Source organism: Vigna unguiculata, chromosome 5 (genome assembly GCF_037176805.1).
Source record: "Vigna unguiculata cultivar grain cowpea cultivar isolate G323 ecotype 2 chromosome 5, ASM3717680v1, whole genome shotgun sequence".
Taxonomy (NCBI): domain Eukaryota; kingdom Viridiplantae; phylum Streptophyta; class Magnoliopsida; order Fabales; family Fabaceae; genus Vigna; species Vigna unguiculata.
Window position 1 is genome coordinate 19,133,385 of NC_140796.1, and position 72,089 is coordinate 19,205,473.

A 72,089-nucleotide genomic window follows, 5' to 3' on the forward strand; every position below is an offset into this window, starting at 1 on the left:
CCCTTAGATCAATCTTGGAGGAGAAGCTTTAATCATCACCCTTGGATGGTGGCTTGGAGAAGGAGGCATCTTCCTGGCCTTTGGATGAAGACTTGGAAAAGAAGACACTCTCTTAGCCCTTGGATGAAGGAGGCACATGGGTGGAGTGTGGACTTGGCTCCATGGGATGCATGATCCATGAGGTGTAGGAAGGAACATTGACTTCCACTTAGTCCACCTTTGACCTTTGGTAGCTCATGGCCAAATCTCCTATTGGGCTTAGTCAAGCCCAATTTTATCAATTTAACTACACATTGTTTGACTTATTATTCTAGAAAAACAAGGCCTAAACAATGGCCCAATTTAAATCTATACTACTTCATTCATGCATCATCTCATATTTTAGAGATTTCTTTAGCCCATGTGAATAATGTAAAAAGCCCATGATTGACTTGATCATCTTGTGAGAGGCCCATGTGAATCTTTCTCATCATGCTTCTAGTGATTGGGCCTTGATGTGGGCTTGGGCTTGTTGATGCACTTGAGCTTGGGCTTGTTGGGGTCACATCAAGGAGGTTCCTTGGTGGTGAAATGATATCATACATGGTTGTGGCCATGCGGGATAAAAGGAGAGATTTTATTTTGATGTATTTTATTATATATATATATATATATGATTGATGTATATTTACGTGTTATCTTTTTAGCTCACCCTATCTGCTTGTGTTTGTCGATGATCATGTACGCGGTACACGTGAGCATATGATATTGCAAGTGGAGCTGGTGAGGCTTAGGCTCGGAGCGTGGGCTAGATTGGGAGTTTTTGATGATTTGTGTTTTGAATAATAATCTATAAACATTGTGGATATTTATTATATTTTACGTTTATAAATTATGGAATATTGGACTTTTTCATAGTTTAATAAAGTTCTAAATTTCCCGCATCTTTGGGAAAGGAAGTTTTATTAATTGCGATTTAATTACTTTTCTTTATATTTTATATTTAAATCCGTAATATCCGGTAGGGGTGTTACATCAATGAACTTGGAGATGAGAACTATATATGGTAGCTTGAAATCAGTGAGTCTTTTGGCCTTCATGATGTGGTCATGGATGGTGTATGTCTAGTCAATAACCACACCATTTTGGATGCAATAGATCACCACCAAGTCACATTCATTTAAGGTTTAATGATTGCTCCCCATATGCATGATAATTTTGGTCACCATCATGGCTAACAACCTTTACTCCACACGAAGTCTTCCCAGATGGAAATTGTCAGTTTGCTCACTTGGATTGCGCACACATTGGTTGAAAAATTGCACCTTGTTCAATTCATCCATTGTAGTAGTTTCTCCTTTTCGTACTTGCACACCCTTTTGCCTTAGCCCAACCACATCCTTCCATGTTTGCCCTGTAATCTCCATGTTAACACCTTTCATAGTTGATTTTAGGATGCCATTGTTGAACTTTAGGTTGACATTGAAGACCATAACCAAGTCCGGATAGATTTTCCCCAAAATTTCAAGGAAAGTCTTCAACTTTTGAGACTTGAGGTGTTTTTGTCGGGTCTCAAAGTTCTCTACCCTCAGCCATGATAGGCACAACACCTTAGGGATAATGATTTGCTTCTTAGTGATCTCAATCAAGAATGTTTGGATCCTATATTCATGCCTTTCGAACCAAGCTTAAATTCTTCCATGATTCAAGTCAATAGGAGATGATGAAGTAGGTGGAATGGAGTTCTCCCTATTAGATGGGGCATTCCTTTGTCTATGAGGCATGCTGAATTTGGGTTTGGCTCTTACTAGCATATATGAGTGCCAATGCATGATGCTTATACATGTATTTATAGAATTAGCGTGTTTATTATTAAAATCAATCAATTAATTTGCACATATATTTTGAATTTAATGTAGTACAGGGAATCAAAGTCAATTAAATGCACTGGAATCAATACCTGATCATAAAGCATGGTGTTTCCTAGGCGTTCTATGTGCTATCCACTCAAAAAAGTTCACAACATATGCATGCACATTGGAAATCACGTAATAAAAGTGCTTTATGGTCAATGCAACATGAAAATTTGGTTTTAGCTAATGCATTAGTTGTTATTTATTACTACTACAGTCCAACTCAATTTGACTGAGTCAATAAATTGAAATCAATTTGAGTAGATCCACATCAGCATACGTGAAATCAACACACAAAAATATAGAGTTAGTCGATTAAAAATCCATTAGGTCACACAATTTGAGTGTAGTGATAGTTTTAAGTGAAATCTGTGTCGTTTTTGCAAATTTAACAAACTAAAAATTTCAGATCACACAAAATTCATGATATGATAATTTAAGTGAAATTTATGTGTTATTTTGTGAAAATTAACAGATTATAAACATGCCAGATCACACATTATGCAAATTTTGGCAGTTTAAGTGAAATCTATGTGTTATTTTTGCAAATTCAACAAACTGAAATCGTGTCAGTTCACATTTTATGTAGAATTAATCACTTTAAATGCAACAGACACATGATCCAATAAAATTAAAAAGCCAAACAATCATCAACACACATTTTTCATGTCTAGAACACCTAATTCAGTTCTAAGCTTGTTAAATCTATCACGTGCAAAAGGTTTTGTGAATAAGTCAACCAATTGGTTTTCAGTTTTCACCTTTTTGAACGTCATCTCGTATGAAATGATGCATGATTTCAATGTGTTTGGTTTTAGAATGTTAAATTGGATTCTTAGTTAGGTTGATAACACTAGTATTATCACAATACAAGGGTATCATCTCTAGCTTTAACCCATAATCCGTTAGTTGATGCTATAGCCAAATTATTTGAGCACATCCATGTCCAACTGCTATGTATTCAGCTTCAGGAGCAGAGAATGCCACACATGCTTGCTTTTTGCTATTCAATGAAATTAAGCTTGAGCCAAGTATGTGACATGTACCACTTGTGCTTTTCCTATCCAATTTGCACCTTGCACAATCATAATCCGAAAAACCGCTAAGAGTTATGTTAGAATCATTTGGATACCATAATCCAACATTAGTTGTCCCTTTCATATACTTGAGAATGCTCTTTGCATCTTTAAATTATGACTCCTTTGGATTGGATTGAAACCTTGCACACAAGTATACACTAAATTGAATGTTTGGCCTACTAGTTGTTAGATAGAGCAAAGAACCAATCAACCCTCTATATTTGGTTGAATCAACTTGCTACCCTTCTTCATCTGCATCCAAAAGGAAATTTATGGCAATTGGAGTGACAGCCTCTTTGCAATCCTCCATATTGAACTTTTTTAGCAGGTCAAAACAATATTTTAACTGGCTTAAAAATGTCCCTCGCTTGAGTTGCTTTACTTGCAGCCCTAGGAAATAGGTTAGCTCACCCATCATAGACATTTCGAATTCACCTTGAATAGTTGTAACAAACTCTTCATGGAGTTATTATTTGAGTCAAAGATTATATCATCAACATACACTTAAGCAAGTATAACATCATTTGCATGTTTTCTAATAAAGAGTGTTTTATCAACAACACCTCTAGCATAGCCTTTTGATAAAATAAAACTGCTTAGCCTTTCATACCACTATCAAGAATAAGTAAATTTTTCATTTGAAATTGACACTTATCATTGTATGAAATGGTGTTATTTTTGTACAAAACAAACCTCCTTACTTTAAGATACAAAATGAGATATTAAGAAATACAGTTTTATGATTTATAATGATATTTTGCTATTTTGCAATAAAATTAAAGAAAAATATCAAGTATGCAGATGAGCCACAATACTGGAACTGAGCCATGGAAGTAGAAAATAAAGGAGAACATATTTCGACTTTTGAGCTGAGCACAAGAAATGGAGCTGAGCCTCGTGAGGAAACCCTCTTTGCAAGGAAACATGGAGCCCAAATCCATGAGGTTGAGCAGCCAAGAAAACTCTTCCAAGAAGGAAAAGTCACATGTTAAACACCAGAACAAAGACCTAAGCTAAGAAGGAAATCCACTTGTGAAGTAACCCCTATGGCTGAGCACCAAAAGTTGGGCTGAGCACTACTCAAAAATTTCTATAAATAAAGAGCTTAGGTTCTCATTTCAGGCATGGAATGGATATAAAAAATGTAGCAGTAAGATAGAATAGGGTCTCTGAGGCATGAGGGAGGTACTCTTAGTGTAAATCTTATGTGTATATGTTGTTGGAATTGCATTGTAATATTCTATGAGTAGCTAAACTCCCTCATGTCAAAGTTTGATGTAATCAATTCTGATTCTATTCACTTCTACTCGTTGGGTATTTATCTTTGCTTTCATTCAATTATTTGTGGTTTGATTTATTCTTAATGATGATTAGATCACTCATCTATTTAACTAGTTTGGATTGAGTTGGAAAACAATCTCAAACTATGGTCCAATCAAATCATCATACATGTATTGAATGCTCTATGGCATACTAGAGTGGATGCTGGAGGAGAGAGTGTTGCACATTAAAGAAAGGACTCATTCTACCAGGAGTTGAAGAATCACACTAGGTTTGGAATCCTTAGGTTCTAGTGTATTAGGGATGAACCTAGATCTACATAGAAAGAGTACTTCAAGGACATTGAATGATTTGCAAAGTAAGTAAATAAGATGGTAGTGGTGTAGTAGAAAAAGATGAGATGAAACCAATTCATAGCCCCTAGTTCATTCAATCTATCTACTAACCACTATCTATTATTACTTGCACTCTCTATCACAAACATAAAACCTAAAAATCAAACTACCAATATACTTGCTAAATCCCTGTGGATACGACACTTGTTGATACTACTACGTACGAATACACTTGCTGGAAAATGGTTGTTGTGAAACAATCATCAATGATCTTCAAAGCCAGGGGGTTGTGATACATACACTTCTTCATTTAAGAAACCATTCAAGAATGAACTTTTCACATCCATTTGAAAAAAATTGAAATTACACATGCAAGCATTTGCCAATAATAATCTCACAGCTTCTAGCCTAGCTATAGGTGCATATGTTCCATCAAAATCAATACCTTCCTCTTGATTATACCCTTTAGCAACTAGCCTAGCTTTGTTTCTAACTATGCTACCATCTTCATCCATTTTATTTCTAAACACCCATTTAGTACCAATCACATTCATTTCATTAGTTCTAAGAACTAGAGACCATACTTCATTTCTAGTTAATTGATTTAGTTCATCTTTCATAGCAACAACCCAATTCCTATCACCTAAAGCATTATTCACATTCTTAGGTTCAATTTGAGACACAAACGCAACATGTTCACAATAAGTAAACTTGCGTCTAGGGGATACTCCCTGATTGATATCATCAATGATGTTATCCTTTGATAATCCTTTAGGTTCAATCCACTCCTTGGGGAAATTGCTATCTGTAGTTTTTTTAGTCGACAATTTGCTTTACCATGAGCATATCTTCATGATTTGCATTCTTAGACCTTTGAACTTGCAACATTGGGTTAGTTTCATCAAATACCACATGCATAGACTCTTCAACAATGATTAGCCTTTTATTATATACCCTATATGCACGACTATTTGTAGCATAACCAAGAAATATGCCTTCATCCACTATAGAAGCAAACTTGCCAAGTTGCTCTTTGACATTATTTAAAATGAAACATTTACAACCAAATACTTTTAGATGATTTAAAGCAGACCTTCTACCTTTGAAAAGCTAATAACGAGTTTTCTTTAAAATTGGCATAATCAACACATAATTTAAAACATAGCAAGCTATGTTGACTACATCAGCCCAAAATTCTTTGGTAATGAAGTCACATTTAACATGGTTCTACCTAGTTCCTCAAGTGATCTATTCTTTCTTTCAACTACTCCATTTTGTTGTGGAGTTCTAGGAGTTGAAAAATTATGTTTGATTTTGAAACTCTTCACCATGATCACTTTTCCAAAACCTTTGCAAGCTTCTTATAATGTCCATGTGAATCTAGAATAGTCATCAACAATAACCAATCCATAGAAGTTTCCACCAAGACTCATGGTTCTTGAAGGACCAAATAGATCCATGTGATGGAATTTCAAGGGCCTTTCAGTTGATACACAGTTTTTAGGTATGAAAGAAACTGTGTTTTTCTTTCCCTTTTGGCATGCTTCACATACCCTATACTTCGAAAACTTGAGTTTTGACAAATCTTGAACCAATTGTTTTCTATTCAGTTGATTCAAATGTTGCATATGAATGTGACAATGCCTTTTATGCCATAACCATGTATCGTCATCTTTTGTAAGAAGGCATTATATGCTATTTGATGCATGATGTAGATTAAATAAGTAAATATTATTGACTCTTTTACCAACCAACATTATGCTACCACAGGCATCAAATATGAGAGAATGACTAGGTTTAAACACTACTTTACAACCCTTGTCAGAAAGTTGGCTAATACTTATTAAGTTGTGCTTTAAACCTTCAACTAGAAGCACATTTTTTATGTTGAATGAGGATCTATTGCTTATGACTCAATTTTCAAGTATCCTTCCTTTGTTGTTATCACCATAAGTCACAAAACCTCATCCTTTAGCTCCAACATTGCAAACTTGGAGTTGTCACCTGTCATATGCCTCGACCAACCATTATCTAGGTACCATAGGTCTTTCTTTTCTTATTTTGTGACAGTAAAAGATATTAATATTACATGGTACCTTTTGATAGGTTGGGTTACACCTTTCTAGATCCTTTTGGGATCCATTTCATAAGCCCTCTTGGATCATCATATTTCCTTACATACCAATTCTTATACACATGACCTTTCTTCACACAATAGTTGTAGGAGATGAATTGCATATCATTTGGCATACTATTGGAAAATAAACTAGAGAACTTCTTGGCTTTCTTTTCGAAAGTAGGATTATAACTAAGTCCAACCTTCAAAAAAAGAACAATTTTGAGAGGAAAGAACAACTTCTAGGTTTAGTTTCCCTCTTATGAACTTTGCATAGGTTTTCAAAAAGTATTTCACTTGAATTTCAAAATAGTGCAATTTTCACAAGGTTTTATAGCAAGCTTATTTTCAAAACAGTTGGTTGAATTACTATAAATCATGTCCAAGTTTTCGAAATCAGTTTTTAAATCAATTATTTCATATTCTAGCTCATTAACTTAATTTTCTAGCCATTTGTTTAATCCTTTTAATCGATTGTTTATGATAACAATTGTGTTAGCTTCATTATGCATCTTTTCAAAGTCATGCAACAATTTATTATAGTCATTCTTATCTTTTGATGACATGGAACTCACTTGGCTTGATGAAGATGACTCATATGCAGCCGAGAGGCATAAGTTTGCTTCTTCACTTCCATCTTATGATGAGCTATTTGTTGAATCATCATTGTCTATGTAGGCACGTCTTTCCTTGGCCTTTTTCTCCTCTTTGTTAATGTTAGGACATTCAATCTTGATATCCTTGCTTTCCATAATTATAAGTATTACTTGAATCACTTTGTTTGGAATTGTACCTCCTTTGATTAACTTTGTTGCCCTTCCTCTTGAGATACTTTCCAAACCTCATGACTAGTAGATTCAAGTTCTCATTATCACTTGATTCAGCCATCTCCTCCTTGGGTTCATCACTCCTTTTTTAGCTAGTCTTCAAGGCAATGGTTTTCACCTTTTTCTCACTTGACTCTTTCTCATTTATCTTTTGCATCTCATTGCCAAACAGTGCAGCTATGGTGATGATGGATAAATCCTTTGATTCTGTGATGGCAGTCACCTTAGGTTGCCAACTTCTATCAAGGCACTTTAGCACTTTGATGTCAAATTATTTGCCCAAACCTATGAGATGGTTGACAATGTGAGTGAACCACTTTTGTACTTCTGCAATGGACTCTCCTTGTTGCATCTTGAACAACTTATACTATTGTATCAAGGCATGCTTCCTTGCTCTTTTGTCATCATTTGTTCCCTCATGTGTGACTTCAAGTACATCCTACATATCCTTTGCACTTTTGCCTAGGGAGAACCTAAAGAACTCATCAATGTTCAATGATGATGTGAGGATGTTCTTTGTAGTGTAATCATATTAAGCTCTTCTCCTTTCCTTCATTGTCCATTCAGTCCACGGCTTGTCCACCTAGTTATTTTCAACAACATGCTTAGGAGTGTAAGGTCCATTCACAAGTGCATCCCAAATACATTGGTCAATCGGTTCAATAAAAAATATCATTCTAATTTTCCAAAATTGATAGTTAATACCACTAAACATATATGACCTATGAATAGAAGTGTAACATCCCAGTCGGATATTACTTAATTAAATTAATTAAAGACTATAATTAATAAAAACTTCCACCTTTATTAAGTATTTTCCCCAAAACGCGGGAAAAATGAAAATTTTAATTGCATCATAATGCAAATATTCGCAATTACTTTATTATAAAACCAACCAAAGTTCAACATAATTATAAATAACATCAAAATCCTTTAAATGAAAATCGTTTCAAAAGCTCCCAAGTAGACCCTGCACTCCGCCTCTAAGCATCACTTGGCTCACCTACATCATCATCTACTCCCGGATAACAAGTTATCTGATCATCGCCACACACAAACAGATAGGGTGAGCTATGCACAATAGACAATTAAATATGAATAAACCCACCCAAAATAAATTCCATACTATTTATCTTTAAATATCTCATACCCCGCAGACTCATACCCTTTATGAGTTGTATGCAATTTCATCTTGGCCTCGGAACTTGTTGTGCTTCCACGAACCTCCTCGCTCGTGGTCCATCCTACGAGTCTATCCCGCTCATAGTCCTGCCCTACAGACTCCCCGTCCGTAGTCCAACCATCTGAACCTTCACTCGCTTGGACCATGACACATATGCAATCACCATACTATGGACTCCCTCACCCAAAGTAACCTCTAGTGGACGCATCCACCCTCGCCCATCATGCGGTCCCACAATGTCATGAACTCCCTCGCTCATGACTCACTACCAAGCACATCTTGGACCCCCTATGGACTTAGTCCTTCAATCCCAACATCACAACCATAAAATTCCCAGCCACAGACGTATCCGTCTGGCACTGCCAAAGTGCCGCCGAGCAAAGAATCCACGCATATCGCCTGACGCCACTCCTCGTGTCGTCGGGCACCACATCACTGTTTTGCCAAAACTATCACATTGCGTGGCTTCCTCCTGGCAGGTCTATTCTGTCTCGCCAATTGCCACACTAGTAAAAGTTACCTTTACTAGTTGATCTAGCAAAACTAATTTCAGTTCCTACACAATAGAGATACTATTTAATCATCAAATTTATCGTTCATAATTCACATCCAATAATCATAGCAAGACTCGGAATGCACTATCACACACCATATGTAATAATCATATACATCTATATTTTCACATGTATTTACACAACCCATCAACAACAAGTGTTATACTCGACAATTCTGCACTAAATAATGCATAAACAACACATTTTTAAACTAGCAACAACATCATGTTAAACAACCACAACAACAAAACAATAAATTCCACGTGTGATCAGTGGATTTTCCACAACCTATGGATTTAGCTCTAGAAAACAAAAATGCGAACCAGCAAGCTTCACAAATGACTTGTAGATTCTTCCACAACTTATGGATTTAACTTCGAATACACAAGAGTCAAAACAACGAGTTCCACAAGTGACTAGTGGATTTTCCCACAACGTGTAGATTTGGCTTTGAATGCACAAGAGTCAAAACAGCGAGTTCCACAAGTGACTTGTGTATTTTACCACAACCTATTGATTTAGCTTCGAAAATGATAAAGGAAAACCAAGAACTAGAATTCACCCAAGCATTGACACAACTGATGGATTCTTAATAAACTCATAAAATCTTACTACGCTTGAATCCAAATTAACAATACCCTTAGGAACCATACTCATTCCACTAACTTTATCCAAGACCCCAATTTTAACCAATTCATAGTACTCCAACTCAAGTCATAATTTCATCATCATAAGGAAACATCTCCAATTGCTATTACACCATGGATTTTCCCAAATGCTCAAGAACAATAACAAAACAATTTTTATTCCGTACAACATTTCACCTTTACTTTTCTAAATGATAAGTTCAGTTTATCAAATACTTTAAACAAAATTTCTAATCAACTTACCACCAACATGTTGAACGTTACAACAATTTCGCAGCCACAACCAAAAACCCATTATCCAATAATGATTACTTCAACCATAATTAACACTCCAAAGGAAAACAAGTTATATTTACAACCATTGCTCTAACCTCAAATGAATTCACATGGTAACAAGATGATGATCGAAATCCCTAATTTCCCCATTTATTCATCCAAACCAAAATTTAAAGTAATTAGATTAAACATCTTAACCTCACCATCAAAGTGACTTTTTTTATCTATCTCATCTCATATTCACCACACAAAAAAATTTACAATAATCGTAGATACAAAAAAAATATATTTTCTTATCAATAAACTTAATCACAAACAACACTACCACCATCAATTCAACCATTAAAGAAATTTCTTATCATCTTCATCCATAAGAACGAAATTACCCCATCATAATTCTATATTTTCAAATGCAACCAACTCTCCATACATAATCACAAACATAACAAGAACAAGACTTAAGACCTCCTTACACCAAAACATAACCCAAATATGCATTTCACAATTCCTTAATTCCATAAATAAATTTACAATCATTTCTCTACACACAATCATGTAATATCAAGAAAATGGTTTAGCATCCCCCACACCAAAAACCCAACATTCTTTTACCACAAAGATAAACACTTCTTATCTCATATACAAGACCTTCATAATATAAACAAATAACCATAGATACAAGGTGTAACTCTCCTAACACCAAAACTTAATCCCAATTTTACAATTCACCATTCCATTAATCCATTGACATTAATCTCATAAACAATCAATCATAGACAGAAGGTGTAGCTCCTCTAACTTGGATTTCCTACTCCGAGTGATCTTTTAAAGACTTTTTTTGCTCCCAAGAAAACACCACAATGGCTTCTCAATAGCCTTCTCTACACCTTTACGCTGCCACACAATGTCCCTTTCTTTCTCAACTTAATTTCCTCCTTCTACCTCTCTTTCCCCACTCTTAAAAATTCATTAAGAGAATAAAACAAAAATTTTAATGACAAGGTTAATAGTCTTCAATTACCATTAACCTGATGGTTTTTCCACCCTTCTGGCTTCTCACATTGACGGCTATAGTTTCTTGAGTATCTCCCATTGATCCACATGATCGCAAAAAGAAATCCCATTGATCCACATGATCCACACTCAAAAAGAAATTATTTTTTCACCAAGAAAGGTTTGAACCCACATCTGCATAATAACTAACAAATGTACAACCAACAAGCCAATTTGTGTTTCTTACTATTTTGAGTACCTACACACTTATCAATATACTTCACATGTTCATGCATAAATGCAAAATAATTAATTAAATAAATTATAATACTAATGGCATACAACCAAGTACTTTAAACCACTTGAGCTAGCATTATTACTTGTCTTCTCTCTCCGCATTAATTAACTTACAGATTTCGGCCCTCGTATTTATTAAATAAATATTTATTTATTTATTTAATTTTTTCGGGTCTTACAAGAAGCACCTTCTGCAAAAGGAAGCTTCTTTCAAGTCATTTCAAAAAAAATTAAGATCAAACTTGAATAACTATCAAGAACCTTGCTCTAGATACTAATCGTTAGTAACGAAATGGTAGTTTAAGCCAAGAAGGGGGGAGGTTGAATTGGCTATATAAAGATTTTCGAAAGCTTAAAATCCATTTTCTTTGAATCAATTAGACCACAAAATTCGAATGCAAAAGTTGCAGGATATGACAATTTCAACAGATCAAAAATAAAAGTATCAGGTTAATCTATTCATACTCTATGAATCAATAGATTAAAATTTGAAAACAATAATCTAAAATACTAGGAAAATAATGTAGAATGTAAATTTAGCAAATCTCACTCAAACAACATGCTTTCTTACACAAGATTCATTCAAAACAGTATTTCTAATAGGATTACCCTACATGATTACACAGAAACACATGCCAATACAACAAAGATTGATTTGCTTGATTTTCTTAAAATTTTAAAGTTTAGCAAGATAAGGGAAACATAATTGGACATTGTTTTTATACTAGTTCACTCAATCACAAAGCTACATCCAGTTTACTTGGGCAACCTAGGCCTAGTTTTCACTATTATCAAAAGTTTCAGAAACCACAAACCAAGATTACACTTTTTGTTAAGAAGGAAGAAAAGGGTTTGAAATTAATCTCCCTTGTGTATAAACCACACATAGGGTAATCTATAGAGAGAGATACATTTAAAAAGAGTAACTGAAAATAAATAGAATAAATAGGAGATATTGTTTGATATTGTGATTAACAATATCTAACAATATCTTAATAATGTCAAACAATATCTAACACTTTTGAACAATTCAAACATCAAGACTTTTTACTCACACAAAAATCTCAAGCACGATATTGTAAAAAACACACTTATAGGCTTAGAATCTCACTAGGAACATAACAAGAGGCACAAGAACTGCAAAACCTAAAGGTGACTCTCCCTAGCTAACCAAACTTGAGTTCTTTAAGCTTCAATCGAGCCAAAATGACTCCAAGATCAACCAACTTGCATCTGTGTGATTCAGAAAGATAAAGTTTTGCATAGATGAATGAATGTTTTTCGGGCTAAAAAGCTAGACATTGTACCTCAACGCTCTAAAAGACAACTTATATAGTTTGGTCTTAAGTGAATTCAACAGGTTGATTTGTCTATACAATCTGTTGATTTTACTTGACTTAAGTGAAATCAGTCGATTGAGAAACAATTCAACTGATTGAATATATTTATACCAAAAATTATATAACAAGCCTTTTAACATGTTAAAACCCATTTTTAATATATTGAAAAGGACACACTAAGGCTAACAAGACATCTAACATATATCTTTTGGTGTTTGTCTCTATACTTTCATGTATACAAATAGATGGTTCCTAGACTCTTTTCGCCCAAACTGAAGATGATATTATTGAAAAGTTAATATCTTAAGTTGGTGCTTGTCTCTATACTCCCATGTATATAAATAAATGTTTCCTACATTCTTTGTTCACCTAAACGAAAGATAAGTCTTTGTTTCCTATTTCAAAGACTTTCATCAATATCATTTGCAACTAGGATGACATCGGGTCGGGTTAGAGACAAATATTGCTTACTTGCTATCCGATTCGCAACAGAAAATTTGATTTTTTACCTGTTTTGCTACCTACCGGATACTCATTGCAAAAATACTCGTATTTTAAAAATGGATTATTTTATAAAAGAATTTAAAATAAAATTAGAAAAAAACATAAAGTATAATATAATATAAATTAAATATAAATTAAAAATTAATTTAATATAATTTAATTATTTTTTACCTATGATACCCATTTAAAATATCACTTACTACCAAATAAATTTTATCCTCAAATACTATGAAAACAAATAATTTTATCATCCTATCTACAGTTCATATGAATGAACCACAACTCTTACTATAAAAACCCTAAAAAGTCATGTCGGTTTCTCCCAGCGAGTGAGAAACATAATCTATGCGCTAAATTAATGTTTCGTTGTAATAAATTGTCGCTTGGCTAAATATAATGAGATTGGACACTTAATAAAATAGCCCGTTGATTTTAATAGTATATATTAAAATATTAAGTAACTAAATAAGACAAATATAAATAAAATATTAATATTTTAAGCGGTCAACTGAATGCATTTAATCTAAAATAAAAATATCACCACACATATAACAATGATTAAAGTTTATATCTTTAGAGTACTGTATATATACTGGTTTCTATTAATTTAGTTTAAACAAATAAACTTCTTAACATTATTTGTGAATACATATTTACTGATTACGGTCAAATTTCAATATGCATTAAAGTTAAATTTTGAGGGTTAACAACGATTGATTTTTGTTCAGTTTTCGTTTTTTTTTTCAAAATAATAAAATGGGAAGCTTGTAAGAAATAAATGATCAAAAAGAATATAAAAAATAAAAAATGTTTGATATGATTTTGTTTTTGAATGTTTAAAGTATGTAATTAAAAAAATATAAATAGTAGATTCAAGCTATTAAAATTAAATAATATTAATTGGTTTGGATTTATGTAAACAATATTAATGAATATTTATTCAGAAATGCTATAAAATTTTAATAAAGTAGGCAAAAAGAAGAAAAAGAATTATGTTTCATGGTTAATTACGCTATGATTATATATTAATTAAAAATGTAATTTTGTTGTGAAATAAAAAAATAATAGTTAAAAATTTTATTTTGGATGAATAATTTTGTTCCTTCACATGATCAAATTGCATATTGTCTAATGAAGGCATTAATGAATTCTCATTATCAATTCTTAGGTGACAAACTTGGTGTGGTAGAAACACTCCTTCATTTGAGGGTAGTTAAAACCATTAAATAATTTTAGTATAAATATGTGCATATTTGTTTAAGATATTTATTCTAGTATTTATTAGTACTTTCCACTTTATTGTCTTTAATTACTCAGTAATGCTTTTATTTTCGAATGAACAGTTTGTATTAATTTCTATTAAAATTAATTGAATAAAATATCGCAATGTTGTTTTGTGCTAGATTACAAAGATTTCCTATTTTTTCAGTTTGGTATCTGGAGCATAACTACCCTGGGTAAATCTCTCTATCCAAAAGTATGACTACTCCTCCAAGCACCCAAGATCAAGCGAGCAATGTCCTTTATCTTCTTTGCAAATAAAAAATATACTCACTCAGTATAATACAATCAAACTAATTATCTTTTATGGGAAACTATGATCATGCCCATCATTAGAGGTCATGAACTAGATAGCCATGTTCTTGACAATAAACTTGCCTTCCATAATTCATGCCAAGAACCTTCCAAGCAACATAGTTAAAATACCAAACCAAGAATTTGAATAATGGGTCACCGAAAGAATTGTGGGATGCAACAAAAGAACTTTCGGGTTCATATACAAGAGCAAGGGTTATCTACGAAAAAGTTGAATTACAAAAAACTAGAAAAGGTGGAATGAAGATGGATCAATATCTGACAACTATGAAGTCTATTGTTGATAATCTTCCTGAAGCAGGTAACCCAATTTATCACTCTGAACTAACAGTTCAAATTTTGAGTGAGTTTGATACATAAAATACACCAATTGTCACTCTTCTAACTATTAAAGAGACCGTGTCCTAGATTGAATTACAAACACATTTATTACTGTTTGACACTAGATTCGAGCAACTTATTACATATCAAACAGAAGGTGTTAATCTTAGCCATGCTACTGCCCACTTTACCACTAGCAAATATCACAACAAGCCAAACAATAATGGCAGAGGGCAAAATCATTCATATTACAACAACAAACTTACAAAAATAGAGGTAGCACAAGTAGATTTCGAGGAAGTGGTGGAAGGAATAGTGGAAATAAACTTATGTATCAACTTTTTGATAAAAGAGGTCAGACAACATCAATCTGTTGGAACAAATTCGATCATAGTTTCACGCCAAATTCATCCAACAACCAAGTCTCAAGTGCATTAATGGCTACTCCAGAGGTGGTTGAAAATCCTTCATGGTATGTAGACATTGGAGCTAGCCATCATGTTTCCAATAGTCAACAAAATCTGGCACACAAGCAAGACTGTAATGATATGAAGTCTCTTGTTGTTGCAAATGGAAGCAAAATTGACATCAGTCATGTAGGCAATGCAAAGTTAAAATTGGTGACTAATAACAAAGTAAGTATTTTTTTTTTACTCTTATGGTTATTTTGTGAAGAACAAGCAAACAAGTGATGCTTAGATGGAAGCTTGAAGATGGTTTATCTAATTAATAGGTTACCTACTCCTGTTCTTCATTGAATTTCACTAATGCAAAAACTTTTTGACAAAATTTCAGATTACTCTCTTCTAAGAACCTTTGAATGTAGTTGCTTTCTTTATCCTAGACCATACTAGAGTAATAAATTCCAATTCCACGCCACTAAATGTGTGTTTTTTTGGATACATCGAACTCTTTAAAGGTTATAAATCTCTTAATTATATTGGGAAATTTTACATTTCAAGGCATGTAATCTTTAGTAAAAGAATTTTTGTTTTCTAATATTTTTCTCAATATTAAAATTGTGTCTATTAGCATAAATGAATTTGGTGCATGAAGATTTGATGAAGATATTGCATAGGGACGTGATGTAGTTACGATCAATTGATTAAGATATGAAGACTTGATGAAGATATGAAGATATTGCGGCAAGCGGCTTTCTTTTACAAGGATGTTGATGTTGGTGATGTTAGATTTGATGTGAATAAGGACGTGGTTGACGGCATGCTCGTGGATGAAGTGGAAACGAGTTCTCAGGGGGATGAAGGGAAGTTGGCAAAGGCGGAGAAAGCATATGCCAATCCTGATGATGGTGTGGATGCGAAGGATGCCGAATAGGGGGCGGCTTAGGATTGAAGTTCGAATATTTTCAATTTGATTGTGATTCTAAGTCTGTATTAATCCGTACATTGTTTACTATTTTGCCAATCCCTATATTATCTACTTTACTGTTAATGTGATGGTTTTTCTTGGTATGTTTGTTGTTGTGTGATGCCGATAGGATGTTTGACGTAGGCCATTTTTGGTTATAGTCCGTTTTAATTTGGGAAGTAGTTTAAGGCTTTTGGAGTGCGATTGTTTTAATGTTTGTAAGTTAAAGGTATTCGACCTAGGCCGTTTATTTGTGGTAAGGGTGGGGAACTTAAGCGAATTAAAAACATGTTAAGGGTGTTCGACCATGGCCGCTTACTTGTGGTAAGGGTGTGGAACTTAAGCGAATTGAAAACAAGTTAAGGGTATTCGACCCAGGCCGCTTACTTGTGGTAAGGGGGGAACTTAAGCGAATTGAAAACAAGTTAAGGGTGTTTGACCCAGGTCGCTTACTTGTGGTAAGGGTGGGGAACTTAAGCGAATTGAAAACAAGTTTAGGGTGTTTGACCCAAGTCGCTTAATTGTGGTAAGGGTGGGGAACTTAAGCGAATTGAAAACAAGTTAAGGGTGTTCGACCCAATCCGCTTACTGGTGGTAAAGATGGGGAACTTAAGCGAATTGAAAACAAGTTAAGGGTGTTCGACCCAATCCGCTTACTGGTGGTAAAGATGGGGAACTTAAGCGAATTGAAAACAAGTTAAGGGTGGATGAAGAGATGAACATGTAATCAAGAACTCTTTGCTTTATTCATAATTTTTGGGGTGCCTCGTTAAAAACTCCCTGGCCAAAATCCTCCTTAGGGAAAAATGCTAGGTGAGGAAAAAAAGTACACCCAGGGTTACAAGTATTCGGTACAGTAAGTATTATAGCTGAAGTAAAATTTGAGATGAGACACCCCCGGCATCCTCGCGTATTCGGTATGGGTCGTCCTAATTAGCAGAGAATTTGGCATCGTTCTTTCTCACGCTGTTGGCCATTCTCCAAACTAGATCTCCTGTGGCAAATGATCACGGGCATAAATTCGCGTTATTCTTTCTAGCCGCTCTCGGTGTAGCTGCTAAGTTGCGTATTTGAGCTTTCTCTCTTAATTCAGATAGGAGGTTGAGGTGGGTGTACATTTTTTGATTGTTTTGCTTCAGATTGTATAGTCCTCGACCCAGAGATGGTTCACCAATTTCTACCGGTATCATAGCCTCTATACCGTATACTAGACTGAAAGTGGATTCGTTTGTTGCTAATTGGCGGGTACACCTGTATGCCCACAGTACTTCCACTAATTCTTCTGGCCATCGTCCTTTAGTGCTATCTAACCGTTTGCGCAACTCTACTAGTATGACTTTGTTGGCTGCCTCGGCCTGCCCATTGGTTTGCGAATGCTCGACAGAGCTGGTTACATGTTTGATGTCGAGGCCAACGAGAACTTAGCGAGCTCTTTGTCTATGAATTGCCAGCCATTGTTAGTTATGATCGTATGTGGGACGCCATATCGACATATGATATCTTTCCAGACGAACTGCTGGACTTGTTGGGTCGTAATGGTGGCTAGTGGTTTGGCTTCTCTCCACTTGGTGAAGTAGTCGATGGCTACTATGATGAATTTTACTTGGCCTTTTCTTGAGGAAAATGGGCCGAGGATGTCCATTCCCCATTTTGCAAAAAGCCATGGGGAAAGTATGGCGTGGAGCTGTTCTTGCTTCTGGTGGATGAGGTTACCATGCTTTTGGCAGGGTATGCACTTTTTGACAAAGGTGTGGAAATCTACCTCCATGGTGGGTAAAAAGTAACCGGTGCGAAGGATTCTAGTGGTCATGGTTCGTGCGCCAGAATGATATCCGCATATGCCTTCATGTAATTCTTTTATGATGTATTAGGCTTGTTCGACTGTGACACATTTGAGGAGTCGTTGGTCGTATCCTTGCTTGTATAAGTCATCACCTATCATTGTATACCTGACGGCTTTAGCAAGCCAACTCTTGTTGGCATCAGGTGGGGGGTTACCGGTTCGAAGGTACTAGATGTAGGGAGTTGTCCAATTGTCGGCTTGGTTTTGGGTTAGGTTAAGGCAAGTGTTTGTTGTGAAAGGTGCGGATAGTGTTTGTTGTAAGAGGGATCTGTGTCGACTCTTTAGCTTAGTGTTGGCTAGTTTAGATAATATGTCGGCCCTGACATTTTTGGATCTGGGATGTGTTGGATGCATACTCGTTCAAAAGCATATTGGATGACGTTTCGGACTAGGTGGTAATATTGTAGGAGGGTAGTGTCTTTGATTTGGAATTCGTCATTTAGATGGCCTACTGTGAATTTAGAATTGCTTTTGCATGTAAGCATTTTGACGTCGACTTCGCAGGCGAGGGATAAGCCGGCGAGGATGGCTTTGTATTTAGCTTGGTTGTTGGATGTTCTGAAGGTGAAATGGAGGGATTTTTCGATGAGGATGTCATTGGGGCCTTCCAGGACGATATCAACTCTTGCCCCCTTTGGGTTTGAAGAACCATCAATGTAAAGTGTCCACTGGTCTTCTTCGGGGGTGCGTTTCAAGTCGTTGACGAAGTTGAGGAGGCATTGAGCTTTGATGGGGTCGTGGGGTTCGTAGCACATGTTCAACTCGGACAATTCTACGGCCCATGACGACATGCGTCCGACAAGGTCTGACTTTTGGAGTATCTTCTGGATAGGGTAATCAGTTTTGACAATGATGTTGTGGTTTTGGATATAGGGGCATAAGCGTCGTGCTGCGTGGACCAGGGATAGGGCTAATTTTTCCACCATTTAGTATCTGGTTTCGGGATCCTGCAAGGTTCGACTGACGAAGTATACAAGATGTTAAGTGTCATCGACCTCCTAAATTAGCGCGACGCTTACGGTGTGATCCGTGGCGGTGATGTAGACAAGGAGGGGTTGATGAGTGTTCAGCTTATGGAGGATGGGTGGTGATGTTAGGGTGTTTTTGAGGTTCTGAAAAACTTGCTCACATTCGTCGTTCCATGAAAACTTCATAAATTTATTGAGTAGTTGAATGATGGGTTGGGTTTGCTCAGCTAGTTTGGGAAGGAAACATGATATGGCGGTTACACGATCGATGAGGCGTTGTACCTCTTTGACATTGTTGGGACTTCGCATCTCAATTATGGCATTACATTTTTCAGGGTTAACTTCTATGTCGCGTTGTGTCAGCATGAAACTGAGGAACTTGCCACGATCGACGTCGAAGACACATTTTTCGGGGTTGAGGCGGATGTTGTATTGTCGTAACACAGAAAACATTGCGGATAAGTCTTGAGCTTGTTGGTGATGACTTGGGGATTTGACAACCATGTCGTCGACGTATACTTCGACACATTTGCCCATTATATGGTTGAAGACTTTATCCATCAGTCGTTAGTAAGTTGCTCCTGCGTTTTTGAGACCGAAAGGCATAACTTTATAAAAGAAGTTAGTGTCGTCTGTGATGAAGGCGATCTTGTTCATGTCAGCTGTGGCCATTGGTATCTGATTGTATCCGAAATATGCATCTAGGAAACTGAGGACCTTGTTGCCGGCAGCACCGTCAACTAGCCGGTCAATGTTGGGTAAAGGGGTAGGCGTCCCTGGGGCAGGCCTTATTGAGATCTGTGTAATCAACACACATTTGCCATTTACCGTTAGCTTTTTTTACTAGAACAACATTGGAGAGCCAGGTGGTGTAGTGGGCTTCTTTGATGAAACTTGCGTTGAGTAACTTGTCGGCTTCGACCTTGGCTGTTAGTCGACGTTCTTCACCAAGCTTCTGTTTCTTCTGAGAAACATATCTGGCTTCTTTGTATATGGAAAGTTTGTGGACTGCAACTTGTGGGTCAACGCCGGGTAAGTCAGCGACAGACCAGGCAAAGAGCTCGGTGTTATTGATGAGGGTAGGTGTGAGTATTTCACGCTGGTCGTGTTAAAGATCGGTGCCCATTTTGAGGGTGCGTTCATTAGGGAGCTTTAGGGGTAAAGTTTCATCAATAGGCTCGAGGCGTGCATCCCGGCCTACTCTAGTTGAGGAGGTGGATCCTCCACTAGCGTAGCCGCCAGAGATGATGTTAATAGTGTCGCGTAGTGGGGGTCGGTCGGAGCAACATCAGTGCGGGCAGGTTGGGGGTCACGGGTAGTGAGTTTATTAGGACGTTTGTCATGGCGAGAATCGCGGGGAGGATGTCGATGATCAGATCGTGGAGGGTGGTCGTCTTTTTGGATGAAGCAGCGAAAATGGTCAGCACGAACCAATTCTTCAATCTTGTCTTGGAGTGCTTTGCAAACGTCTGTGGTATGGCCATTGTTATGGTGATAGTGGCAGTATTTGGTCATGTCGACGTTGGGAGGATTGGACGTCGTGCGAGGTGGTAAGATTAGGTCGGCTTGAAGAGCTTCATCAAGGAGGCGGGATCTAGAAACATTTAAGGGTGCGTATCTGGTGAAGCGAGGTTGGCGAGATTCCCTGGGTCTATGATTAGGTCGTGAAGGTGGTTTAGGAGGGGTGGCCGCGGAGGGTGTGTAGTCGTTGCAGAATTTTGTGTGGAGAGTTTGCATCTCTTCCATGCGGATGTATTCTGCGGCACGGCGCTTCAGTTCATGCATGAAAGCGGGTGGGTGTAGGTAGATGTTATTGGCGAAGGGGCCGGGTTAGAGAATGAGTGTCATACATTGAAGTATCATCTCTTAGTTAAGCTGTTGTGTGCGGAAGGCAACCTTATTGAAGTGGTCTATGAAGGTTCGCATTGTCTCGTCTTGTTCTTGTCTGACGCCGAGAAGAGAAATGGTTGTGGTTTGATGTGGGCGGCTGTCGACGAAGTGAGTAGTGAAGATGTGGGAGAGGGTGTTGAAGCAGTCGATTGAGTATGGAGGTAGAGTGGTAACCCATTTGAGGGCGGGGCCTTTCAGGGTGATTGGAAAGGCTTTGCAAAAAATAGCATCCTGAGAAGTGTAGAGGGCGACAAGGGTGATGTATGCTTTGAGGTGCTCGTCTGGATCTGTCTCACCCATGTAACGGTCCAGTGTGAAAGGCTCCCACTGGGCAAAGAGAGGGGTGTTGGCGATGAAATCAATAAAAGGGTGACAACACTTGGGTTGTGGGGATGGTAGCGGGTGAGGTAGAATGGGATGGTGGATGAGGGTAGGAAAGGTTGATGTGAAGTTGTGAGGTGGGATGTGGGCGGTGGGGAGGGTAGCAACAGGGGTAGGTGTTGCAGGGTGTCTTGGGAGGGTGGGATGGAAGTGTGTGTGATGGGTTGAGATGACGGGAATCTGTTGAGTGGTGGTGAAAGTGTGTTGAGTAGGATTGTACTCACTTTCTTCTTCACTAGGTTGGAAAGCTGGGGACTTGGCGGCTTCGGATGTTTCCTTGGCTTTTCCCTTTTGGGTGGGATCGGCCTCAATCTTCCTCCTTAGATGTGAGTTTTCCTGTCTGAGTGCCTCCATTTCATCAGCACTGTGCTTTTTCAAATCAGCTAGCTCTTGTTGCATCTTGGCCATGCGTATTTATAGATTATTAATTATGTCTGGCCACGTCATGGGCTAGGCTTTTGATTGGGCCGTAGCTGGGCTTGGGCCAAGTCTAGGTCCCACGGTCTGGTTGGTGAGGGCCCTATGATTCTGGTTGGTAGTGTTTAGTTTTATCAAGTTCTTATTCCATTTGCTCAAGTTGGCGGCTTAGGCCGCTTACTAGTGATTGTTCCACATACATTATCATAGTTTGAGTCATTAAGGGGCTATGTAGGCGGATGTCATGGTTGTAGTCAGGCTAGGTCGCCTAGGTGTAGTATAGTACCCATGTTAGATTTGAGCCTTGATTCCTTCATTATATGATGCACTCATGTATTGCATTGTTTCTTTTTTAGCTGATTAATTTGATTTACATTTTGGATATGATATAGGCCATTCTTGATTTCAACCACTTAGCCAAAACATAAACCACCTTGTACACATCCCCTTAAACCTGATTGTTTAGCCTTTTGATCAATTTTTGTTGATTGGATCTTCATAATAGCCTTGGATTGAAAACTCATAAAGAAAAAAAATTGTCCTAGAGTTGCGAGACACTTAGGCAATGCTAAACGAGAGTGTAAAGCAAAAGTTTAGAGGTTTTTGTCGATCCATCAAAACAATAAACACAAATCAAACCACAAAATATTTTCCCAACTACATCATCATTTAATTCTTTGAGAAATTACAGTAAATCATCTTAAATTCATCATTTTCCTAAGTTTATGCTTCTTACTACCTGATTTTGTAATTATAACCTAAAAGTGACGATTTACTTAGAAAATATGATTAATTAAAGTATCATATGTATCAAATTTATGTGGCAATTAATATATTCTATATACTTATCATTATACTAGTTCACTGAAAACAAGTTGGCTAATGATGAAAAAGTGGTAAGAAATATATCTAGATTAGCTGTAGAAGACTACAATCAACAGGAAGAAATCGCTTTGTTGAAAGTTTGGCTACATCTACAGCTAACAAGATATTAATTATTAGCCTTTGGTGCATTAAGAATATATAACTATGCTAAATGGATAAAAGTGTCTTTCTAAATATCTTTTGTTGTGGAGGAAGATTTTTTTGAACAACGTCTAGGTTTTAAAGATGCTTGTTTAAACTAAAAAAGGTTCAATATGGAATCAAACTACCGTGGTGAGTAGGGATGCCAAAAATATCCGTACCCACAGGTATCCGCGGATAAAACCTACAATGGGTAGGAAATGAATATTAGAAATGGATACCCGCTACCCGCGGGTACGGGTATTTTTGATACCCGCATGTTAATGGGGCGGGTATGGATATCATAGTATCCGTACCCGTGGATACCCGTACCCGCTAAACTTTAATTCACAAAAATACCCTTATATATATATGTATATATATATATATATATATATATATATATATTAGTAAAAAACATTCTGATCTAATATTTTCTAAGCTGCACATCTTATCTTCTTTTATTTTCATTCTTCCAGCTTTAAGTATTGGTATGTTGTCTTCTTCCAAGTACACCCCTTGACATTCTTCTCTTTCCCTTCTTTGAAATTGGGCATATACATCAAAGCCTATATAGACAGTGATGTTTATGGTATGCTTGTTGTCAAATGATGAAGTCAAAATAAGAATTCTTGGCACGTGGTAGTTAGGGTTTATTATTTGATTATTTTTCAAGAATCAATCGAAGAAAGTGGACTTGTTGATCAAAACACTAATTAAAGAATTTCCATTGTGTTGAACGTCATTTTATATTGATTTTTATAATTATTTGGACGTGTATGAACTTGAGTTTGTTTGAACTTTATCTAAAATTTATGACAGTGATATATTTTATTTTATTTTATTTGAATTTATGATTAAATATTTATTTTTTAAATAATTTTATAAATACCCGTGGGTACCCGTGGATACCCGTAGATATAAAAAACATAGACGGGTAACCGCATAACGGATACCCGATGGATGTGGGTACGGGTACGGGGCAAATATTTATCCAACGGGTAGGGTACGGGGGAACTACTACCCGTACCTTACCCGCCCCTTTGACATCCCTATAGAAAAAATTCATTCTTATCCCCATACCAAATCCAAGGGATATCAAACTTTTGTCACATCCTCATCCCCATCGGTAACAACTATAATCTCATACCCATACTCGTACCTGTTTTCTTACTACTTTAATATTAATTTTAATTAATTTTTATAAAATAATAAAAAAATTACGGTAAAGGAAACATAATATTATCAAATATTCAATATTAGGAGGATGATTGTTTCTTCGATATCAATACTTTGAAATAAATTATAATTGTTTACATTTTAGATTAGAATACCAAATAAAATTTGAAAAGAACCAAAACATTTATTAATTTTGCAAACATTAATAAAACCTTATTGATAAAATTAAAAAATATTTTTAAGAAAAATATAAAAGGAAAAAAAATATTCAAATTAAAATATATTTTAAATTTTTTTTTTTACTTTCAATTTTTTTTATTCTAATGAATCTCTTTTTTATACACTAATAAAAATTATAATGCATCATTTGATAAAAATGACGCAAAGAACAAATAATTATCATCATAATAAAATTTTAACATAGATCTTGTATCTTTTAAACTCTAATATATGTTGAATGGTGATAAAAAAAATTCATGGCAATTACATTAAATTTTTTTATTGTAGTAAATAAAAGTTATTTATAGAACTATAGTAAAAAAATTACAGTATAATTGATAATGAGTTAGAAAATATAAAATAATTAGATAAAATGTATCGAAATAGTATTCTACATAATGAAAATAAATGTAAGGCCCCCTTTCTTTTTCTGCTTCCTTTTAAGGGTTGCCCTACAGTAATGGGCCTAAAGGCCAGCCCATAGGATAAAAGCCTTTCATGTTGCCCGAATCCCACACCTACTTTCACTCTTTCAGAAATCAGCCGTCACCCTTCTACTCCGTGAGAGAGAGCTCTGCTAGGGTTTGGAGTCGTCATAGCATTTGCAAGCTCAGCCTCGTTCTTCCGTTCCACGTAAGTTCTTCCTAACTCAGACCCCATGTTCTTTTGTGTCCCGTATGTTCTCAGTTAGAGTTCCCTAATGAACTCGTGTTCGGAACCTGCCACTGTTTTCAGCTCGCAAAACTATCCCGTGAGCTATTGATCTTCACTGTTCGAGTGTCAAAGCTGTAGAAAAACCAGGTACGGGAAGTTAGGGTTCGAGTTATATTGTTTGTGGACTGTTTTCTTCAGATTGGTTGTTGTTGGATGAATGAATCATTGTTTTGGATGTGTGGAGTTCTTGGCATGATTCGTTGGTTTGGAATAATGCATCTGTTGCAGGTGAACCAGAGCGAGAACTATTAATCTCGCCCAGGCGAGTCGGGCTCGCCTAAGCGAGTCTGACGAAGGCTCGCCCACCTCTTTTTCGCGATAAGTCGCCCAAGTGACTTGCTCGACATTTTGAGCGAGCGAACCACTCGCCCAGGCGAGAGGGATCTCGCCTAAGCGAGATCCCGCAGTGGTTCCTGTTTCCTTGTTTCGAGCCCTCGCTTGAGCGGAGGGGGACTCGTCTGAGCGAGACTGTCTCGCCTGAGCGAGGCACTTCTGCTTGAGCGAGGGGCTGGGCGAAACAACGTGTGGTTTGGTTGATTGTTGCCTTGGGATGTGTGGTAGTTGCTTGGGTATGCTTGTATGTCGAGATGTATGTGCATATATATATGATGGATTTCTATGTATGCGTGACCTGATTCATGAATGATGAATGATGGATGTTGTGGGAGCTTGGCATGTGAGATGCATGAGCGTTTTTAGAACTAAAGGAACATGGTATTGACATGAGATGAGACCCTTGACTCATGGGATGGTGATGATCATCGGTATGGATTCAAAATGTGATGCGTCTGAGGAATAAATCTTAGGGATTGGTATGGAATTGTAAACATGATTTTGATGTTCTCCTACTACTGTTTTATGAACGTTGATCCGTGTCAGCGTGTAATTCCTTGGGGGTCTCTAGGTGAGACCTCCGGGGCTACGCTTCAGTGGTCGGGACGTAATTCCATGGCCCCTATTAGTGGGTGTCCATGGTGGTGCCCCATCTGTATAACTAGGTAAGGATTCAAGGTAAGGACTGCATCCTGACAGTCTAAGGGGCCAGTTAGTCTCACTTAGAGCGGACTGACTTCTGTGGTGAGAGTAGTAGGAGGCCTGAAATTCATTAAGGGCTAACCTTGTGGTGAGGGAGATTTGATTCATTGTAACACTTGTAACACATAGCTCGGAGATGAGCAGCTTAGGGTCGAGCAGGGGTATCCACCACAAGTGCAAGCATCCGCTGAATCCGACTAAGTTATACGTATCTGGATGAGTCGAGTCGAGTCGTAGTGTATTGAATGAAGAGTCATAACATGTTTGGTTGTTATATGGATATGAGATTATGAACATATATTTGACTGTATGATGGATATGTTGTTGGCTCTAGCTTACCCATTTTGTTGCATGGTTGTGTTGTATGTGGCTGTTCTTTCTTGCGATGATCATCAACTTGGTTGATGGGAGCAGATGGGCGAGGTTCTCGTGGTCAACAAGGGAATGGCGATTCCGCTACTCAGCCATCTGGGCTGGATCTTATACTTATTTCCTTCATGCTTTCTTTAGGGCTGTGGTCCCTGTATTCGTGGTTATTAGATTGTAAACTTTTAGTTAAACCATTATCCTGCTTTTGTTGGCATCGTGATGTACCTAGTTTTGTAGGGGTGATGTTGAGAACCCCAGGACTGCGTTGTTATACTATCTTATGTGTGGTGTCTCCTTTAATTGTGTTTATAAATTAAATGGGACGTTACAATAAACAACAAATAAAAATATCAAAAAATTAACAAATGTGTATCTCATAAATAATTAGAGAGACTATTGAAAGAAATGGCACAAAGAAAAACAAATGTATAATTAATAGTATGATAAGATGAAAAATACCTTAGAGATCTAAAAAACCTTTTCAAATTTCAATATATATACTCAATGATTGAGAAATAACAAAAATTATTTTAGCGAAATAAAAGAGTTCTTCAAATGAAACAAAAATTAATAATAATAAGTAAAGATTTTTTTTATATTACCTAATAAATGAAAGATTTATGCTATTAAACACTTAAATTGAGAATATTAAACATTCTCATGTGAAAAAGAAAAATATACAATAAATAAAAATATTAAAAAATAATAGGAATATTCAAATGTGAAACATAACAATTTTTAATTGACATACATAATTTTAACATAATTACATAAAGGTTATGATAAGATAAAAAATATATTGGAGATGTGAATGAGTTCATCACAAACTAAATAATTAGAAAAAATAAAAAATAGAAAGTACATGACGAACCAAATAATTAAAAGAAATAATATATATATATATATATATATATATATATATATATATATAAAAGGTTACTTAATTAATTGTAAATATTTTAATAATTTAAGTGAGAATGGAGATATGCACCAGTGCAGAAAGGGCTTTCTGCCCCGGTTATTTTTCGCATTTTGCCTCGGGTTTGGAACCGAGGCATATTGGGGCAAGGCCAAAAGGTGTACCTTTTGGCCTCGGTTATCACCCGAAGCCATAGACTCAGTTTTATGCCTCGGGTCAGTTAGGACCGAAGCCATAGGTGATAAATATTTTTTTTTTAAAATGGCTTCCCCACTGGCTCGGAGAGTGCGACGAAGATCACCGTCGGTGAGCGTTCCAATCAGACACCCAGCATTTGAAAGCGTAAAAACATGGTTGAAATCGAAGAAAGTTTACACTTTGATCGGTGCCCAGATGAGTTTAGCTGGAAAAGCAGAAGTATAACCATGCCCTGTACTCTTCCACCATGGCCACACTCTTCGACTCTCTCGTCCTCATTGGCCTCCCTTCCGCCGTCTCCTCTTCCGTCGCCGCTCGCCCCACCTCCGCCAAGCTCCCGCAATGCATCGGCCTCAGACTCTACGACTCGTGGCAGCCTCCGCTCCCAAAGTCGCCTCACACACCGTGCTCGTTGTACGCGAGGCTCAGGATACCGTCGTCGATGGTCAGTTTTCTTCTTCTTTCTGCGAGATCTTGTGGGCGACGAATCCGGACTTGGGAGTGGTCTATGTGTTCGAAGAAGAAGTTGAGGTGGCTCTGCGGAGAGAAAGAGAGAGTGGAATTACAAAGGCGCTGGCGCGGGGAGGAAGAAGGGTTCGAAAATTTCGAACCCTAAATAAACCCTATGGCTTCGGTTGTTAGAGGAACCGAAGCCATTGACCTCCTTTTGGCACCGGGTCTCCTTGAACCGAGGCCTATACCCTGACTTCCAGCCACTTTTTGGCTTTGGATCATATTGGACCGAGGCCTATACCCCTCTTTGGCACCGGTTTTGAGTGAACCGGGGCCTATACCCTCTTTGGCTTCGGGTATTTGGAGAACCGAGGCCTAAAAGTTGCCTCTAATTGCAAAAATGCCACCGTGCCATTATATGCTTCGGTTCCTGGCCAACCGAGGCATATAAGGCGAGGTAAAATGGGAATTCTGCACTAGTGATGGCATGGACGGTTATTATAGCAAGAATATGTACATCATCATTCACATCCCATACCCAATTGAAAAAGTTGGAAATTTCCTATACTTATACTCATACACATACTCATTCCCAGTCGAGAATTTTCCGTCAAAACGGGAACGGATGGAGACAATACCCACATAAACAAGTTTATTTGTCATCTAAGTTGTCATCTTACTTCTATGAATATAGATATGATATAGCCTCCCCTAAACAGTACTAGTGTTGTTTATCAAATCAATTTCACTACTATCCATGTTTTTAGTCAATCTCAAAGGTGAAATAAATTTAAAGTACAATTGAACTAAACTTAAAAACATACTTTTAACAAATTATTTAGATAGGAAAAATTTATTTTAAGAAAATCTTTGTCTGATTCGAATTATTCTTATCTAATTGTAAAATTATTCATCAAAAACTCTGATTCATTCCCATGATTAAACTTTGAGAGAAGCTTATCCCCAGCACAATCTGATGTGTGGACTAGAAATTAATTTTGAGATATCTTGAGATGGTCCCTGTTTTTATCCTAGGACGTCTTTAAATAGATATTAATTTCTTACATTGTTTGTTCACCCAAACTCAAGATAAGCCTTCGAGACCTTCCCAACCCAAGAAATGAAGTTTTCGACCTTGTTCTCTCTCTTTCTGCTTTGTGTCTTCACCTCGTACCTTCCTTCAGCCAACGCTGATCTGGTCGACACTGATGGTAATCCTCTTCGAAATGGTGGCAAATACTTTATAAGGCCAGTTATAATAACCGGAAATGGTGGTGGAGTACAATTCGCAGCAACCGGAAACGAAACTTGCCCTTTATCTGTTATCCAGCTTCCTAGTCCTTTCTCTAACGGCCTACCGGTACAAATTTCATCTCCAATCAAATTCCTTTTCATAAAAGAAAACTTTAATTTGGACATTGGGTTCACTTTTGTACCTCCGTGTGCTCCCACTCCATCTAAGTGGACTGTTGTGAGGGGTGAGGGAGATCGTCACCCTGTTAAACTTAATGGGTACGACAACACAGTAGCCGGTTGGTTTAAAATTAAGAGCGTTCCGGTTGAAATTGGAGGCTACAACCTCTTGTTCTGTCCTGAGAATGGTTATTGTGGCTATGTTGGAGTTGATATTGATTCTAGTAGAAACAGGGTTTTGGTGGTGGCTCAGGATGAGAACGCTGCCATGTGGATCCAGTTTCAGAGAGTTTACGGATCATCTGAAACTGCAATTACACAAGCAACTGCGTGAACTACCAATGCCCCTAAAAAGTCATGCGATGTGTAGTTAGTTTCTCTTAATGAGAGACAAGAATAATGGAAGCACTTTGTTGTAATAAACTGTTGCATGACTAAATAAACTTAAGTTAGTAAAGAGTATTTTTGTGAGTATGAGAGTATAAAATGAATATTAGATTAGTGTACTTCCTATGTTATCATGTAATTATAGGTCTTCTTGGACTTATCACATAACAAAATAATAACAAATACCGGGAAACAAAATATAATAAAAAATCATTGGATGGGTTTTGTTGGTACTATATCTTTATCTTTAGATATTACTTGAAATATCATCCATCCTCTATTTTGGGGAGGTTGCCATTTCATGAGGACCTCATATTTAGATCTTAAGGTTTATTGGGCTACTTTGGGCTTGGCAACAATAGTAATAATGATAATAGTATTAATTTGGGTCAGGTAAGTCTAATGAGATAGCATCGTTGGGATCAATTACTGTATTTAAGGTATTGTTCGCTTTGAATTCTGTAAATCTGTCACGATTTTATACTTAAAAGGCACTTCAGAGAGTTGAAGGAGAAAATTGTATTTAAATTGTTTTTGACCTCGACTCCTAAGCGATGTGGGCAGTGACGGAACTTGAATAAAAAATGTAAGGGTGCCAAATTAGTTTTGTTATATATAAGTTTTTTTTTAGTTAGAAAAAAAGTTCTTCATCTTTTTTTTTTCATTTCCTCTGCTTAAAACAAGTACACATAATAGTAGAATTCAAAAAAATATTACTATCATTCGTTATTATATCATGCTATTATATCATGATACCAAACCATGAATACCATTTTAGATAACCTCATCAATTTGATTTGGTGGTATTGTCACATTTGAGACCGTTTTTCCCGGATCGCATTCTAATGAATTTTTAAATTCATTGTATATAACTCTAAGAACTTTAAAGATTTGTTTTTTATTGTCTTGAATTCTTGGTTCTCATGAAATTTCTCAAGTTTAGTTAACGTAAATGCATTTATTTTCATCTTTATCACAAACCTTCCTCTTTAAAAAAAAGGAATCAATTTTTTTACTTTTTATCATAATCTTTTTAATATAAATTTATCACCTCTCGTCTATTTAGAAAAAATAAAATTTATATTCACAAATCACAATTATCACAATGCAAAACATAAAAAAACTCATACCACTTTAATTAAATAAGCAACATTGTATAAATTCAAAACTTTAAAAAAAATTTACCATAGCCAGCGAAAAACACAAAATCCCTAAATTTCATAATTAAGGATTATAATAATTTGGGAAAATTATTATTAGGGTTCATACAAATTTCATAAAAGAATCCATGAAATCATAATTAGGGTTTATATTAATTTGGGAGAAACATCCTAAAAAGAATCATAAATTTAACATACATAAATCATAATAAGATACTAACCTTGATATGTGAGAGATCATGCAAGAAAATATACTTCAATCTCAATCTATGTGTTTCCCAACCTCTATTTCCCAATCTATCTCTTTGTATTTATTTCTCTTCACACACTTTCATGATAATTTACATGGTAGAAAGATCTTATAGCCAGAAAAAAAAACCCTAATCTCTTTTATAAATCAATGTCTCCATTAATTTTTTTTATTTTATCTTTTACTATTATTTTCCATTATATAAACTTAATATAAATAATATATAAATATAATTTTAAAAATATATAAATATACATAAAAAAAATTCAAAAAAAAAAATTGGGGGAGCCATGGCTCCCCTGTCACCATGTAGTTCCGCCTCTGGAAGTGGGATTATTGGGTGTACCAAAACATAACGCCTCTAGTCAAGGTTTAAAAGGAATGCGAATTCATCACCAATAGAGGGCTAAGGGAAATCATTTTTCATTTCCCACAGACAACACCAATGTTCCTGTCCCAATTTCGATGAGATGTCATCACTACGATCAATTACTGTTTCTAGGGTATTGTTCGCTTTGGAGCCTATAACTCTATCATGATATTGTCCTTAAAAAGCACTTCAGAAGGTTAAAGGAGGAAGATGTATTTAAATTGTCCTTGATCTCAACTCATAAGTAAGGTGGGATATTGGATACACTTAAATGATATATATATATATATATATATATATATATATTGGAATTCATCCCTGTTTGAAACTTCAATATATTTTGGTCCCTAAACTTTAAAAATGAATGAATATATTCCTTTTAACCCAATTACGTTCAAATTTTTTAGGTGTCGAAGGCATTTCCCAACAGATATTGAACCGGGAATGTGTCAAACGGTGTAAGCAACTCTAATACTAACATAAAACATCTTCGACATGTCAAAAAAAGTTAACGTGATTGAGTTAAAAGGACTATATTCATTTATTTTTAAGGTTTATGGACCAAAATGTATCGAAGTTTCAAACAGGTATGAATTTCAATTTTTGGTCAAAGTTCAAAGACTAAAACTATACTTGACCATATATATATATATATATATATATATATATATATATATATATATATATATATATATATATATATATATTAATTTCTAATTTTTTTAATTTTCTTTTAACTTTTTTTTTAAATTTTTGTTTATAAATTTTTTATATATTTATAAATTTGTTTATATAAATAAAAAATTATTAATTTTTAATTATTTTAATTTTAAACAAAAAAAAAACAGGTTCGCTAGCAAGGCGAGTTCGCCTACCACACTAGCGAGCTAGGCGGCCAGGCTACAATGGGCTAGGCTGGCCAGGCTACTTAGTTTGTCATGCCTAATATATTCGCATCGGGTTGCATATCCCACAAGCCTTTATCTATAAATTGTCTTCCATTATCCATTACGATGGTGTGAGTGATCTTATATTGGCAAATGATGTTCCTCAACATGAGTTTTTGCACTTGCTGGGATGTTATGGTTCCGACGGCCTTTATCCATTTGGTAAAGTAGTCTATTGCTACCAATAGAAACTTAACTTGCCCTTTCCCAAGAGGCGCAGGGTGCAATGATGTTCACCCTCATAATGCAAATGGCCATGGTGAATTCATATTGTACAATTCTTTCAACTTTTGATGAAGAAGGTTGCAATGTTGTTAGCATGGAATGCATTTCTTTATAAAGGTGACACAATCTTCTCGTATCGTTGGCCAATAATACCTGACTTTTAACAGTTTCATGGCCATTGTCCTTGCTCTAGAATTGTATATGTATATCCCCTCATGAAACTCTTTCATTATGTATTGGCCTTGTTTAGGGTTGATACACTTAATAAGTGGTGTCAAATACCCTTTTCTAGACAAATAATCACCAACCATAAAAAACTTTGCAACTTTCCTGGCCCACCCCTTTTCTACTTCTTCTAAGGGTGATACCTTCTTTCTAGTACTTAATGAAAGGTACCATCCAAGAGATTTCCAGCTCATTAGCCAAGCATTGTTGATAAGATCACTAGTGCAGAATTGCATTTTTACCTCGCCTTATAGGCCTCGGTTGGCAAGGAACTGAAGCATATAACGGCGCGGTGGCATTTTTGCAATTTCAGACAACTTTTATGCCTCGGTTCAAGAAAAACCTAAAGCTAAAAGGGGTTATAGGCTTCGGTTAAAAAAAATCCTGTGCCAAAAGGTGCTTATATGCTTCGGTTGAACAGACCCGAAGCCAAAAACGTGGCTAGAAATTTCAAAAAGGCCACTAGCCGTTACGTCTTTGGCCTCAGGTGGCACTGAGCCGGGGTCAAATAAGGCTATATGCCTCGGTTATTAATTGAACCGAGGCCATATAGTTTAATTAGGGCACAAAAACGCGAACTCCTCTACTTCTTCCTCGTGCGCTGCTGCATCTTCTCCATCTCTCTTTGCGTCTCGCTAGTCTCCTGGATCCCCTCTCCCTTTCACCTCACGCATGAACAAAACAAACATCACCACCCATCTATGCCGCACCCATTCTAACCGATGATGAACCCTAACGACAACACCGGCCACCATAGCGACGCGAAAATAGGGCACCAGATCTGGAACGCAGCGACGCGATCCACCATGGTAGAACCTTTCACGAGATCGCCATCGCGCTCCACTAGAGGAACCATCGTCGAGATCTCCGCCGCTGCAGAAAGCCACCATCACCGCAACAGAGGTCGTGCGACTGCACCGTCACCAGACCTGATCGAACCTGAGGACCCAAATCGCGAGCCCCAATCGTTGCAGTTCGTCGCAACGGCGCCTGTCTTCTCGCCGTTCGCCGTAGCGGCGCCGATGATGGCTTGCAGTGGTGGTTCGTGTTATTCTTATGTAACCTTTCCCATTTCTGTTCAAGCTTTTGTTGTTGCTTTTTCATATTGAATTTCTTCGATCTAGTTTACTTAGTATTTTTCGTGCCAGAGTACTTATTGGTACTGACCTTTATCACTCATTGAAAAAAATACTTATGCGTTATTAAATTGAAAGTATTTCAAAAAAAAGTATATTTTAACTAGTGTTATTAATGTTAAATACTGTGGAAATTAAACCATTTTCTCGCAGGTACAAAAATTACCAGAGACATTTTTTTGCCTCGTGCTCATTTTTGTGAAATCAAAAGTTTCGAGAGGGCCAGGTTTTTTAGACGAGCTATTCTATCATATAACATTGAAAAATATATCTGATGAAGTAGAAGATGAGGAGGAAGAAAACGGTGGAAAATATGTCCCTAAGTCAGGAGATATATTTGCTTTAACAGATGTTAAACCTAGAAGAGAAGCGTGTTGTGCCGCAAAAAATTTAATTAAAAAGGGACCCTATGGCTTCGGGTAACAACCGAGGCCAAAAGGAGTACCTTTTGGCCTCACCCCAATATGCCTCGGTTCCAGACCCGAGACAAAATGAGAAAAATAACCGGGGCAAAAACCCCTTACTGCACTAGTGGATATCGACTTTGGAGTTCTCGGTCCTTGGGAAATGTTGCCACCTAACTTATTCAAAAGAGTGAAGGTGTGCCTTGACAAAGTGAAAGTAACGCAAAAGTAGTGAGTCATGCACCTAAAACTCCTCAGTGAGGTGTCTGATAGCCATCCTTGTTATATCTTGATTTATTAAAGTTAGCCTCGATCACTTTGTACGTAACCATGAACCCTAGGAATTTACCTCCATTGACCCTGAAGTTGCATTTATCTAGGTTCAACTTCATGTCATATAATCGAAAACACATCGGTTAAATCTTCATTATGTTGTTGGGGCAAATTTGACTTCAGGATCATATCATCCATGAATACCTTGACATTATGCCTTATTAGTTCCTTAAACATTAACTCATCAACCATTGGTAAGTAGCACATGTATTCTGTAAGCCATAAGGCATCACTTGGTAGAAATAGTTGCCATCATCCTCTATGAGCGTGATGTTTTCCTTGTCCCTAAGATCCACTAAACTCCCTTGATCCACCAATGCTTTTCGTACTGCAAAATTTTCAATTTCGAAAGTGATGACCATTAGATCGTCTTATTGTAGGTCTATCGCCTGAAACTCAACATCTATGAAAGTAATGGGAGACACCATTTTTTGATTAAGTAATATCATGGTATTCACAAACTGTACCACCCTCAAATGTTTCTTCCTTGCTATTGAGGAAGTCCCTCCTCGTGCAAAGCCTCCAACAATGGTTTTAATTGCACTTATGAGAGGTGGTCAATTCGATGGTGCTCCCCTCTTTGTTCTTCATGCTACATTGGGGTTGCTTCCCTTTGATCTTGGCCACTGTCTCGGTTCTGCACCTAAAACCTTTCATTCGTCGTTCTTTTGGATTCTACTAGTCGCCTTTGATCTTTTGTGAAACCCACATCCTCTTCTTTAAACAAATATATTCTGAGATGTCTTGCTTTTATTTGCTCTTCTATTTTGTTTCAAAGCTACACACTTCTCTATTTCATCCCTATAATTGCGGTGATACCAACAATGTCGAGACATGCCAACATTCGATGGGGTGGCCGACTTCCTTGGTGCTTGTATACGATCTACATTAAAATGGGGGTTGCCTTATCTCCTTTGGTCGAGGCAAGGATTTGTGATGCCTATCTCGGTCGTGCGTCTTTTTCTCAGTCGAGCTATTTTCCGCGCTAATTTTCCCCATAAACTCCATAAGCTCCTCTACTTGCATATATACTTTGTCGCCTTGTCTCTCAACTCGTCTAAGTCTATTGTTGGATTTTTGCACAAGCTATCTGTGAAAGGACCAAGTTGTAGCATTGTCACCATCTAATGTAACCCTACTTCAGAATTGTGATTCTTGATGTTTAATGCCACCTTCTCAAATCTTTCGATGAATGTTCTCAGTGACTCTCGCTTCTCCTACCATATATTAACTAGAGCAAGGGCGAAATGGTGTGGGCAACTAGTTGTGATATTTGTGCTGAAGTGGGCCACCAACGTAGCAAAGCAATCTATCGACAGAGGAGGAAGCCTTAAGAACACCCTCACGGCTGCCCCTTTCAAAGACATAAGGAAATGCGATAGAAGATGGTGTCGTTCCTCTAAATTTGTGGTCTCGTCATATTTGTCTATAGTCAATCCTTTTTTATTACCTGGTAGTGGCACTTTAGTGATATCAGTAAAAAATAATTCTCCATGCTCAAGGGACACTAACACAAAAGGTGCTTTTAACATCATCAAATTAACGTCTATGGGAGAGAATACAAACGTCAAAAATGATCGGTGGCATTTTTGTAAATAAAGGGTCAAATTTAATGTACGTCCAGCACTGCCCCAACGTCACTTAACGTTGATTTCTCCCTGCCCCGACGTCAATCTAGCATAACGTGGGTCTCCCACGCGCTTGATATCACTTAACGTCGGGTAAGCACAGAATTGATGACCTCTTTTTTATATGGCAGATCTGCAACACAAAACGACAATGTTCCTCTTCTCGATGACCTCTCCTCCGCATTTCGCCGACCAGCACGACCTCTACAAGTGAGTTTTCCACCATGAAACTTGTTGGGTTTTGATTTGTGCACTAATTTAACCATTTTGAACCGATTGGATTTCGTTTTGGTCTTCATTTCACATTAAGCAAGGTTTTCTTCCCTTTTTCACCGTGAAGCTTTGTTTGCCGACAGCCCACCCTCCTTCATCTGCATCCTTATTTTTGCTAAAAGAGGTTAGTTTTTCATTTTCCTCTAGTTCATGTATGCGTTTATTTTGTATACTTTTTTGGTTTATTTTTTTTATTAGAAAATTTATGATTTTTGATGTATTTTGTTGCATGTTAAAATAATTTTAATGTATTTTGTTGATTTTTTTTTTTTGCTTTTTTTTTATTTGAAATTTTATGATAGTTGATAAATTTAGTTTATAAATTTGGAATAAATTTGTAAATTTGTTGCATGTTAAAATAATTGTAATTTTTTTATTGTTTTTAATATTATTATTGCATTGTTATTTTATATGTGAAGATTTATTATAATTTTAGTCCAATATTTTAAGCGAACCTTACTTCCCATTTGAGATCTAATACACATGATTAAATTTTTAATAGTTTGTATTAAATCTTGAATTGTCCGATCAGACAGTTTGAAAAAAAAAATTAGTAATTGGCTATAACGTGTATATTGAGGTTTATGCATAAATTTGATAAAATTTCGATTAGGGCAATTTGTGTTGTTCTCTGGATGCATACTTGATTATGATCATGACTTATCTCTTTCATTTCAAGATTTTGTCAAATTTATAATGTTTGACTTCTTCGTATACATGTTAGGAAATTATGAAAAATATTTTTTTTTCGAATGGGTAGGGCCTTACCTTGTGAGAATTAGAAGTTTGAGATTAATGGAGTTTATTACGAAAATAGTATAAGTCGAAGCTGGATAAATGAGCATCACATTAGTGAAGATTATGAAAAGGGGGTTTCTGACTTTTTGCAATATGCTCAAGAACATGAAATCTTTGTTAATGGGACATATTTTTGTTCTTGTGTTCGTTATCTTAATCAAATACGTCACGACATGGGCACAATGTGTGATCATCCATTCATCTTTTATATAATGAGGAGTTATACACTTTGGACTTGGCATGAAGAAGTATTAGACAAGCCTACGATGTCATGAGGAACAAATTATGTAGGTGAAGAAGTATACAACTAGCTGAAAAACATTGATATTGTGTTCGGTAAACATCAAAAGAAGAAGACCACAGAGAAAAACATTTGGATGAAACGATCAATCTTCTTTAATCTTCCATATTGCTGAAAACTTGAGGTACGACATTGTAGAGATGTGATGCACGTTGAAAACATTGTATATGATAGCGTTGATGAGTCATAATTTTTCTCCATTCCCCTAACCTTTGTGTACCCATTTGATAGTTGTTTAGTGCTTAATTGTCTTCTGTTAGTTCATTTTCCTCAATTGGGCTTCATTGGGCCATTATTCTGAATTTTGAGTAATTTGGCATTAATTGGTCTAATTATTGTCTGTAATTATTTTTAGGTATTATGTGGAGCAAATTTTGGAGCTTGGATATTTATCTTAAGGTCAGAGAAGGTTGCCACGTGATTTCCACATCATTGTCACGTCTGCGCCATGTCAGTCAGTCCATCCACGTCATTGGGCCAACATTTTCAGCCCCTAGTGGCATTTTTGTAAATCTGAGTGACAGAATGACATTTTTGTAATTATGTGAATTTGTGTGTGACCACGTATAGGAAGGCTGAGTTTTCGTTTTCCAGCCACCACCATCTTCTCCACTCTCCATTTTTAGGTTTTTGAAGCTTTGAAGGTGACCCATAGAGGCACATGCTTATTTTTCACGTTTTCCACTCATTTTTTACATTTTATGAGTCATGGACAACACCATTGTTTGTACTCACGTTTTCTACACCTTGGGTAAAATTTATATTGAAGCATTTTTATTTTTGTTGGCTATTTTCATTCTTGCCCATTTCTCTCCTTGCACATTTTCGTTTAAGTTTTATGCACCAATTTATACTCATTTGAATGGTTGAATCATAAATTCTGTTGAACCCTAATTTGGATTCCATAGGGAACTAACTTTTTGCATTGATTCCTTGATAAAATTGAGATGAAACCATGAGATTGTTGGTCGTTTCTAGGTTTTGTTCGAATTTGATTCTGTTTCAGGCTGTGTTTTCATGATAAAATGCATTTTTGATGCATGCTTAATCTCAAATCCGTGTTTTGTGCACATTAATGGCTCGTATTCATGCTTAATGTTTAAGGGTTCTGTCACAACTTGCTTCAATCTGTGGGTGTTAATTGCCTGAAATTTGTTGTGTTTAATGACATAATGAATCTATGGTAATTTTCGCTTAGTTGATTACTTAGGGTTCATGAGAGCAAATAGGAATAGAACAATTAATTTGGTAATATGTGATTGGTGGACTTTGAATTGAATCAAGGAATCATTGCGTTTTTATACAACTGTTAAATTACTTTGTTTTGTGAATTAAATTTTGTGTGAATCCATCAAACCCCCCCTTTGGTGTTGTGTTTAATTCTGGAAATCAAACTGTGGATGAAAATATTGGTCGTTAGGAGACGACTTGGTTCAACTGTCACATACTACATTTATGTGTTTTAATTTGGTGGGGTACGACCTCTATCATCGGGACTTTACTAAACGTAAAAGGAAAGACCGAAGATGGAGTAAAAGCACGACAAGGTTGGACATGGGCATCCATTCTGAGTTACATCCACAATCAATTGGAAGACACACCTACCTGCCTCTAATCTGTCACACTCTTTCTTGAAAAGAAAAACAATTTTTTTGTCAATGTTTAAGAAGTGGGAAGGTTCCTCAAGGTTACTCTTCAAATATTAGTAGCCTTGTTTCTATACAAGATTTAAAGTTAGTTGGTTTAAAGTCCCATGATTGTCATGTGTTGATGCAACAACTATTACTAGTAGTTATTCGAGCCATCTTACCTCCTTTTGTTAGAGGTATTCTAACACGTTTCTGTATGTTCTTTAATGAACTATGAAAGAAACTTATTGACCCTCGAGTGATAAATTATTTGGAAAATGAGGCCATTAGACTATTGTGTCAATTGGAAATGTATTTTCCACCCTCATTTTTTGATATCATGGTTCATTTTATAGTTCATCTAGTGAGGGGAATTTGATTATGTGGGCCAGTTTTCTTGAGATGGATGTACCTAGTTAAGAGATACATGAAAATCTTAAAGGGATATGTCAAGAATTAGTATCGACTGAAAGCTTTAATTACAGAGCGGTACATTGCAGAAGAAGCCATTGAATTCTGCTCAAGTTATATGCCAAGTTGTGAACCAGTTGGAGTTCCTAAGAGTATACATGAAGGAAAATGTGAAGGCAAGGGTGTTCAAGGAGTGAATATTCAAAGTGTTAGTAGAAAAGAAGTTTATCAAGCCCATTTGTACATCTTAAACAACACTATAGAAGTGATTCCTTACATTTCACAACACATTGATGAAATGAAGTATGCACACCAACATATGAATGAAAAATGGGCACTTAATGAACATAATTAAACTTCCTTATCATGGTTTAAGAAAAAAATTTACATGATTCCAAATGTTTCTGAAACTCTATTGAGGCTAGCTCATGGACCGAACACCGACGTGATCGCATATGGCAGGTACTACATAAATAATTACTATTTCTATTCAAAGATGGAAGAAGAGAAAAGTGGAGTTCAAAATAGTCGGGTTATGGTTCAAGCTGAAGTTGTACATTTTTCTAGTTCTAAGGACAAAATTCCAATTACAGCATCCATGAGTTACTTCGGAATAATACAAGAAAAATGGGAAGTTGACTATCTAACTTTTAGAGTTACTTCGGAATAATACAAGAAATATGGGAAGTGTAAATGGGTTGATAGCAATTCCGGTGTGGGGACAAAAGACCTCGGTTTCACTTTGGTAGATCTTAACAAGATGAGATATACGGATGAACCATTTATTATGGCCAGTCAAGAAAGAAAATTTTTTATGTCAATGATCCAGCCAATCAGAAATGGTAATTGTATTAAAGGAAGAAGCATGCACAAAAATCATGATGAAGATTGTCTTGATCTACTTGAGACGGTGTCTTTCTCATTAGCAACCATTCAAGACAAGGTTGATGACATAACCGATGACATCCATGCTATTCGAAGTGTTCACAATGAAGGCATATGGGAGAAAACAATACCTTAATAGGTGTTTATTTATTAATATGTTCACATTTATAATTTTATATTTTTCGTGTAATATAGTATAGGTAATTTAGTATATTTTCCTTATTAACATTTTCTAACGATATGTTTTTCAAGTATGACGAGCTTTGGGTCAAGAAAGAGCGGACATGTTAGATCTGTGACTTAGTTGCCGAGTGTCATAAACTGGTAAACTAAGGTTGCTGGTCAAGATTGATCCCCGATCGGGAAATCCTAGTGGCCTAGGAGAAAAAGGTTACCATAACTATACAGGGATGTTGACGAAAACAAAAATCCCTATTGTGATTGCTTAGTGGGATGACGTCACAGAGGTTGACAAGAACCCCTATGGCAGGATGTTCTGGTATGTTTACTTATAGCAACTATATTGTTTATTATCTTACTTAACACATAACTTATTTGTTGTTTTGAACAACAAAATTTTGAGATTGCTCCGAACAATGAGTGAATTAGGAAGAAGGTGTTATCTCACATAGGCACCAGATGGAGGGACTTCAGGGCAAGGCTCACACGTCTATATGTGTTCAGAGACAGACAACATGATACTCCTTGTATGAAGTACTAAATCTTTAAGGAGCATTGGATGTATTTTTATGCATGTAAAGAGTCCGAGGATTGGCAGGTTTGTTTATGAAATTTGTTTATAGTGACATTAGTCACACATTTTTGAATTAAAATTATAAATAATGTTATGTGTGTGACAGGAAAAAAGGATAGTAGACCAAGAAAGACCAAGGCCTAATGATACACCGCACGTACTCTCTCGAGGTGGCTATTCATTATTAGAGAAAAAAAATGAAAAAGTCTTATGCACAAGCCTTAGGACTTGAGTCCCGTAACAAAGTACCTGTAATTCCTAGGTACAAGCTGTGGAAGGCTGCTCGAACTAAGTCCGATGGGCACACGACATCACTATCAGCTCAAATGATATCACAAGAATAGTAAGTACATCCCGTATTCGAGACCCATAGTTCATATGCTTCCCCTTTATGATTAAACTTGCTTATATGGTGCATGATGAGTTAGTTGAGCTAGAGACTCAAGGTTTGTTTGTTGGTCATGGTCGGAACGATATACTGACAACGACAATTGGAAAGCCAAAGCACTCAAGACGTGTTCGTGGTGTTGGAGGTTTTATTGGTCTTCGAGATTACTTTGGTCCTCCACAAAGAATTAATGCATCATTGAGTCAAGAGGCCATGAGGAAGATGGAGCAAGAAATGGAGGAAAAAATGAACCAACGCATGGGAATTATGGAGCAATGCTTCATAGAACAACTTCAACAACAACAACAAATACAAAGAACACTTGAAGAAAAATATTCTATCCATGCAGCAGTAGAATATGGAGATCCCAACTCAAGCTCTTACAGGACATCGTGTGAGCACAAAAGGCTCATGCTCTGTTGTAGATCATACTGACTACACAATTCAGTATGCGCTATTGGTTGATGGAGATCGTCCGCACGTAGTGGCCATTGGACGACAACTTCAAGGGGGGAGACTATCCATGGTGTTCCTCTACTGCCCCAGTACGCGCGTGTAACGATTGATGAGATTCAAGATCCCCATGCTCAAGTGCCTTTGCCAACTTCAGAAATCCAATTCGTTGGGAAGGCCTTAGGCACATTTATAGCTTAGCCTAAAGCATTGATGATGCCATACTTTGGCCCACAAAAGGTATTAGGGCATCATATTCTTAGTAGTTCAATCTTAGTATTTATAATCTTTTTGATTTTATACCTTTCAAAAATCTTTACTTCAGTCCACCCGTCCTAAAATGCGTCAACGTGTTATTCGTGAAAATGATGACATGGCAGAAGCAGAAGATGAACCTCTAGGGAAGCTGCTCACAAAATTACACAAATTAAAGAGAGGACCGGTAGTGCTAAAGTGGGAGTTAAAAGTATTTGGCCTTCATTGTCATGTCCTATTGTACATCAATTTGAATGATGAACTAGAGATTGTTGCGGGAGACAAGATGTTAAATATTTCAATTTTACAACTATGGTGCATGTAAGATTTTTTATTGTATTCCACATTTAAAACTTGGAATTGGTACTTTTAATTTATACCTAACTGTCTTATTGTAGGTAAATGGACAAAGTAATTGTGGAACAAGGTCGAGCTTCCATGTATGGATTCATTGAACCTCAGACCATCCAAGCTTCTAGAAACACACCTGATCACGTTAAAACGGTTTTGTAAACATGGATGGATGAGTCAAACAGAGAGATTTACAGTGTCGTACATTAATGGGTAGGTGTTATTACTTATAATATTTGATGAATTATTGTTGAGTATTCGACTAAGTATTTGTGATTGACGATAGGTCTCATTGACAATTATTCGTCATCATTTCAAATCAATGCACAGTTGTATGGTTTTGCTCATTCATTGGAAGATTAAAAATGCTTTGAAAAACATGTTACAAGAATAAGTGTTACTTTTTTTTTCATATCATGTATTTAGTTATATTAAAACTAACCTATATTTTATGTTTCCAAAATTTCATTAGAGTGTGGGTGAGGCCAGAGCACAACAGATTAAAGTATTATACCAAAAAGTTGTAACTCATTCATTTACCGAGTTATTAATTTTTGCATGTCAACTTATGAATTTGATATGTGATTATTTTCTTTGTCACCTTTAGTGTAACAAGCAACAAGATTCATGGGAATATGGGTATTATGACATGTCTTGTATAAGAACAATCATTCGAGTTGCAGTTAAAGATGATTGGATAAAGGTAATAATATATGTATATATCTTTAAGATATTATAAAACATATCAAACTTTAAACAATGATATTCATGCATAATGACTTTGTATTATCTTTTCAGCGCTTCAAGAATTCATCACCTTTATCCGATGACACTACCCATACACTAAGACAGGAGTGGGCAACATATTTATTTGGAACAATGGAGTTAGGCATTAGAATAACATTAGAATTTTATTTTCAAAACACCGTAGAACAATTTTCTTGATGAAATTTTACTTTTGTGGTAATTGTAAAAGTTTAGACAACTTTACAATTATTAGTTAGAATTGTAAATTCACCACGTTGCTGGAATATAATGTCAACTATTCGGGGACTTTTCTGTTTTTTAGGTGTGAGAATTTGTAAATATAGCAAAACTTAAAAAAATAGCTAAAATTGACGTTTGTCAATTTTAGCAATTTTCCCCCTCTAAATGGTGCGAGTTGAACGTTGGGTGGCATTCGAACTGACGTTAAGGGACATTGGTTACTCATATTTTTGACGTTAAGTAATGTATATTTTTCTTTCGGACGTTAATTTTAATGTCACCGAATATGACTTCGGTATTTTTACAGACGTCAAAATTCAAAAATAACAAACGTTATGAGGACTTTTTGTGTTAGTGGGAATTGATTCCCCTGTGGAATCAATTCCAACACCCTCAAGAATTGATTTTGCCTGCTTCACACAATGTTGGAATTGGTTGCAACATAACCCAAAACTGATTCCAATACTTCAACATGACTCATCTTGGTCACATGGAGCTGTAAAACATGATCCAGCATTCTAACCTTCCTCCAACCATTTTTTGCATCTTTCCTTCCCATTGTACCTTCACATGCATGGAACGTTCAATTATAGCAAAGGTGTTTCTGTAAAACAACTTTGGTTACCCTCAAATCTTCACAAGTACAGAGGGATGGGATTATGGAGTAATCTCGCCATTCATCGCTCGTAAATGCCTCTAAATACTGCAAAAGGAAAAAATATTGTTGGTGATAACCTCTATCGTGGGTAGTTTCAACAAGATGATGTTTCTATATAAAAAATTAGGAGAAAGTAACGTGAAATGAAATTTAATTTGTAGAGAATCACCGGTGCACCCGAGACATATACTGTCGAGGTAAAAAGACACTACTTTATGCATTGGTTGTCAACCCGAGGCATATTTGAATCGTTACTGCCTCGGTTTCCACCAACTGAGGCCTAATGATGCATAAAAAAAATTAAATACAATTTATGCCTCGGGTTTGGTCCAACCGAAGCAGAAAGTTAGATTTACAACCTCGGTTCTGGTTCAATCGAGGCATATTAGTTATTAAAAAAAATCATTATAAATATAGTTTATGCCTTGGGTCTGGTCCAACCAAAGTAGAAAGTTAGATTTACTGCATCAGTTTTGGTTCAACCGAGGCATATTAGTTATTAAAAAAATAATAAAATTCATTATAACCTTCTACCTCGGTTTTGGTTACAACCGAGGCATAAAGTTGTCATTTCTTTTTTAATTATGGTCTTGTTTTATTCATAATCACCACATTTAACTTGCAAATTTTCAACCAGAAAACCAAAACCAACCAAAAACAAAAACCAAATGCTATTCAAATAGAAAATGTGGCAAAATACTTAAATACTATTCATATTAATGTAGCATTCATCACAATCTCATATGCTACCATAAACAAATATACTAAGTACTATTGTACATTTGTATGATGTACTTTGCACAAGCTATCCTTAAATATTTGATGGACTTGGTGGGGATTGATGTAGTGGTACTGAATCTTTGCACACAAGAGAATAATTTAAATTAGTATATAAAATAATACAAAATTGAAGATAATTTGATATAGTGAAACTATTATCGTTTCCCAACCACTTGTGATACAGACATGTGCAACGATTGATATCCATTACATTACATAGTAACCACACTCATATGAGTCAGTTTGTAAATTACACTACAATGAATGCACAATTATAAGTAATTGAGAAAGAAAAGAAATTGAATAACTATAATACTATAGACCAAAATAGCAAACCTGGAGGCCCAACCATGCTAGCCTTTTTGTCATAGCAGTTGATTTCCCTAACAACATGCTATGTCCAGCAATTGAACTATGAAAAAGGTAAGGTGTTAACGTACAATTATATAAGAAAGAAAGTTCATAAAAAATAAGTTCTTACCAATCTATAACTTGTTTGAGATGGTTAGGGGGAGGCCTGTGCAAGGAACAAAGCCACACAACAATTTTGTCCTTCATGGAAATCACGTTCACATTCCTCACAACACTCTTCTCTCTTTTTTTTCACAGTAGCCACACACTAAACCACCCACTAATGTGACACACTCTTCTCTCTTTTTCCACAACACCCTTGCATGATGCATGCATCACTAAAACACATTCTCATCTCACTACACCCACGACCCAACACTCACACCTCACTAAAACAATCACTCATAGGACCTAAACCCAACACACACACTCACTTCTCACAGTACCCACACCTGCATAATTCACTAAACCCCACTTACACCATGCATGCACCCACACACTCAAAATCTCACTCACACTAATGCCCATCACAACACACACACACACTTAAGGTCACCACTCTTGCATCACACCTTAAAAACTAACGCCCCTCACTTGCATCTTATGCACCTCATGCACACACTAACCCACTACACCCTTACAACCTCATAACCACTAACTACACGCTAACCCATTCACCTAACTCTACGCTAACCCATGCCAGCCTAACTAATTCCTAACCTTTTCATTCAACCCAATTATGTCGCAGCGGAACAACGATGATGGTTGGTCGAAGAAGAAGAAGATGCAGTGGCGCTGGAAACCTCCTCGACGGTGCAGTGGCGGTGCAGGCGGAATGAAGGGCTGGCGCGTAGTGGAAGAATGGATCAGGTGTGTGGGACGCTCGGAGAAGAAGAAGAAGTGTAGAACATTTGCTACTGCGGTGTGAAAAGATTTGGGTTTTTCTAACCCTACGAAATGATACTACCTTGGTTATTTCGAAACTTAGGCATATTGGGTTGCTCATATGCCTCGGTTGGCAGGAGGATCGATGCATAAGTCATATACTGCCTCGGTTATAAAAGAATTGAGGCATATTCCTCTAATAAAATAAAAAAAATTAAAAAACTGCAACTTAATTACATCGGGTAAAAAGCACCTGAAGTATAAAAGTTATTAGGCCTCGGTTCAGCGATACTCGAGGCATAAAAGCATGTAAAAAATTTCAAATTCTGGGAAAGTGGGAATTGTCAAAATTTTTTAAGCTATATGGCTCGGTTAGAATAGCATCCGAGACATAAAAGTTGACTTTAATTACAAAAATGCCACCGCATGTTTATATGCAGCGGATGCGCAAGAACTGAGACGTATACTGTGATGTAAAAACTCTTAAATGCACTAGTGAATTTAACTTACACACAAAATTTCTAAGTTGTATTCAAAAGGAAAAAATATTGTTGGTAGGTAATAACCCCTGTCGTTGGTAGTTTGAAACAAAACAATTTTTTTCTAAAATTTGTAATATAGAAGACATCATATACTTATAAGGAAACTATAAAGTGAAATGAATTTAAGTTTATTGAGAATTTAACTTACATACAAAATTCATTAATATAATTGGAATTTAATTAAAAGTTTCTGAGGGTAGTATGAAAAATGGAAATAGAAAATAATGAGTTATGCGATAAAGAATATGATATAATATAAGAGCTAAATGGCAAGAAGCTCGAAATAGAGATTTAGAAATTTTTTGTTATATAACTGTTAACATTATAAACGGCAAACCATAATTCATCATGTGAACAAATAAAGGAGTTCATTTGTTGTCTACTGCATAATATTGTGAACAATATTGATACTATAGCCTATCACTACGGTAACGTGATTGGTGTTGTTTATATGTTATCTCTCAAGCCACATATTTTTGAGTGAGCTGGCTAGAAGTTGCAGTTCATAGTGGTTCTCAAATTTATTTAACGTGATTGGTGTTGTTTATATGTTATCTATGTATATTTTTTTCATCAAAAATTAAAAAAAAAATGTGATTTTTTAGTTAAGCTAATATTTCTTTTTTGGAATATCTGCAAAATCTATTCGCCACATAGGTGTTTTTGTTTATATTTTTACAAAAAAGGTATCTTAATAAAATATACTCAGAATTTTGATTATGGTTACTTAAATATATTTAAAATTTTGGTAGTAGAAAAAAATAATTTTCTGCTCTTTCCAGAAATAGCTTAAAGTCTTCCTTTTTTTTCATAAAAGGTAAATACATTAAAGAAATAAGAAAGTATTTATAATTAAAGAATAATTTTTATGGTAAACAAACTTATATAAGGGAAAATTATCTTTTGACAATAAATTATTTTACAAAGTTGACAAACTTTCTTTAAATATAATTAAAATTAATTAACTTTTTAGTTGTTAACTAAAATAAAATAATAAAATAATATTTTTTTTACTCAAATTGAAAGTTTGTCAAACTTTGTAAGAAAAATCTTTGTTAATTTATTATTTTTCTATATTAATTTCTGCCTTTTTATAAAAGTTACCTGAATATAAACTAATGTTTAACATCATTTTTAGAGAATGATATTAATAAATAATGATGTGATTTAAAAGAAAATAAAAAGTAATTATGACTTTAGACTTTAAGTTTAAATCTAAAATTGGAATTAACCTTTTCTCATAATATATTTGTTCTCAAAATTTAAAAATAATTGGATATAATATTTTTAATTTATTTGGATTAAATTTTTTTACGTGTTAAACATATTCTATTTAAATTATTTATATTTTTTGACATCATTATATTAAAATAATTATATTTATTATTTTTAATATTTTTAAATAAACATGTACCAAAATTTAAAATAGAAATAAATTTCAGTTCTATCTTCAAAATTATTTAACAATTTAAAATATATTTAAATTAATTAAAAATAAAATAAAAAACCAGTACAGTTGTCACGTACAAGCAGGCGTGACATTGGTAGTTAGCAGGAAAGTGACATAAGTGCAACATGTTAGTTGCGAGAAACAACGTGGGAAACATGGTAAGCTATGCGGATACTCGGCGTAGGAAAATTCATCTAAATTGGTTTCCCGAATAATATTTTGTTAAAATATTTGTTCGATCCCAAGTGCGGATACTCTGTGTTGGAAAATTCATCTAAATTTTATTTTTGTGCCGAAATAAATTTCAATTTTTGTCAAATTTTTTTTTTTAATTTGGTCTTTTTTTATTAATATCGTTAAAATCATTAATGATTGTGTGTGACACTTTGTGTTTTTTTTTTTTTCTTAAATGCTCACATATTAACCTAACAATATGCCACGTGTTGGAGTCAATGTTTTATATTCAATTTGGTTCTTATAGATGTTATTTTTGTTCAGTCTCAATTTTTTTAGCATGAACCAATTTTATCTCAAATTAAGATCAATATAATTTTTATATTAAAATTCACATTTTTTATTAAATATAATAAAATTCATATCATTATAAATTTTATATAAAATTTAAATTTGATCTAATTTCGAGAGGAACAAAATTGTTCAATTTTAAACAAAATTGGGACTAAATTGAACAAAAATAACAAATATAGGGACTAAATTGAATATAAAGCATCGACTCTAACACATGGCACGTTGAGTTGAGACATGAACATTTAAAAGAAATTAAAAAATAAATAAATAACCACGAATGACATGTGGTAGTCACTCTTCATTACCATCAATGATTTAAACAGTTTTAGTGAAAAATGACCAAATTGAACAAAATTGACGAAAATTAAGACCTATTGAACACAAAAATAAAATTAGGATTGATTTGACAAAACTTGACAAAAATTGGGACCTAAAAGATATTTTAACCATAATAATTTGTTATAGTAAGACAACGATGTCAATGTAGGATAAAGGTAGTAATTCTCTTGTATCGTATTTGTTGGATAAATATATATCTTGTACCCATTTTTATATTTATGCAGGTCTATTATGTAAATACTTGCATATTTTTTAATATTCACATATATATATATATATATATATATATATATATATATATATATATATATATATCATATATATATATATATATATATATATATATGGGTACCTAGAGGTATTTATAAAAAAATTAATATTTAACAGCATATTTTAATCATAAATCCAAATAAAATACAATAAACAACATTCATAATTTTCAAACAAAGTCAAAATAACTCATTGAAATAGTGTTTATATGACAATTTACAAATAAATAGATATTGTATTTTAAAACTAATTAATAATTAATAACTTATTCAAAATCAATATGTTAATATTTTAATTATTTTTTTTTAATTTTTTTAATTTAAATTAGAGTATAGTAAGTATAGGTATCCACGGGTACGAATACTATGATACCTGACTCGACTTGTTAATATGCGAGTATAAAAAATACTTGTACCCGTTACCTGTAGGTATCCATTTACAATATTTATTTCCTACTTGTTGCGACTTTTATTTGTTGGTTCCCACAAGTACGAATTTTTTTTACATCCCTATTAAATAGTCTCATTGAAGATTATTAAAAATGTTTAGTGATGTTTATGAGTTTTTATAATTATAATGGAATTGTTATAGAATTTTGAAGGTTACTTTTATTCATAAAAAAGTTTGAATGCCTAAGTTAAAAAAATAAAAGGAGATATGAATTTAATTGTTAAATTATTTTTCTTTTATTCTAAATTTTATATTACAAAATATCAATTTTTTGGATTATCACTAATAATTAAGGATGACAAATAAATCCATCCTCGTGGATATTGTCGTCATAATAGATATAAAATTGTTTTGTATTTATTAAGTGTATCAAATTATGCAACTAATACAATGGACAAGTCTAGATATTGTATCCCATATGGGTTATAATGTAGTTTAAATTAATTGATTTATTATTGATAAAGGATGAGAATACCAAAACATTTTTAGTTTAAAGGAAAATAAATGTCGAATTAAGATATAAAATATAAACAAAATATGATGTAACACCCTAGGTGGATATTACTTGATAAAGCAAAATATCTTATAATTTATTGAAACCCAAAATAGTAAATAAGGTTCCAAATGCGGGAAAATTTAAAACTTATATCTCGGCGGTTATATTACGCTGTGACATCTTTATTAAAAGATCATAGTAGAGAAAAGCCTCATAATGTTTATTACAACATGTTTGAAATCGAAACATAGAGTAAATCATCGCATACTCTGTCCCACTCAATCTCTACGCATCAGCATGCTCACCTGGATTCACAAATGCTCCCACATGACAAGTCACGCGATCATCGCCAAACACAAACAAAAAGGGTGAGCTGAGAAAGAAAAATATAAGACAATTAATGAATAATACAAATTACCCCTCACCCAATCTATCTTAGCCAATTTTAATTTATTGACTTCTCTATAATTATTCCTATCACAATCTCATAACTTGTATGAGAAAGATTCATTTACAACCTTGTCTTTAGAGATTATCATGCTCCCATGAACCTACCCGCTTGTGGTCCAACCCTGTAGACCTCCCTGCCCGTAGTCCAGCTCTACGAACCTACCCGATCGTAGTCCAACATGCGTGAACACCTACTATGAACCTCCATGCTCATAGTAGCCTCAAGTGTGAGCACGAAACATACGAACCTCCCTGCTCGTATCCCCATACAAAAGTATACAAAGATACGGACCTCCCCGCCCGCATAAATCACGCATCTCACATCTCCGTTACGTACCTCCCCGCTCGTAACTTAATCTAGCATATCCTTGACCAATCCAACAAAATCATCCATACAAATCCATCTGCAACGGACCCCTATCCTGCACTATCGCCTGACGCTGCGTAAGCGCCGCTAGGCAAAAAGTCCTCCAGACCACGTGGCGGTAACGCCCTGCCGCCCAACGCCATCTCCCTCTGCCCCCCCTATTTGTGGCTTATCACCTAGCGGAGCATCCCCTACCGCTAAGTGTCACACCAGTAAAGTCATGTTTCTACTAGTTTAAGCATATCAACACGCTTTCTAGTACATCCAAGCATTTCAATAATACAATCAAACCACCACTTTCATGTGAATACAATTTTCATATCACGTAACCCAACATAACAGTTTGCTAAGGACAAATCAAAAAAATAAATTCTCAAGCATTCCATCTTAAAAATAATGCACCACTTTAAGCAATTTAAACATATACTTGAAATAGGTGAAGCTTTATACCAGCAGTCCAGACATACATGAAATCATACAAAATCCACAACACTATGATACTCATTCATTATTAAGCCAATATGTAACTAACCCATCCGTGAGTACTCTTAAAGGTTTTAATTGACACTAACAAGAAATCATACATATATTTAGAATACTCCAAATAACAATCTTTGAAATTTCTAAGTCATGCAATTTATTTAGTGTGTTAATAGAACCTATCTTAACTCCTTTCTTCCAATATTTTAATCACTTCAAGTTTCTTATGACTCCTTAACTCTAATTCATACATCAACACATCCAATTAAGTACCCTTACATCATGCAATCACACTCATTTTCATACTAAAAGCTATCCATAGCATCCACAATGTCAATTTTCCACTGAGCATGCCAAAACACTATTGGTCTCTCGGTATCGCTTGGCGGCACGTTTTATACTGCCAGGCGGTGCATCAAGAATCTGGGAAACTCCAGATTTCCTCGCACCTGCAAAAAAACCCTAATATCCCTAAATTCCCAAATCAGTATTCCATTAACAATTCAACCACAAGTATTCACATATTCAACATGCACTCACAATTCTATTAATCTAACCGAAGTCTTCCAATAACAAATTTCTAATTTCTGTACGTTATAATTAGTAATCAAACACAAACCCATATTAATCTCGTATTTACACACAAACCCCAATTTATCAAATCACCACCAACAACCTACATTGTCATCCAATTATGCCAAGAAACATATTATCAAGTTCATATAATTGCATAATGCCAAACACATCATAAAGACATCAAAAACACATCGAACTATGCGATTCCAATGCGTGTCGCCTAGCGGTTCCTCATTGTCGTTAGGCGGTTCATCACAGAACCCAGAAAACCATCAAGAATGGTTGTGTCGCCTGGCAAGGCCTTCTTGGCCGCCAGGCGGTTTCTGGGCAAAAACCCAGAACGTACGAAAATTCACGCAAATTGAAAGGAGATTCAAACATTCAGGCCATGGAATCATTCAGAACAATATAAACAAAACTAAAACATGCATGAACAACTCCCCTTACCTGGTTTCCTTGCTCCCAAAAGCAAATCCTAATGGATTCTTCTTGTATTTAAAGGTTCCACTCCTACTCTCTGTCAACACTCAAATTTTCTCTCTGGATCACTATGTCTTAGTTCCCTCTCACTCTCCATGCTGCCAAAACTCAAGAACTCTCTGTTTTCTCACTCACCCTCAATTTTTCCAGCCCAAAAAATAATTAATTGAAATTAATAGTAAGTGACCATTATTTTGCTTTAGTTGCACCTCAACTACTTCCAAGCTACCCTTATGGTTTCTCAAGGAATTTCAAGAGGTTCTTGGTTTTCTCCTTCCTTTAGCAAAATATTAAAGCATAAAAAAAAACCACTCTTGTTAACCAAGGTTCGAACCTACATTCTACCACCTGCCAAGCATATGCATAACCATCAAGCTATCGTGTAATTCATGTTAATTCACTCATACATAAAATGTTAAATTATACTTCCGTATTCACAATATAATTGTAAGGCAAAACGCAATTAAAATATTAAACTACGACACACACAAAAGACTCAAACTCAAGTCCTCTCCACATCACTCCACACACTCAACCACTTGAGCTACCATTGTTCTTTGTCTAACACTTGTCAAGAATTTTTCTTAGGGTATTCTCAACCCACATTACTTGCACTTTATTAATTATTATTGGTTATGAATTTCCTAGGTCTTACATCTAGCATAATGGAAACAAAAAAACTTGATTGAGAAAAATATAAGATAAAATCTTCACTCAGATTGGGTTTCATGATCCAATTTAAAGCAAAAACACCAAATAATATTCTTCTAATTCCTACACTAGCATTCACACCTTATGTAACATGTCCTAATGTCTTAGCGGCAAGTCTAAACTTTAATAAGAACCCTAATGTTTTAGACCTTTCTTTATTAAGAGTTCACATTAATGATCAAAATTCCAATGTTATGAATGACCAATGATGTAAACTACGTCTAGATGAACAATCAATTAGTTGTGCACTCTAGTGTAGAATCTAATATCATGTCCAATAATACGGTGGAATGTCTCCAACCTTTAGAATGATGGAAAACAAGAGTGATGGAAAAAAATTATATTGAATAGTGGAATTCTTAGAGAATTAAGAATACATTAAACCTAACCCCCATGAAGGAGGGAGTTAGCTATTCCTAGACATACTCAACATAAGATTGATGTTAAAATTGAATGTCTCCAACCTTTATAATGCCCTTCTACCTTCAAGTGAGAGATATCAAGTTTATTTCTCTCCGATTGTATGTTTTTGACCTATATCAGACCCTCAATTTATAGACTTCATAATTGGACGTGATTTGGTACTTGAATAAATTGTAAGAAATAATCCTTGATATATATCTTTTAATCCTTGGAGATTTCATATCTTTGAATTATTCTTCAATTATTATGACTTGTAATTTGAGTAACCAACTTTGTAGATTATTGATATTGTTGATAATTCTTCATTAATCAATATTCCACTTATTATATTGATAATCTCCCCAAATCTCTGAGATTTCTATCTATTTGCAAAATAGAATTCACACATTTATCTTTTCCACTTTTGTTGAATAAAACCTGAAATATCAAATAAAATCCAAAAATTAAATAATTATAAACATAAAAATAAACTAAAATTAAAACATGATAATGTCAATTATAAAAATACCCAAACTTAAAAATTTTCATGTCCTCATGGGAGCTTAGAATTTTTTTATGTTAAATACTCTCATTAACTGATTAATACATTTTTAAGAGCAACTGACTTTTGAATCTTAATTGTGCCACATTAAAGAATTTTTCTTGTTGCTAAAAGTTCGAAACAAAATAGTGTGACTTTCATGCATCCACTTAATCATCAATCATGATAAGAATTAACAATCCATACTTATTGAAATAACTCACAACAATGCAGTTATTTCACTCAACACACATGTGTATAGTAATAATAATCATTCACACACAACATGTTATAAAACCACTTCATCAACTTTTGTCCATCATCTAAGTTATAAAATTCACTTCATTGGTAAGATAAAAAAAGGTCTTTCATAGGCTTGTAATGAGGCTTGGCTAGAAAAAATATTGGTTTTTCTAGGAATTCAACCACACCATTAAGCCTAAGGGAACAAACACAAGTGAATGTTTTTGTGAGTATGCTCCATTTTTTTTTTCATGTACTTCATGCAACCCTTTTCTATCACATAAAATTATTAGCTATCCTCCTTTTCTTTTTCCTAGGGTAGGGTTTATACAAAAGCCTACCCAAACACATGTGAATGTTTTTGTGAGTATGCTCTACTTTTTTCATGTACTTCATGCAACCCTTTTCTATCACATAGAATTTTTATATATCCTCTTTTTCTTTTTCTTAGGTTAGGGTTCATACAAAAGCCTACCCCAAACTTATTCACTTTGTTGGGATATAGTTTGTTTACAAAAGCCCACCCTAAACTTATTCAATCTCATACACTTATAGGTGGTAGGATGTTTACATCCTACCTAAACTGATCTCATCTTATACCTTTATTTCACTCAACATGTACATGTTCTCTGTGTTAAGGTGTGGGACAAAATATATTCTCTTTAAAGGCTATGGGTAAAGAATGGAACAATTATGCTCAAAAAGGGTAACAAACAATTAATTTAAGATTGGTCATTTGGATAACTAGCTTTAACATACCAAACAATGCATTTATCCTTTCTAACCAATTATGTGATTTCATTAACAAGAATTAGGCAAAAATCAATTTCATGGAAATAACTACTCCCTTACAACTCTTTACACATAAGCTCATAATACTAAAAAAATTTCAAAAGTCTAGTTTCACTCTCACATTTGAAAAAGGACTGACTATCATATCATCATACCAAACTATCTTTCACTTAAAGCATGTAACAAAATATTACAATCAATATGCACAATAATGATGTAAAACAATCAATGCTCATGTGTAGTTCATTTTAATTTATCATTACATTAGTTGACAATGTACATTGAGAACATGATTTAGCTCAGATGAAGCTTAAGAAAATGGTAGACACGTGTAAACAAAAAATAAAATGCAGAAACAAATACAATAAATTAAAATTACTCAAAGTAATAATACAAAATAAGAAAACTCCTTGTTCTTCGTTGTGCGAGAAGAGATAACTCATTGGGCGAACTACCTTGAATCTTTCAAATTCTGAAAATAACTCTATCATGTATCCCTTGCTGAGCTAAATGATATTGTTCATTGGATGAGTGGTAAAAATAGGGACTAAATGGTCATTGGGCAACTGGGATCGCCTTGCGAGTATGCTATTACTGTTTCTTTTTAACTAAAATTAAAAATTTAAATGTTGGGTTGCCTCCTAATAAGTGCTAGTTTAACGTCTGATAGCTCAACCCCTGATAAGCATGGTTCATGATTTGTTCTTCTGGTGTGATTCTTCTCTTGACACTTGTATCATTTCAACTTTTGACTAATCACTAATTTTATTGTTTTAGAATAGGGCTTTTCAATCTTTATTTTCCCACCAGCTTTGATCTCTTTAATAACCAAAAAATTTGGTCATTTTTTCTTCATTTTTCATAAAAAGATGTTCGCTTACATTTCTTTAACATAATAGGTTGGCTTGGTCTGAGTTTCGTCCCTTCCAACAAGGCATGGTGATTAACTAGAACATCTTTCTTCTTCTCCGGAGGAGGATCCTTTTCCTTTTCCTGTTGTGGAGTAAAACAACTGGAACATTCTTTCAGAAACCTTGAAAAATGCCCTTGCTTACTTGTCACATATAAAACTTCCCTAACGGCATGGATATCCTTCAGTTCTGGATTATAGGTTGATTTAGAGATATTGAAGTTTACCTCCTCCTCTTGATCTTGATTTTAAGCTTACCGCCATCAACATATATGATAACTTTAACGATTTTCATGAATGGTCTTCCAAGGATGAGAGGAACCTCAACATCTTCCTTCATATCGAGTATGAAAAATTCCATTAGAAAAGTGAATTTGTCCACCTGCACAAGTACATCCTCCACGACTCCATAAGGGTATTTTATTGATTATCCGCTTGTTGTAAAGTCATCCTAGTTGGTTTGACTTCAAGGCCTTAATTTTCTCAAGCATAGATAAGGGCATTAAATTAATGCTAGCTCCCAAGTCAATCAACACCTTCCCAATTATCAAATTTCCAATTGGAGGGAGAGCCTTCTAAATGATTGCACTACAGTTGCCTTGAACCTCAATGATGTCTTTTTCTATGTACTTTCTCTTCTTTGTCAGCATATTTTTCAAAACTTTTGCGTATGTCGATGTCGGCTATATTGCTTCATAGAATATGATGGTTTAATTGGAGCACAATTTACGATTAGTCTTCACACTCAATTTAAACCAATTAAATAGAATACAAACCATAAATCAAACCACAAATTATTAAAACAGAACACAATTAAGCGTTAAAGAAGTAGCCATACACAATCCAACCTAATTACATCAAACCTCCAATAAGAGAACTCAACCACTCATAATGATTAGCAAATTAATAAGCTCTAAGAATTGCTGATAATCTCCCATACTTCTCTCTAAATATGTTCCAAGTGTTAGAAGAAGAAAGGTCGTAGTGCCATATGAAATTGAATTCCTAAACCAGAGGTAGAGCCTTGATTGTCTTGAATCAACAAACCTTTTGAGTTAATAACTCCTCTATATCAATTTTATATAGATTTCCTTACCTATTAGTAATAAAAAATTTGGTTCCATCATTATTGTTAACTATACATTGGCCTTTATTAAACTTGATACATTACTCATTATTACACAATTGACTTATGCTTAGTAAATTGTGTTTCATACCATCAACTAAAAGAATTGTGTCCCTGCGGAGAACAAATAAGAGATGTAAGACACAACCTATACTAAAATTTTTTATTAGAAAATATGTCATTATCACTACAATCCTTTTTTATTTATTATTCTTACTTAATTTGGTCGAGTAGTGTTAGAGGAGGGCCAACCTAATTGTTGTTGTGTAACCGAGCTTTGAATCACCAATAGAGGAGATTCATCTGCAAAGACTCTCTGACGCTCAACTCAGTTATAGAGGATAAGTGGATATATGAGAGTAAAGTATACGAGAGTAAAGTAATTATATGATATTTTTATAATTTTTGTAATAACATGTATTTATAGACTTCCTGTGCCATAAGTAAAACAAATATATCGAATAGATATTATTACTTAAGATACTTATTATATCTTAAAAATATTATATAATGAATTATTATATCATAATATCTTAATGATGTTAAATAATAAATTAATATTATTATAATATCTTAGAGATATAACATAATAACTTATTATATCATAAGACATTAACCATAAATATTTTGGAAACATTTCATAATATCATAATATCTTGAGGGTATATATATATATATATATATATATATATATATATATATATATATATATATATATATATATATATATATATATATAAAAGAATAATATATATTGTAGTTTTAGGTTAGAAATAATATAAACATAAACAAAATATTAATATTTTTCTTTTCAAAACATAACCACTCGTATATAATAATTGAAGTTTTATGTCTTCACAGTGTATTTATATCGGTTTATCTCAATTTAGTTTATAACTTTTTCGAGTTTTTTTCTTCTCAATTAAACTTATTTTCAAGGTAAATTAAACAAATAAACTTCTTCTCAACGTTAATTATTTATACGTATTTATTGATTACGGTCAAAACTCGATGTGCATTTAGTCAAATTTTAAAGGGTTGGCTGCTGTTGCCAGTTGGTTGTAACTTCGTTTTCCTTTTTTTTTTCTTCAAGAAAAAGTGGAAGTTTATTCTTTTGATAATTATAAACAACACTTCTAATAATATAGTTTATTTATTGTGGAATTGAATTTTAGGTAATGTAACGTCCCATTTAATTATTAGACGAAATTAAAGAAAACGTCACGCGATAAAAGTATAGTAGCGTAGTCTTGGGGTCCTCAACACAACCCCTACAACCTGGGCACACCAGAATGTCAACATAAACCATATACGATCCTAACAAGGAGTGTAGAGTAAGAAAGCATAAAACGATACAGGGGCCGTAGCCCTAAAGAAACAGTGAATAGAACAACTCCAGCCCAGATGGCTAAGCAGCGGACTCACCATTCCCTTGTTGACCACGAGAACTTCGCCCATCTGCTCCCATCAATCAAATTGATGATCATCGCAAGAAGAACAGCCACATACAACACAACCATGCAACAAAACGGGTAAGCTAGAGCCAACACATATTCATCATACAGTCAAATACATTATCATCATCCCATATCCATATAACAACCAAGCATGTCATGACTCTTCATTCAATACACTACGACTCGACTCGACTCATCCGGATACGTATAACTTAGTCGGATTCAGCGGATGCTTGCACTTGTGGTGGATACCTCTGCTCGACCCTGAGCTGCTCATCCCCGAGCTATGTGTTACAAGTGTTACGATGAATCAAATCTCCCTCACCACAAGGTTAGCCCTTAATGAATTTAAGGCCTCCTGCTACTCTCACCACAGGAGTCAGTCCGCTCTAAGTGAGACTAACTGGCCCCTTAGAGTGTCAGGATGCAGTCCTTACCTTGAATCCTTACCTAGTTATACAGATGGGGCACCACCATGGACACCCACTAACAGGGGCCATGGAATTACATCCCGACCACTGAAGCGTAACCCCGAAGGCCTCACCTAGAGACCCCAAGGAAATTTACACGCTGACAAAGACCAACATTCATAACTCAGCAATAAGGGAACATTAAATTATATTTTCATTTCCATACCAACCCTGAGATAAAGTCCTCATACACATCATATTTCGAATCCATACCTCTGATCATCGCCACCCCATGAGTCTAGGGCCTCCTTTCATATCAATACCATGTTCCTTTAGTTCCACACCACTCATTCATTTCACATGCCAACTTTCATACTAAACCCGTCATACATAATTCGTGATTCACGCCAAACACACACAATACTCCATTATATACATGTTCCTCATCATACAATTCACACCCAAACCAATATCAATAATCCAAGGATAAACGAACACCCAAACAGCGCACTGCCTCGCCCAATCACTCGCTCAGGCTGAGGGGTTTCGCTCAGGCGAGATGTGCTCGCTCAGGCGAGCCCCCCCTTCGCCTAGGCGAGGGTTCGATGAAGCACCCAGGGAACATCACGAGATCTCGCTTAGGCGAGACCCCTCTCGCCTGGGCGAGATGCTCGCTCGCTCAAGAAGCCGAGCTGGTCGCTTGGGCAACTGGAAGGGACTTTATCTACTGGGCCAGCCCTTTAGGCCCACTTACAAGGGTAGCCCCTTTAGTTTAGGGCAGAATTAGTAAGGTGGATTTTCATGGGACTTACATTCTCCCCAACAACAAAATTTTCGACCTCGAAAATAAAGACTCATTAGGTAAACAGATGTGGATGTGATTTTCTCATGTCCTCCTCTAACTCCCATGTCGAGTCACCTGTCCTCCGATCCCAGATAACTTTGACAAGACTGACAGTCTTTCCTCGACGTTCCTCGACCTTACTATCCTCAAGGGCGATGGGTGGTACTTCCACGGTGAGGTCTTCCCTGATCTGTATATCTTCGGTCTCTAGCACATGAGCGGGGTCAAACACATACTTCCTCAGCTGCGAGACGTGGAACACTGGGTGAAGGTTTGCCAACTGCGGGGGCAAAGCTATCTCATAGGCCACTGGTCTAATCCTCCTCGTGATCTGATACGGGCCAAGGAACTTGGGTGAAAGCTTCCTTGAGCGGAGAGCCCTTCCCACGCCCGTGGTTTGGGTCACCCTCTAAAACACATGATCTCCCGCCACAAACTCCAAAGGCCTCCTCCTACGATCTGCATAGGCCTTCTGCCTACTCTAAGAGGCCAACATCCTATTTCTCACCATCCTCACCTTCTCGGTGGTCTGCTCTAACAACTCTGGTCCAACCAACACTACTTCTCCATCCTGATACCAGCAAAGAGGAGTCATACACCTCCTGCCATAAAGAGCCTCGTATGGTGCCATGCCAATGCTCGCATGAAAATTGTTGTTGTAGGTAAACTCAATCAAAGGCAATACCTCGTCCCAAGCACCCAGATGGTCCAATATGCAAGTTCTCAACAAATCCTCTAACGACTGGATCGTCCTCTCAGACTGGCCATCGGTCTGAGGGTGATAAGCTGAGCTCATAGTCAACTTTGTCCCCAATGCCTCCTGTAAGGTTTGCCAAAACCGGGATGTAAACCGTGGGTCTCTGTTGGAAACTATGCTCGAAGGTACTCCATGCAACCTCACAATCTCTTTGACGTACAGCTGGGCCAACTTGGCCATGGACATCCTCAAGTTCATCGCCAAAAAGTGTGCACTCTTGGTCAACCAATCCACTATCACCCAGATGGTGTCATTTCCTCTAAAAGTCTGTGGAAGATGAGTCACAAAGTCCATGGATATGCTGTCCCATTTCCACACCGGTATCTCTAAAGGCTGTAGGATCCCCCCGGGTCTCTGGTGCTCCACCTTCGCCTTTTGACAAGTCAGACAGGCAGATACAAACTGTGCCACATCCTTCTTCATCCCTTGCCACCATAAAGTTTCCTTGAGGTCCTGGTACATCTTAGTCATGCTAGGATGCAAGCTAAGACGACTCTTGTGTCCTTCCTCAAGGATCAACTTTCTCACCTCTGCATCATCAGGTACGCATACCCTACCCTGAAACCGCAGTATACCATTATCACCCAAAGCAAAGTCTCTAGCCTCATCTGATCCAAGCTGTTCTCTAACTCTGTTCAGACCAGCATCCAACAACTGCCTCTCTCTGATCGAGTCCAAGAAGTCACTAGATATAGTAAGGGTACTACACCTAATGGACTCGGACCCCAACTCCACATGTATCCTCATGTCTCTGAACTTCTCTAGTAGCTCCACCTCTTTTATCATGAGATGTGCCGCATGTACCGTCTTCCTACTCAGAGCATCTGCCACCACATTTGCCTTCCCCGGGTGATATAGGAGCTCGAAGTCATAGTCCTTTAGGAATTCCATCCACCTCATCTGTCTCATGTTCAGCTCCTTCTGGTTGAACAAATACTTTAAACTCTTGTGGTCGTTGAACACCCGAAACTGGGCACCATAGAGATAGTGCCTCCAGATCTTCAAGGCAAATACTATCGCTGCCAACTCAAGGTCATGAGTGGGGTAATTACGCTCATGCACCTTAAGCTGTCGTGAAGCATACGCCACTGCCTTCTTTTCTTGCATCAAGACGCAACCAAGTCCAAGATGAGATGCGTCGCAGTAGACTTCAAATGGTTTCCCCACATCCGGAATTACCAATATAGAAGCACTCGTCAATCTCCTCTTTAGTTCTTGAAAGCTCTCCTCACACTTGTCCGTCCAAGTGAAAGGTTGGTCCTTCCGAGTAAGCAAAGTCAGAGGTGCCACTATCTTGGAGAATCCCTCTATGAATCTCCTATAGTAGCCCGCTAACCCCACAAAGCTCCTGATCTCTGTGGCTGATTTAGGACTTTCCCACTTTACCACTGCCTCGACCTTTGCCGGGTCCACTGCAATCCCTTGGGCGGATATCACATGCCCTAAAAACTGAACTTCGTCCATCCAGAGCTAACACTTGGACAACTTGGCATACAGCTGCTTCTCTCTCAAAACACCAAGCACCAACCTTAGGTGTTCTGCATGTTCCTCCTGAGTCCTGGAGTAGATAAGGATGTCGTCTATGAAGACTACGTCAAACTTATCTAGGAAAGGCCGAAAGATCCTGTTCATGTAGTCCATGAACACTGCTGGCGCGTTGGTCACGCCAAACGGCATAACCACGTACTCATAGTGGCCATACCTCGACCTGAAGGCTGTCTTTTGTACATCATCAGCCTTTACCAAGATCTGATGATAACCCGATCGCAGATCTATCTTGGAGAACACCGATGACCCGTGCAACTGATCCATCAAGTCATCAATCCTCGGGAGCGGATACTTGTTCTTGATAGTCATCTTGTTCAGTTGCTTGTAGTCCACACGCAGACGTGAACTCCCATCTTTCTTCTTTACCAACAACACTGGTGCTCCCCAAGGCGAAGTGCTGGGTCGGATGAACTATTTCTCCATCAGATCTTCTATCTGTTTCTTGAGCTCTACCAACTCTGCCGGAGCCATGCGATACGGGGCCATCGAGATCGGGCCTGTTCTTGGGACTAGATCAATAGAGAACTCCACCTCTCTACTGGGAGGCAATCCTGGAACCTCCTCCGGGAATACATCCACAAAATCCTGGACGACTGGTATTACAGACGTCGCCTCTCCTCTCTCAACCTCCATATGTGTGAAGATCATGTAGCACTGCGCTCCGTCATGTAGTTCCTTCATAACACCCTGGGAAGACATCAACTCAGGCTCCTCTGAGTCGGGAAACAACAACTTCTTCTCCCGACAATCTATCAGGATGCGATTCGCAGAGAGCCAATCCATCCCTAAGATCACCTCCAACTCCTGTAGAGGATGGCAGATTAAGTTCACCCTGTACCTGCGTCCTTCTACCTCCACTGGAAGCCTAGCACACAAGGACGATGTCCTGACCAAACCTGATGCCAGAGTAGACATCGCAAGCTCACATCCTTGGAGCTGTCGTACTCGTGGTCACGTAGTAGGGATCTTCGCTAAGTTTTTCCAGGTACGGGAAGTTAGAGTTCTTAGTTTCCAATCGTTTTGGTCTGTGTTTGCATTGGTTGCTGCTTGTATGGTTTAATCTTTCGATTTGATGCATGAGAACACTCTGTATGTTTGGTTGGTTTGAAAAACATGGTTGTTCCAGATGAACCAGTGGCGAGACCTGTAAATCTCGCCCAAGCGAGTCGGTCTCGCCTAGGCGAGATGAAACAGGGAGCTCGCCTAGGACTTTTGCGCGAAAGGTTGCCCAGGTGACTAGCTCGGCTTCTTGAGCGAGCGAGCATCTCGCCCAAGCGAGAGGGGTCTCGCCTAAGCGAGCACGTCTGGCATGAGCGAAACCCCTCAGCCTGAGTGAGTGATTGGGCGAGGCAGTGCACTGTTTGAGTGTTCGTTTATCCTTGGATGATTGATATTGGTTTGGGTATGAATTGTATGATGAGGAACATGTATATAATGGAGTATTGTGTGTGTTTGGCATGAATCACGAATTATGTATGACGGGTTTAGGATGAAAGTTGGCATGTGAAATGAATGAGTGGTGTGGAACTAAAGGAACATGGTATTGATATGAAAAGAGGCCCTAGACTCATGGGGTGGCGATGATCAGAGGTATGGATTCGAAATATGATGTTTATGAGGACTTTATCTCAGGGTTAGTATGGAAATGAAAATATAATTTAATGTTCCCTTATTGCTGAGTTATGAATGTTGATCCGTGTCAGCGTGTAAATTTCCTTGGGGTCTCTAGGTGAGGCCTTTGAGGTTACGCTTCATTGGTCGGGACGTAATTCCATGGCCCCTGTTAGTGGGTGTCCATGGTGGTGCCCCATCTGTATAACTAGGTAAGGATTCAAGGTAAGGACTGCATCTTGACACTCTAAGGGGCCAGTTAGTCTCACTTAGAGTCGATTGACTCCTGTGGTGAGAGTAGTAGGAGGCGTTAAATTCATTAAGGGCTAACCTTGTGGTGAGGGAGATTTGATTCATCGTAACACTTGTAACACATAGCTCGGGGATGAGCAGCTCAGGGTCGAGCAGAGGTATCCACCACAAGTGCAAGCATCCGCTGAATCCGACTAAGTTATACGTATCCGAATGGGTCGAGTCGAGTCGTAGTGTATTGAATGAAGAGTCATGACATGCTTGGTTGTTATATGGATATGGGATGATGATAATGTATTTGACTGTATGATGAATATGTGTTGGCTCTAGCTTACCCGTTTTGTTGCATGGTTGTGTTGTATGTGGCTGTTCTTCTTGTGATGATCATCAATTTGATTGATGGGAGCAGATGGGCGAGTTCTCGTGGTCAACAAGGGAATGGCGAGTCCGCTGCTTAGCCATCTGGGCTGGAGTTGTTCTATTCACTATTTCTTTAGGGCTACGACCCCTGTATCGTTTTCTGCTTTCTTACTCTACACTCCTTGTTAGGATCGTATATGGTTTATGTTGACATTATGGTGTGCCCAGATTGTAGGGGTTGTGTTGAGGACCCCAAGACTACGCTACTATACTTTTATCGCGTGACGTTTCCTTTAATTTCGTCTAATAATTAAATGGGACATTACATTTATGGTATCAGAGCGGTCATTCCTTAGGTCTGTGGACTTGGGTTGTCCGCTTAGCTTTCTCTGTGTATCTCTGAGTGTTCAGTTAAAAATTCTTGCCTTTATCAAGTCTAACCAAGTGATTTTCTGTGTGCCAGTGGACTATGGCACCTCCTCGTCGAGCTTCTCAATCATCCCAGGGGGACGTACCAGATATCGCCAGAGCCATAGAGGCGATGGTAGCAGCTATGACACAGCATAGTGCTGCGATGATGCAGCAACGTGAGGCATCCATGCAGCGACAGGCGGCGTCGCTTGAGCAACAGCAGGCAGTGATGCACCAGATGGAGGCTGCGAGGTTAGCTGTTGAGGATGCTCATCAACAGCATATGGAGGCCCTCCGCCAGCTGGAGGAGAACAGGGCGGCTGCCCCTGTGGTTGGTCCTGAACCACGACCTACAGTCAGGGAGTGGAGCCTGGAGGACTTTCTGAAGCACCACCCGGCGAAGTTTGACGGGAAGACTAGTCCTGACGCCGCAGACCAATGGCTGAAGGACCTGGAGCGCATCTATGATGCGAAGATGTGCCCTGCAGAGGACATGTTGGCGTTCTTTGTGTACATGCTCACGGGAGAGGCGGAGCATTGGTGGAGCAACACCAGATCCATCCTGGAGGAGAGGATGAGCCAGTGTCATGGGAGACTTTCAGGGAGAGATTCCTATCCGAGTACTTGCCTAATAGCATCCGGTACGACAAGGAGGTGGAATTCCTCCAGTTGACCCAGGGTGGTAAGACAGTAGCAGAGTATGCTGAGAGGTTCAAACACCTCAGCCGTTTCTACACCCTACCACTTGATGAGGAGTGGCGATGCAGGAAGTTCGAGAATGGGCTTCGCGGTGATATTCGCTTGATGGTGGCACCCTTGTCCATCAAGGATTTTGTTGCTCTGGTAGAGAAGGCCAGAGTGATGGAGAAGATGAAGCGTGAGGTGGAAGGTCAGCGCCCACAGCAGCCACAGCCACCTCAGAGGATCGGTGGACCATCTGGGTCCAGGCCTAGACATGAGGAGCGGAGGAGACCGTATGATAGACCACACCATCAGCCTCAGGAGTCTAGGAGCTTTTCTCCTCAGCAGGGCCGAGTTCGGTGTTACACATGTGGAGGACCCCACTCGAGGTATGCGTGTCCACGTAGGGAGGGTTATCGTAGGTGCAACAACTGTGGCAAGGAAGGCCACTTTGGGAGGGATTGTCCCAACCTTGCCAGGACAGCGACACGCCCTCCAGTTCGGACACCCCATCAGCATCAGGGGAGAGACAGAGGCAACAGGCCTCAGGCGACGGGCAAAGTCTATGCCATGACCGGAGCTGAGGTTGTAGGTTCAGGTAACCTTATTATGGGTTATTGTGTAATTTATGGGATGAGATGTTGTGTGCTATATGATTCTGGAGCGACACAATCTTGTGTCCTAGGCGAGCTCCCTGTTTCATCTCGCCTAGGCGAGACCGACTCGCTTGGGCGAGATTTACAGGTCTCGCCACTGGTTCATCTGGAACAACCATGTTTTTCAAACCAACCAAACATACAGAGTGTTCTCATGCATCAAATCGAAAGATTAAACCATACAAGCAGCAACCAATGCAAACACAGACCAAAACGATTGGAAACTAAGAACTCTAACTTCCCGTACCTAGAAAAACTTAGCGAAGATCCCTACTACGTGACCACGAGTACGACAGCTCCAAGGATGCACTACAGGGCTGCTCTGAGAGTGGAACAGAACCAGACCGGTGTAGTTAGCCAAGACTCTTACAACAGATCACGAAAAGGTTACAAAATGGAACTAGCACGAACTTGAAAGTCACTTACATGGAGTGACGGAACTTCCTAGCTCACGTAACAGCGGAGGCAGAATCCTAGCAGAGGGGAGTTGACGGCTGCGACTCAAAGTTCTGTGAAAGAGTGGAAAAATGAGACTTAGGGCAACTGAAAGGGACTTTATCTACTGGGCCAGCCCTTTAGGCCCACTTACAAGGGCAGCCCCTTTAGTTTAGGGCAGAATTAGTAAGGTGGATTTTCATGGGCCTTACAGGTAACACTATCTTAAATATGTCTTATTTTCTTACACTAGAGTTACATTATGGAAAAAATTATTAATGCTATAATCCACCAATATTTTTTGAACAATATAAAAGTGTGAGATGTCATATAAACTTTGAAAAGACTAGTTATTCAATATTACAAAATAATTAATAAAATAGGCAATTAAAGTATTATTTGTATAAGTTTGTAATCGAAGATAACTTATGATGCACCGATATTTTAATTTGCGTTATATATTTGTGTCTGACACGTGTTCACGTAAGATACTATAAGATACTTTATCGATATTTATCAATGAAGTATCTAATTTATGAAATCATATTATACTACAAGAAAATATTTGAATAATGACAAATTGTAGTGAAAAAATAATAATTAGTCTTTGTATAGTGACCCATTTAGGTACCAATGTACAAGCTAACAATTATTGACAACTAAAATAGTTTCAAAAAATTATAATTGGTCTCTAAATTGATAATTAAAATAGTTTTTATTATAAATTAGTTTCTAAATTGGTCACTAACATTAGCTACCAAGGTTTTGAATACCAAAATAATTGGTGTCTAAATTTGTCAGTAACACTAACAAGGTCTTGGCTACCAAATTAAGTGGTCTCTAATTAGGAAATTGGTCTCTAACATATTTTTGGTTACTAAAATCGGTTATTCTTTAAGGGTTTTCTTTTAGTGGTATTTTTATGATGACAATAATTTATATTTTTTATGTTGACAACTTTAATACATATAGTTTTAATTTGAATTCACATAATAACAATCATATATTTATTATGTTTTTAAGAATTATTGTACACTTTTTAATATTAATATATCACATATCTATCACGTATTATATCTTATTATTATTTTCAAAATAAACGTATCGACGTATCGGATACGTGTCGTATTCGATACACGTATCATATTCGTGCATCATAAAAGATAACATAAGTAAAACTCATTACATTTATAAATGAAAATGTGCAAATATAATAATGTATATGTGAAATCATAATTGTACAACTAAAAATAATAAAAGCTTGTGTAATGTCATCTAATACACTTGAAAAATTGAAAGAGATTAAGACCCATTTACCAAAAGGATTGAATTTATTTTAATATTTGTGATTCCTCTTGTCCAAATGACCCTCAACTCCTTCATGAAAACATGTAAAAATTAAAAAGATTAAGTCATGATTTATCTAGAGTTATATCATTTGGAGACTTAAAAGTTATGACTAGTCATTTCTTAATTTATGAAAGACTTTAAATCATATTAGACAAACTTATAACATTCAAATAAGTATCTCATCATAATCAGGAACATGAGTTCCAACAGAGGAGCATGGACCAATTGCACTACTTTCATTACCTAATCTTTACCATCTTTTCTTTTATGTCATTCTCATCCAAACTAGGATTTTGTTAAACTTCATCATTGCCTCTATACCTTGCATCCTCGTTGTTATAGCTTTCATTTCAATGGCTTGTCCTAGACAAATAACATTAATTTCTTGATTTTTCTTCAATATTGTGGGTGTCAATGTCCTCCCAGAGCAATGAACTCGGTCAAACTTTTCTTTCCCAAATCACGATTCAAATACTTATTCCCCATATTGTATAAACCTACAACAACATCAATTTTAACATTCATAAAGATATGTATAATTTAATGTACCCAAGAAAGATTGGGATGCAAAAAAGTTACTATGTCTCAACCTTTAATTGTATTAATTGGGTTGCTAAACTTGTAATATGAGTGTTAATATTAGAAAATGTTAGTCCTTTATACATTACGATTAAGATTCTCATATTATAATTTTAGCTTCCTTCCACATCATTTGTAACGTCCCATTTAATTAATAATCCAATTAAAAGAAACATCACATAGAATAATATAGTAGTGCAGTCCTGGAGTACAAACACTACTCCATACAATAACCAAGGCACACTACGATGCCAAAAAGAAAGTATAAAGGAAGAACGATAATGTTTCAAAAATAAAGCCCAAAGGCCAGACAGTATATGGGCCATCTCCCTAAAAGAGAAACCCAAAAGCAAAAGCCAGTTCAAAGGCTAAACAGCGAAATCATCACCTCCTTGTTGACCACCGGTGTTCCTCGCATCTGCTCACATCAATAAATTGATGATCATCACAAAAGAGAAAACCACACACACAAGACATACAACAAACAACAGAAGGGTAAGCTAGAGCCGAAAAATAGTTTATCATGTAGTTATATACGATTTCATAGTCCAACATACATAAGTCAACTCATCATGTTATGACTCGCAAACAATACACTAAGACTCAAACACGACTCATCTGGATACATATAACTTAGTCGGATGCAGCGGATGCTTACACTTACGTCCTAACCACATACAAATTATGCTTCACCAACCAAATAGGTATTTCTCATGCATACCAATCTCATTCCATACTTTATAACCAACCCTCCTTCCTATCCCATACCAAAATCACATCAAGCTTAGCGTTCACAACCCATGAACCATATTACTCATGCTCATTCGTATTTCTCATGCCTTTAACATAATAATCCAATCACACATGTACCAATCATACAAGAACAGAGAAGCAACAAAATGCGAACGCACCCTCGCTCAACCCCTCGCTCAAGCCGAAAAGTCTCGCTCAGGCGACAGGGTCTCTTGCTCAGGCGAGCCCCCTTCGCCTAGGCGAGGGCTCGAGAAGAGGGGAACAGCTTGAGCTTGCTTGGAGAGGATTGGGAATCAAACCCTAACAGAGAGGCGTAGTTGTTCTAAGGGAGAATGAAGAGAGCATATTTCTAAAAATGAGAGGAAATGAGAGGGTGTTAGCTGGTTTTGGGTCCTTACTCCTTTATGGGCCAGCCCTAGGCCTAACAGATTTGGGTATCCCCTTTAAATTAGGGCAGAATAAAATTAAAGAAAAAAATAGTGGGCCTTACATTCTCCCCAACGAGAAAAATTTTCAACCTAAAAAATTAAAGACTCACTAGGAAAACAGATGCGGATGTGACTTCCTCGTATCCTCATCCAACTCCCAAGTAGAGTCATCTGTCCTCCGATCCTAGATGACTTTGACAAGACTGACTAGTTTTCCTCGGTGTTCCTCGACTTTGTTATCCTCTAAAGCTACTGGTGGTACCTCCATAGTGAGGTCCTATCTGATCTGTACATCCTCTGCTTCCAAGACATGAGACGGGTCGAATACATATTTCCTCAACTGTGATACGTTGAATATTGGATGGAGATTTGCCAACTTAGGAGGCAAAGCTATCTCGTAAGCCACTGGCCCAATCCTCCTCGAAATATGGTAAGGGCCAAGGAACTTAGGAGAAAGCTTCCTTGAGCGGAGAGGCCTTCCCACACTAGTGGTTCGGGTCACCCTCAAGAACACGTGATCTCTAGCCGCGAATTCCAAGGGTCTCCTCCTACGGTCTGCATAAGCCTTTTGTTTGCTGCTTTGTGAAGCCTGCATTCTGTCTCTCACCAATCTCACTTTCTTAGTGGTCTGCTCCAACAACTCTGGTCCAACCAACATTACCTCCCCATCCTGATACCAACATAAGGGAGTCCTACACTTCTTGCCATAAAGAGCCTCATATGGCGCCATGTCAATGCTCGCATAAAAACTATTGTTATAGGTGAACTCTATCAAAGGCAGGACTTCATCCCAAGCACCTAAGTGATCCAGCACACATGTGCTCAACAAATTCTCAAGCGACTGAATCGTCCTCTCAGACTGACCATCGATCTGGGATGATAGGTTGAGCTCATAGTCAACTTACTTCCCAAAGCACTATGCAAGGTCTGCCAAAACCGGAAAGTGAACCGTGGATCCCTATCAGATACTATACTCGAAGGCACTCCATGCAACCTCACAATCTCCTTAATGTACAACTGGGCCAACTTGGCCATAGACATCCTCAAGTTCATCGCCAAGAAATGAGCACTCTTGGTCAGTCGATCCATTATGACCCAGATGGTATCATGCCTTCTAAAAGTCTGTGGCAAATAGGTTACAAAGTCCCTAGAGATACTATCTCATTTCCACATCGGTATCTCCATAGGCTGTAAAATTCCACCAGGTCTTTGATGCTCCACCTTTGCCTTCTGACAGGTTAGGCAGGCAGACACGAACTGTGCCACATCCTTCTTCATCCCCTGCCAGCAGAAAGTTTCCTTGAGGTTCTGATACATCTTAGTCATGCCGGGATGCAAGCTAAGACGACTCTTATGCCCTTCCTCAAGGATCATTATCCTCACCTCAACATCATCAGGCACACACACTATGCCCTGGAACCGCAATATACCATCAACACCCAAAGCAAATTCCCTCGCTTCATCTGACCCAAGTTGTTCTCTCACCCTATTCAAACTGGCATCCAACATCTGTCTCTCTCTATTTGAGTCTAAGAAGTCACTAGATATAGTCAGAGTACCACACGTAAT

The 72,089-nt window shown here is 36.7% G+C and overlaps 1 protein-coding gene and 1 long non-coding RNA gene across 2 annotated transcripts; one reads left to right on the top strand and one right to left on the bottom strand.

The window, feature by feature from the left end:
* The first annotated feature begins 29,258 nt into the window (after nt 1-29,258).
* Nucleotides 29,259-30,074, top strand: LOC114183655 (kunitz-type trypsin inhibitor KTI1-like). Its single transcript, XM_028070743.2, has one exon. It carries the CDS (start codon nt 29,320-29,322, stop codon nt 29,944-29,946), a length of 627 nt encoding a protein of 208 aa, XP_027926544.1. The 5' UTR covers nt 29,259-29,319; the 3' UTR covers nt 29,947-30,074.
* Nucleotides 30,075-44,405: 14,331 nt separating this feature from the next.
* On the bottom strand, nt 44,406-46,958 carry LOC146886186 (uncharacterized). The gene is made up of 3 exons (XR_014994854.1): nt 46,081-46,958; nt 45,936-46,011; nt 44,406-44,864 (listed from the first exon to the last, which is right to left on the bottom strand). It is a non-coding gene; the product is annotated as an uncharacterized LOC146886186 (long non-coding RNA).
* Between the last annotated feature and the right edge of the window lie 25,131 nt (nt 46,959-72,089).

Bases quoted from the DNA above. Each gene is read 5' to 3' on its own strand.
- LOC114183655 (XM_028070743.2), top strand. From the start codon at position 29,320: ATGAAGTTTTCGACCTTGTTCTCTCTCTTTCTGCTTTGTGTCTTCACC.